This window comes from the organism of the source record quoted next, unplaced genomic scaffold, assembly GCF_019419815.1.
Source record: "Pyrus x bretschneideri cultivar Hongxiangsu unplaced genomic scaffold, Pyrus_bretschneideri_v1 Contig21, whole genome shotgun sequence".
Lineage (NCBI taxonomy): Eukaryota > Viridiplantae > Streptophyta > Magnoliopsida > Rosales > Rosaceae > Pyrus > Pyrus x bretschneideri.
In genome coordinates, this window is record NW_025999513.1 from 5,553,472 (window position 1) to 5,611,353 (window position 57,882).

At 37.5% G+C, this 57,882-nt stretch overlaps 8 protein-coding genes, 1 long non-coding RNA gene and 1 pseudogene across 11 annotated transcripts; 5 read left to right on the plus strand and 5 right to left on the minus strand.

The window, feature by feature from the left end:
* The first annotated feature begins 1,549 nt into the window (after window positions 1-1,549).
* LOC103943684 (lipoamide acyltransferase component of branched-chain alpha-keto acid dehydrogenase complex, mitochondrial) lies at window positions 1,550-4,740 on the plus strand. 2 transcript variants are annotated; one of them, XM_048584512.1, is made up of 8 exons: window positions 1,550-1,762; window positions 1,941-2,099; window positions 2,359-2,484; window positions 2,717-3,090; window positions 3,275-3,522; window positions 3,671-3,759; window positions 3,972-4,199; window positions 4,398-4,740. In XM_048584512.1, exons 1-8 carry the CDS (start codon window positions 1,562-1,564, stop codon window positions 4,509-4,511), a joined length of 1,539 nt encoding a protein of 512 aa, XP_048440469.1. In that variant the 5' UTR covers window positions 1,550-1,561; the 3' UTR covers window positions 4,512-4,740. The 2 variants fall into 2 exon arrangements, with proteins under 2 accessions (XP_048440469.1, XP_048440470.1); XM_048584513.1 differs by having other exon boundaries at window positions 1,550-1,753.
* A 139-nt stretch (window positions 4,741-4,879) lies between these two features.
* LOC125477424 (protein GAMETE EXPRESSED 2) lies at window positions 4,880-10,590 on the plus strand. Of its 2 annotated transcripts, XM_048584510.1 has the most exons (16): window positions 4,880-5,592; window positions 5,706-6,044; window positions 6,306-6,632; window positions 6,732-6,938; window positions 7,026-7,111; window positions 7,243-7,384; window positions 7,580-7,888; window positions 8,086-8,210; window positions 8,382-8,599; window positions 8,675-8,902; window positions 8,992-9,221; window positions 9,322-9,560; window positions 9,640-9,796; window positions 9,928-10,091; window positions 10,197-10,282; window positions 10,356-10,590. In XM_048584510.1, the coding sequence occupies exons 1-16, from the start codon at window positions 5,196-5,198 to the stop codon at window positions 10,498-10,500; spliced, it is 3,399 nt and encodes a 1,132-aa protein (XP_048440467.1). In that variant the 5' UTR covers window positions 4,880-5,195; the 3' UTR covers window positions 10,501-10,590. The 2 variants fall into 2 exon arrangements, with proteins under 2 accessions (XP_048440467.1, XP_048440468.1); XM_048584511.1 differs by lacking the exon at window positions 4,880-5,592 and having other exon boundaries at window positions 5,902-6,034.
* Window positions 10,591-11,106: 516 nt separating this feature from the next.
* LOC125477326 (probable acylpyruvase FAHD1, mitochondrial) lies at window positions 11,107-13,528 on the plus strand. The gene is made up of 7 exons (XM_048584294.1): window positions 11,107-11,337; window positions 11,404-11,569; window positions 11,682-11,734; window positions 12,289-12,351; window positions 12,844-12,894; window positions 12,992-13,109; window positions 13,228-13,528. Exons 1-7 carry the CDS (start codon window positions 11,230-11,232, stop codon window positions 13,341-13,343), a joined length of 675 nt encoding a protein of 224 aa, XP_048440251.1. The 5' UTR covers window positions 11,107-11,229; the 3' UTR covers window positions 13,344-13,528.
* Window positions 13,529-14,362: 834 nt separating this feature from the next.
* Window positions 14,363-18,135, minus strand: LOC125477353 (annotated as a pseudogene).
* A 1,810-nt stretch (window positions 18,136-19,945) lies between these two features.
* Window positions 19,946-22,327, minus strand: LOC103942333 (epoxide hydrolase A-like). The gene is made up of 3 exons (XM_048584287.1): window positions 21,799-22,327; window positions 20,507-20,748; window positions 19,946-20,413 (listed from the first exon to the last, which is right to left on the minus strand). The coding sequence occupies exons 1-3, from the start codon at window positions 22,273-22,275 to the stop codon at window positions 20,164-20,166; spliced, it is 969 nt and encodes a 322-aa protein (XP_048440244.1). The 5' UTR covers window positions 22,276-22,327; the 3' UTR covers window positions 19,946-20,163.
* A 2,731-nt stretch (window positions 22,328-25,058) lies between these two features.
* LOC125477378 (bifunctional epoxide hydrolase 2-like) lies at window positions 25,059-26,295 on the minus strand. The gene has a single exon (XM_048584408.1). The coding sequence runs from the start codon at window positions 26,293-26,295 to the stop codon at window positions 25,783-25,785; it is 513 nt and encodes a 170-aa protein (XP_048440365.1). The 3' UTR covers window positions 25,059-25,782.
* Window positions 26,296-28,340: 2,045 nt separating this feature from the next.
* On the minus strand, window positions 28,341-30,808 carry LOC103942334 (epoxide hydrolase A-like). The gene is made up of 3 exons (XM_048584257.1): window positions 30,243-30,808; window positions 28,956-29,197; window positions 28,341-28,862 (listed from the first exon to the last, which is right to left on the minus strand). Exons 1-3 carry the CDS (start codon window positions 30,717-30,719, stop codon window positions 28,613-28,615), a joined length of 969 nt encoding a protein of 322 aa, XP_048440214.1. The 5' UTR covers window positions 30,720-30,808; the 3' UTR covers window positions 28,341-28,612.
* A 1,709-nt stretch (window positions 30,809-32,517) lies between these two features.
* LOC125477304 lies at window positions 32,518-33,348 on the plus strand. The gene is made up of 2 exons (XR_007258439.1): window positions 32,518-32,891; window positions 33,157-33,348. It is a non-coding gene; the product is annotated as an uncharacterized LOC125477304 (long non-coding RNA).
* Window positions 33,349-40,778: 7,430 nt separating this feature from the next.
* Window positions 40,779-42,315, minus strand: LOC103942335. The gene is made up of 2 exons (XM_009352526.3): window positions 41,614-42,315; window positions 40,779-41,513 (listed from the first exon to the last, which is right to left on the minus strand). The coding sequence occupies exons 1-2, from the start codon at window positions 41,698-41,700 to the stop codon at window positions 41,046-41,048; spliced, it is 555 nt and encodes a 184-aa protein (XP_009350801.2). The 5' UTR covers window positions 41,701-42,315; the 3' UTR covers window positions 40,779-41,045.
* A 5,219-nt stretch (window positions 42,316-47,534) lies between these two features.
* LOC103942336 (RING-H2 finger protein ATL2) lies at window positions 47,535-50,128 on the plus strand. Its single transcript, XM_009352527.3, has 3 exons — window positions 47,535-47,584; window positions 48,118-48,130; window positions 48,880-50,128. The coding sequence occupies exons 1-3, from the start codon at window positions 47,535-47,537 to the stop codon at window positions 49,933-49,935; spliced, it is 1,119 nt and encodes a 372-aa protein (XP_009350802.2). The 3' UTR covers window positions 49,936-50,128.
* Window positions 50,129-57,882: the final 7,754 nt, after the last annotated feature.

A 57,882-nucleotide genomic window follows, 5' to 3' on the forward strand; every position in this document is an offset into this window, starting at 1 on the left:
TACATGTGGTGGCGCCACTAATCACCACTACGATGCGGCATGCCCACATGCCATTGGTCTAATCAACTTAAACTTTCCATCGGGAAATAAATTATTTCCGGATTCCTTTCACCAAATCCATCAATCTAGATCCTTTGAAATTTTGATCAAACGACTAAAAACAGGAACCCCTTTAAAAGTTATAATAACTTTAGTCATTGTATCAAATTTTAAGGGTTCGGATTGATGGATTTGGTGAAAGGGATTTCCGGATCCCCTTCCTTTCCATCAAAGAGAAGAGATATTAAATCTTTTGCACTCAAAAAAGGTGTGGTCTTTCAGTGGCCACAATTATTAGTAGACACGTGTTTATAAACTTATTTTTGTTAGCATAAACTTAATATATGTCAAACAATAATTAGGATTATAGAGAGACCACATTCATTTTGAATGTAGAATATTTGATCTCGGTCGAAGAAGCCTTGTTCATCTTAGTTCAAAACCCAAGTCCTTTTCAGCTCGTCCAACTATTATCTAAGCTTTGTATCCAAAATGTAACCGGACGTAACACTTGCGGATCCACAACAGGATACTGCAACTACTCTCACACCTCATTGTTTTTGAGTATTGGCATAATAAATACGTGATGCCCCCAACTTTTCAGGGTGAGAAGGGGTAGAGAAAATGCGTAGAGCTAACAAAGAGTTGGTATAACTTACTAAAGCTTGTTTTATTAACATTCACATATTGTTGAATATACTTCACATATTTAATACATTTCATATTTGCTTTTTTCAGTTAAAATTTATCTTAATACACCTCACATAGATTCTTATAATATCCTCACATCTCGCACTCTCTTAGGTACAATAAACATTTTATGTTTTCATTTTTATTTTTTACACCCGACACTCTTCACATCTTTGAATTATAACATGATTTCTATGTTGTTTCTCCTCCCTTTCAAAGAAGGAAGATTTAGATTTGAGAAAAAAATTGGAAAAAAATTAAAGCAAGGAGAGGAGATGGTGGTTGACCCGTAATTTAGGTGTGAAACCGAGCCAAACTGCATCGTACCCACCCCTAGACTGGCTAGGCTAGACTGACACACAGTCTTGGTAATTCGTTACAAGTCCATACACATTGTTGGCTGGTAATGGTACTCATCCAGTGTTAGATTGGGCTTCTTTGTTGTTCTGTCTTGGGCTTTGTGGATTCATTCACTGGGTCCTCCCCTCTTGGGCCTTCGCCAGAAAACAAACAAATAAACAAACAAAAGTGGCAAATCGAAGTGAATCAGAAATGCACGCGAATGCGTCAGCCGTCGAGCGATGTTTATCCTGCACTTCGCAGAGCTTGAAAAGACCAAATGGCATGGCCGATTGCAAAGCTTATCTGCTGATGCAGCAACCATCCCAACCAATCATAATTAATTTATGTTATATTAAATTAATTTAAACTAAAATCAAAGAGCCAAATTCAGAAACAGCAGAACATGAATATATAGAGTCACTCGTAGGTAGAGAGCTCACTCCGATAATTTTTACTTCGGAATTATAGTAATTTTTAAAATCCAGAAAGTATGATGAACGCAAGGCGGCTCTGGCATAAGCGGGCTTTGGTCAACGGTGGCCGGTGGCTCTGTCCGTACACCTCTTCAGCTCAGTCGCCGGCGGCGGTGCATTCTTCCCACCACTCTCCGTTTCGAGTCTCCTCTTCCGATCTCGTTGCGTTCTCTACTGCCGCTTCCACCCGGTTGTGCTTGGCCGATCAGGTATCCATTGTAAGTCTCTTTCGCTTGCTAATTAATCTTGGTTCTGATTAAATGATTGGTTAGTAATCAAAATTGTGGAAATTGTTTAAATTTACATTCAAAGATGGTTCTTTTCAACTATTTTTTTGGTAAATTTGTTCGTAATCTGTATGGTTATTTATTTATTTTGCAAATTGTGAATTTTTAGCGTAGAATTGCGTGTAATGTGAATGGGAGGTGGTTTTCAAGTGAGGCAGTGGCTGATGTTGCAGCAGGGGTTAATGGTAATGGTATGGTTGATGTACCGTTGGCGCAAACCGGAGAAGGCATTGCCGAATGCGAGCTACTCAAATGGTTTGTGCAGGAGGTCTGTTATTCCTTCTACCTTTCGCATAAACGTATCCTGTACAATATAATTGCACATGCATTTGTATACATTTATGTTGTTGATCCACGTATTTGTGCAAGGTTTGTCAGATTTGAATGGGAAGTTTTCGCAGGCCTGAACAGCCACATTGACGGTCTTCATTTTGCATACAATGGGAGTGTCATTTAGTATGAGTATATGATATTAGGTTGTTTCGAAGAGAATGTGGAATTTGAGGTTTAATTTGTGATTTTGGCAGGGGGATCAAGTTGACGAATTTCAGCCACTTTGTGAAGTTCAAAGTGACAAAGCAACCATCGAGATAACAAGCCGTTATCAAGGGAAAGTTTCTCAGCTTCTCTACATTCCTGGTGACATCGTCAAGGTCAGAATACTATTACACCTTACAACCTATGGTTTGAGGATTTGTGGAGAAGTCCGCATATGTAAGAGAGTTAGTGGACAATAATTGCCCTTTAGAAATTGAACTAGTAACGGGAATTTTTCCTTTAGAAATTTGGTAACAGCATATCATTTCTCTCGTGTGGATTAGCTCATTCTGGTTTTAATCGTATTCAAACTCTTACTTATGATTTAAAGTTTCAATTAAATCTTAGGTTGGAGAAATTCTTTTAAAAATGGCCGTCGAGGAATCTCACGTTCCAAAGCAGATATTTGAGAATTTGGAAATCACTAAGTCACTAGATTCTGAGCTTAACACACATAACATAGGCGGAGTTTTGTCTACACCTCCTGTTCGGAGCCTTGCAAAGCAATATGATATAGATATAAATGAAGTCTCTGGAACCGGTAAAGATGGGAGAGTGTTACGAGAAGATGTCCTTAAATATGCTGCCCAGAAGGGAATCGTTGAAGTTCCTTCTGCCTCCTTGAGTGCTAGTCCTGAGAAAGCTTTGGGAAGAAAAGAGACTTGTGCACATACATCAGCTGAATCGGGATGGAATTATGAGGATACGACAGTTGCCCTGAGGTAATATAGCATGCAAACATGAACTTGGAATACCTCCTTTGTTCATTAATGAATCATTTGTATGATCCATGGCTGGAACTTATGTCACGTAATACTAGAATTTCATAGAGAACATTTGTTTTTAGTGGTCTTATTCAAGACGAAGTGAAGTATGCCGTGAATTAATTAAAATGTGTTATTTCAGGGGATTCCAGCGAAGAATGGTTACGTCAATGAGCATGGCTGCAAAAGTTCCACATTTTCATTATGTTGAGGACATAAAGTGTGATGCACTTGTGGAGCTGAAAAATTCTTTCCAAAGTAATAACACCGATTCCAATGTCAAGCACACTTTTCTTCCATTATTGATAAAGACTCTCTCAGTGGCCATGAGCAAATATCCGTTGATGAATAGTAGCTTCAATGAAGAGTCACTCGAGGTCATCCTCAAAGGTTTGTACACTCCATGGCAATTATCATCCGTTGGCTGCAGCAATGTTTCTACTTTGGCTTAGTCTTTTATTAGTGACATGGAAAACTTGCTAGTATTAATTTTGTCTTGAAGTGGGGTTTTGACTTAACAAAATGGAAATTGTTATAGGTTCGCACAATATCGGAATTGCCATGGCTACTCCATATGGTCTAGTTGTGCCAATCATAAAGAACGTTCAATCTCTTTCCATTTTGGAGGTTAGTTCTATGTCACCTCTCAACTGTGGCTTACACTGTGTGTCTGAATATGTATACACTTCTTGGTTTGTTTGCATGAGATTCAAGATTTGGAGAACAATTTCTCGGTTGCATGTTGAACTTTACGATTCTAAGATATTTACAATTATTTCTACCTACTCAGGTGAAAGAATGACATATGCTTTTATTACTTATATGTTCCATGTGTGCAGATAACAAAGGAACTTTCACGGTTACAACAATTGGCATTGGAAAACAAGCTCAAGCCTGAAGAGATATCTGGTGGAACAATAACCTTAAGCAACATTGGAGCAATCGGTGGGAAATATGGTTCGCCTCTTCTGAACTTGCCTGAGGTTGCCATTATTGCAATTGGGCGAATTCAAAAGGTTCCGCGATTTGCGGATGACGGAGGTGTATATCCTGTCTCAGTTATGACGGTGAGTGTTCCTTTTGTTTTTCCAATAAAACCAATTGAAAAGGTTAAATCTACATATTACTTCCATACAAATTACCAAATCACTGCATGCCAGTGCCCTTACCCTTACAAATCCCCATGGACATGCGCATTGGGCCTTTTTTCTAGGATGCTATGATGAAATAGTTGGCCGTCTAAATATAACAATTTTGTTTCTCAGGTCAATATAGGCGCAGATCACAGAGTGCTGGATGGAGCAACTGTTGCCAGGTTCTGCAACGAGTGGAAACAATATATAGAGAATCCAGAGCTGCTCATGTTGCGTATGAGATAGATAACTGGTCGTCGATGGCCTCGCTGCTTGAAAACATGCTCTTCCCAATTGACTGAATTCACTGTTGCCTTTGCATAGTTCGATTTCAAGGCTGTTTACAAGCAAGACAGCCGGCTGAAGAGAAGTTGGCCCCCTTTTTTTTTTTTTTTTATATATATATATAAATAATTCACATGTAGACTTGATATTTTCTTTTCGTAATAAGTTGATTAAGTTCTCTTGCTTCGTTTGCGAAACGAGTATGTTTCTACGTAAAGTTACAAGTAAGCAGAACAGTTCTCAGTTATTTAGTTTAAGCGGTTTGATCAAATTCAACCGTTTTACGTGTCTGCACTGAGCGTCTATACATAAAATTGAACCCAAAGATAACGGTCATCGATCAATTAGGTGTGGTAGCACGAGTTCTTTTGTATGAAAAAGAAAGTATAATAAACAAAAAATTAGTGGGGGACATAAAGAAAAGAAAGTGAAAAATGGAGGGGGAGAAAAAGAGAGAACCCAAATATTGTGTTCAGAATTTAAGTGGATAAAAAGAAGGAGGAACATCCGCGCCACTATATAAACCGTTTTCAACCGTCACCAACCGCTCTAGAAGTATCAAACGGACAAAATTACTTGATCAGCTTCCCTTCGGAAATACAAACTTTTTCTCTGCAGAATTCCAAAACCTCTCGGCTTTCTCTCATGGCAGTCGAAATGCACTTACTCATATCCCTCTTGGCTCTCTCTTTTCGCCTTTCCTTGTTCGAATTTGTTTCAGACGAAGCAGCGATGCCGGAGTTCACTTTCAGTTGGATGGATGACAATGACACCTTCCGAGCCGGCGACATTGCAACCATAAGAATCAGAGCGCTGAACAACTTTGACAAGCTCGACAAGAACAAGTTTAAACCTACTCTTACAGTGAATGGGAAGCCCGGGAATTGCTCTTTCGTGTCGGGTGTTCTTTCGGATTTTGAAGGAGACCCTAGCAGTTGGAAACTCTTCTTTACTGCCATAACCGCCGGGGCATTTAACGTTATGATCAACGAGGATCGCTACAAAGTGTTTGATTCTTCTCTGCATTTTCAAGTTCATCCAGGTTTTTTATTTATTTATTTTTTATTTTTAATTTCACTAAAAGAATTGGACTGCTGATTTTCTTGCCAAGTGTTCTCTGATACATGATGGATTTTACCTATTTTTCGATTGAAGGGCAAATATACCCGTCTTCGTGTGTTGCTTCGTGGATGGGTTTCAACAATGAATTCGAAGCAGGGACTAAAGCTAGGGTAATGATACTTCCAAAGGACGCGTTTGGAAACAATGTCTCCAAAAACAATGAAGATCCAAGATTACATAATTTTACAGTGTCTGCAGTCTATGCAAATGGTTCCATAGCGAACATGCCAGACATCACGCATTTGGGTTGGAATGATTTCGGTTATATCATCTTGGAGTTCATTGTGGTGAAAGCCGGAGATCTCTTGTTGTACGTGGGAGATGGTAATCAGACCTTGAATGGCTCTCCCCTACCGCTTAAGGTGAACCCAGGTGGTGTTTCGTAGCAATAGTTATACATTTATAGTGTATGCTTACACCATGTACAAAACTTGAGCTAGAATTTCTCTAATTTGTGATTTAAGCAGTTACATTTAGGTTTATAGCGGAAACGATGAAGCTCCCATCTGCCTGCAGAATAAATTGGTCGATTATGTTACTATTTTACACTTCACCGATGCATTCTTCTTAGTTGTTACGTCTTTCCATTTGTTGATTCTGAGCTTCGGAGTTATTTTCCCTGGCCTATAGCAGGACCACTAGAAGTTTCCAATTGTGCGGTGAAATGGAATTTTGAACCAAATGCATGGCAGTTATATTCGAAGATGGAAATCTTTATACATCAGCAAGATCGATATGGGAACCTTGTTCCTGGTCTGTATGCATTTGATGCTGAAGTTGTAGAGGTAGAGACAAATTTGTCTATACCTGTTGCAGATTTGCACTTTGAAGAAGTGGTGGCTGGAATTCAGTTGTTTTCCTTTAGCAATCTAGAACCGGGGAACTTCTTGCTCACTATATCCGATATGAAGCATTATAAGAGTATCTCTAATATGCCATATGCTTATACTGTCTTTGTCGGTAAGGCCCTGTAGGTGGTTAATCCAGTTATGAATAACCTATTGCTGTTGCTGCTTCCACTTCCATTCACACGCCTCTCTCTTGCTTACATTTGGATAGGTTATTGCAACGGGACAAACAGCGTTGTCAATGGATCTGGTTTAAACAGCTCTACTGCTGGAGTACTAGCAGAGTTTTCAGTTTATCTGAATGATGCTTTTCAATATCCCTCTCCCGTTGAAATAGAACGGCTCGAAGTACAAATTGTAAGGGAAAATGACTCCTATAATGTGCAGTCAAGCATATTTCCTATGCAAACCATCAATGGTATAAATGGTAGCTAGCAATTTTTGAGCTGTTTCCTATGATAAACTTTTTGGTTATAAACTTACAAAGTTTATATCTCTAAGTTAGGGAGTGGACCTGCTCGAGCGTTAAGATATGGTGCAACCAGCCAGATAGAAATCGCTCCATCACCATCTATGGACCCAATAAATTCTGTAAGAAGTATCCGTGTATATATACACAAAAACATGCATCAACATATACATAGTATTACGTACACATATTTTGTATTACTTCTTTAAGCTTTTGTATTCTAATTTTTGAGGTACAATGTTTCTGAATTTAGTCTGTTGGGAGCTTCAGCGCCCTGGTAACTGCTTTCAATGTGGTGTATACACCCACCAAGAGTGGGATCTATAACATCTACGTATTTTGTGGAAATATTCTACTCAATGGCGGTCATCCGTTTACAATGGAAGTAAAAGGAGGTATATTCACCTGATATTTTCTCTAGTTTTCATGACCATCATGTTAAGGAAGCACAACTTGATCTGGAAATCTAGAAGAAACTATATGATCTTGAGAAGTTCGCTACAAGTTTTATTCGTCATTGCATGAACTATCATACTGTTTCAGCCTCTCTTATTTGATTTCTGATGAATGAATTCCTAACTTTTCTGCAGGAAAGGTTAACACATCACTCTCAGAAGTCGTCAAATTTTCTCCCAAGGTGCCGAAGATGATTAACAATGAAGTATTAGTGCAGCTCGTGGATTCATTTTATAATCCTGTCTTGTCACAACAATCTAGGCTGAAACTAGAGATTGCTTCAGTTAACAGTTCTGGCTTTTCAAATTCCATGTTTGTGGATAACAATGATGGCTCATACACCGTTCAATATCTGGCTGAGAATGTTGGTAGTTATGAGATATGTGCTTCATTTAACGGCAAACGCATCTCTCCCTGCCCCTTCGGGATCAATGTCTACAGCAGTAAGTTTGAAAAACAAGAAGTTGTGTAAGAGTAGCTCTATTTTCTTTTGTTGTATCAATTAAATGGGATTTGATTTTTCTACTCGTGTTATGGATCGATACTGTGCAAGCATGCTGTCATCGATTGATGTTTATACTTTATAGCCAAGCACTGTTGGTGGTATTAATTTTACTTTCATGGACTGATTTATTTGCAGGCGAATATTTTCCCAGAGCCTACATTGATACAATATCTGTCTGGGAGGATGAGTCAATCGCTTTTGATGTTTTAGCAAACGACTACTTTGCTGGAAATAATGCAAGTGTTGTTGAATACTCAAAGGTACAATACAAAGTGAAGGTTTTCAAACCATTGTTTCACTACTCTCTCTTCTTTACAAAAGTGGAACTGCTACTGATCAGTGATCACAAGCAGGCGTATGCACGTGAACACCACCTACCCTTTTAAAGGATTTCAATTTGCCTGGAAATTTGACTGGTTTATATTTGTCAGCCAGATCGTGGTTCCCTTCTTGAGTATGGAAGACTACTCCGCTACACGCCTCGTAAAGACTATTACGGCAATGATTCTTTTGTGTACACAATGTCTGATATAAACGGAAATCTTGCTACTGCTGCTGTAAACATATATGTTCTCACTATCCCGCCCCAATTTGTTTCTTTTCCAAGCGAACTACAAGCAACTGAAGACGAGATTAGTCCCAGATTCGGGTAACGTACTATTAATCTATAACACTTCAATTTTCATATATGCTTCTGTATAATTATAAATTCGACTATTTGCAGTGGTTTCCGCGGGTTTGAGATAAGGTATTCGGATGCGATGGAGAACATCTCTGTGAATCTCACTGCGCAATCTGGGACAGTCATTCTGTCTCCTATGGTAGTGCAATTCTGGGAGCCAGTTTGGACAGGACTTTCTGTATACACATCAGATGGAGATGCAAAGGGTTTGATTATAGTAGGCTGTGTGGAAGTAATTAATTTTGCCCTTCAGTCAATTCAATACTTCGGGTACTATTCATCTATCTGCTTTTGCTTCTTATAATTGGCCTCCTTCATTGAGTAACATCATTTTTTATCCTCCATTTCCCTCGAGTCAGGAACGAGAACTTTTGTGGCTATGATACAATTCGAGTGTCTACGAGAAACAGGAATGGAATAAATAAATTGGATGTTCCAGTTTTTGTGGAACCTATTAACGATCCTCCATTTATTCATGCTCCTGAATACATTATTTTGAAAAGTAATGAAGACAAGTCACCGATATACAACAGAGAAAAAGACAAGTTTGAGTTCTGCATCGGTGATCCAGATCTTCTTGCGTTCCCTGGTATGGCTCTGGTCGAATTCAAAGTAGGGTAGATGACGACTTCAATCTCTGAGTTTTAGAGGATATCAATATGTTTGTTCTTTGCCCCATAATCTTTCAGGTAACGAGTCCCTTTTCAGAGTCACCTTTTCCGTGGAAGTTAATGACGGATATTTGGCAACCAGCCTACCAGCTGAGCTCATCTCCACAACCGAACTGAAGCTCAAGAATAGTTATCAGTGGCTACCTCTTCAGACATATGTCAGCATCTCAAAACATTTCATGGTGAGAGCTAAGGGAGTTAGATTTCAAGGAACATTTAATGACTGCAACGCTGTGATGCGACAGCTCTTTTATCATGTGAGTTGGGTTCTTCGCTTTGATTTCATTGCATCTAATTTACAGCATCGTCTGTTGATTCATCACATTTCTTGTACAGGGAGGAGAACAGGATGCAATCTTGACAGTGAAATTGAATGACATGGGAAACTACGGATGCTATTTTAATTGTGATGATAAGATATCGGTGCCTTTACAGGCTGAGGCTTCCGTTAATCTAATAAGGCGAAGGCCAATGAGTTCGCTTGTGGCTCACGGTAAGTGGTAATGCATGTATGTCAGTAACTTATAGCCAAAGTGCTTCTGTCTTGGGTCATACAGCTCCAAACAAAAATCAATTTAGGTCTTGAAATAGCCGAAGTGCTTCTGTTTATTGTGAGGAATGCAGGCTTGGGGTCAGCTATTGTCATCGAATCCACTATAGTGTTTTTCCTCGGAGCAGTGCTACTATTTTTCACATGCAAATGTGCAGCTCACCTTGTACATGAAAGAAGAAACAAAGCCACTAGGGCACCAGAGCAGGCAAGCGCACCTAGTTTGCGCAAAGGAACGGTAAGTATGATATGTATCATATGATATAACATGGCGCATTTTTTACTCCGGAACACTTTTAGATCACCTCTTTGGTAATGCAATGCTGTGCCGATTCATGTGTAGTTGAGGACAAATCTACCAGCAAATGCAGACACCGGTGTTTGTTCAAGCCCTTTGCTTGGCAGCCAACATTCCAACTTTCGCCAACGGTAATGATTTCTCAGACTCAGGTAGCAATAGGCAGTAACAAAGCATTCTGACATGTAGTTCCTTTGAGTTCAGGTCGCATCGTCAATCTGGAGACGAGGAATCTGGCAAGGCAGAATGTCAGCGACTCCATTCCGGTAGCGGACGCAGTCAGGAAACTCCTACTGCCCCTAGTTTTATGCCCCTTGCTATTGACAAGGAACAAAGTGAAACAGTTTGAGCTTACATTGAAACATTGTTGTTTATTACTCAAGTTACCCAGTGTAATACTTTGATAAATGTTGTAGAAAAAATTGGATGGATTTTCCTTTCCCTTTTTGTTCATCTGCTCTCAGTTGCCTACTTGCTTGTACAAGATTTTAACTGTTGATGCATATAGGGTTGTATTTTATTAACGGTAAGAAGTTATGCATATTTGTCTTAACATAATTCATATGGACCTATCGCAACAAAGTGTTTCGTAATTCATATTGTGACATGTGTTTGTTGGATTGTGAATCAAATTCTCTCCACTTTCAATCCAATTCTCTCCACTTTGTTCCATAATGAAATCAAAAGGTCAATACACGTACGATTAAATAGTGCATTTTTGCTCATCATTCTAAAGTGTTCTCGAATATCATTTACCGCATTTATCATTATTAAATATGCGTGATTTGATCTCTTTCCTGTACATATCTCGACATTTAAAATGTAATGACAACTGATGTAGTAACAAAGCAAAATTGTTCCCTAATTAAAAAAAAAAAGAGAAAATTGTAATTTGGATTACGACATTAAAATATGATATTTTAGCTGCAAAATTCCAAATACTAATAAAAATCAATAAAGTTCATGAAATGATTCGACAAAATAATTAACAAATTACAAAGTTCAGGATACGACAACTCCGTGCGGGAAACATTTCAGTTGGAAATCGTAGCCGGAATCAAGGACTGAAACTTTGGAGATGGCAGCGACGGCGTTAGAGAAGCTTTTGCAAGCGGGCACTAAGATCGTCGGAGTCGGCAGAAACTACGCCGCCCACGCCAAAGAACTCGGCAACGCCGTCCCCAAGGTCCACCCTCTTTCTCTCTCCTCTTCCCCTCTCTCTCTCAATTCTGATTTATTGTGATTTGTGAAGGAGCCCGTGCTTTTCCTCAAACCGACGTCGTCTTACTTGAAGAACGGCGGCACGATCGAAGTCCCTCACCCTCTGTTGTCGTTGGACCATGAGGTAGAGCTGGCGGTGATAATCTCCCAGAAAGCTCGCGATGTTCCGCAATCCACAGCCATGGATTACGTCGCCGGTAAATTTGTAATTTTTGTTACTGTTATTTGTTAATTAATCAGTTAATAATGCTGCTGTTAATGATTTAATTTTGAGTTTAAATCTGATTGGCGAAAATCGGATGGTTTAAGGTTATGCACTTGCTCTGGATATGACTGCCAGAGAAATTCAAGCTTCTGCTAAGGTAATTATCGAAAATCGGATTGTTTAATGTGATCAAACACGGTAGTGAAATGTTCATTTTATGACAAGAAGTTTCTAATTAGAATGTTAATGCTGCAATTCATGATAATCAATATGTTTTAATTTAAACAGCTACTGCAAATGTATGTTGGTTTCTGATGAATGAGTTATCGTGCATATAAGACTTTTCGTTTCTCGTTTTATCTAGATGTTCGATGTGAGATGTGTGTTAATTTAGCTCATACGTAAGGATCAATACAAGTGATGTTTCTCAGAGGAAAATAAACATTAGATGAACAACTTTATAAACCGAGAGGTACCTGTGATGTAAACTGCGAAAAAGTCCAGTAGTCACTATTGTGGCCTGATCTCATGAAGAATAAGAACGGAACGGTTCAAGTTCTAAACTTGTGCTCTATTTTAGGATACCTAAAGTTAAAGCGTGGTCCTTTTACTTCCTGTCCAATTTGAATATAAAGATTTGTATATGCGGATAACTGGAGATGCCGGTACAATGTTGTTATCGTTGTAAATGTATGTTATTTCCTTTTACAGTCTGCAGGTCTTCCATGGACCATAGCTAAGGGGCAGGACACCTTCACACCAATCAGTTCCGCAGTAAGAATTGCATTGCTTATCTTTGATGCTTTTCTCTTTGTTACGGGTGATTTTCTATTGTATGTTCATTGTGAGGTAGCTAATGTGAAAATAATTTCAGACCAATGGGGCGATGAGGGTGTGTTATATGGGCTATATTGATTATTTATGCTGACATTTATCACTATAGAACGGAACTTAATTTTAAAAAAGAAAGCTTGTTTAGAGATGGGGGTGAGGATGAGTATCGCAAATTTAACCGTGCTTGGCTCTGTTGCCACGCCAACTAAAGCTTCCCAGATTAACTTGTCCAGTTTATTATAAGGTAGTTGAGGGAGAACATGGGGTTATTTTTCCCAGTTAAGACCTATTTGATATGGGATGCTCTGTAGAGGCATGGATATTAGTTGTAAACTTATAATTTCACCAGAGTTATAATGCAAATAATTCAATCACTATGACTATCTATATTTTTAAGCATATTTAACCATTTGATCTCCAAACTTCATGCAGCTGCCCAAGGAAATGGTGCCAAACCCGGATGATATAGAGTTGTGGCTGAAGGTTCTTAGTGCTTCCTTTGCTTTCACGAGCTCTAGTATTGGCATGATTATTGTATTGGCCACTTCTAATGCGTTCAAATTAATTCGCTTCACCGCAGGTAGATGGAGAATTGAGGCAGAAAGGCTCAACCAAGGACATGATATTTAAACTCCCGTTTCTCATCAGCCACATAAGTTCCATTATGACACTTCTCGAAGGAGATGTAATACTAACAGGTATGAAATTTTTATCTGTACCTAAGGTTTCCATCCAACCCCACTTCCTCCGCGTCTAGGAGACATGCGAGTATTTTTTCGACATGAAGCTAATTATGGTTTGGTACTGCTTGCGCAGGCACTCCCCAAGGTGTTGGCCCAGTAAAAATAGGTCAAAAGATAACTGCTGGCATAACCAACCTCGTGGATGTTCAGTTCAATGTCGAAAAACGGAAGAGCCAAGCAAGTTCTTGAGCTAGTTGAATTTGCGTTCTGGTGCTATTGTATTTGACTCTCGGATTAAACATCTTACGAGGTGGTATTTGAACATGTCCATTTGTTTTGTTCTTCACGTTTGGAGTTAGATTAAAATGGAGTGAAATAAAGAATGTAGGCGTAGAATGAACATTTTTCGGATGGAAATAAATTTCAGTTTATTATTTCTTACGCTGCCTAGAAAGTAGTCCATTGATACCATAAAACACTCTAGAAATATTATATTTGCAAAAAATAATTAAAATTAAGGTCATTTAGTCAATAAACTGTAGCAAATAGATAGATAGTTTGTAGTACTTTTGTAGATTTCAACAATCTGTTTTCGTACAATTCGGTGACTAAACACTCTCATATGTTATAGATTTTTCGTTGAGATGATTTTTACGTAGTAATCTTTTATTAATAATTCTAATCATGAGCAGGAAGTTTCGTGGATCGGCCACGAAACTAATAAACACAAGTAATTAGTTAAGTGTCATATATCTCAATGGTAATTGAGTTTGAATTATTATTCTACTATTGTTTTAAAGGATTTATATGTAGAAAACTCTTAAGTTAATGGGTTTGTTAGTAATTTTAATATTCATTTTGTTCGATGCTTCGTCCGAAAAAAAAAAAAGAAAAAATCATGTTTGATGCATGTTTTTAGGACTAAATACATTTTACACCGTTGAGGTGTAGAATCAATTTTGAAATGATTCATGAGATTTTAATTTTTCTTGTTACACCTCAACATTTGACATTAAAACAATTTACACCTTTTGTCGGACTCGTGAGAAAGTAGGAGAGTTGTCAAACGGGTAAAGTGACAAAGTGGTGCAACATCTACCTATATAGGTTTAGTGTTTACTTTTGTCATACCTTCATGAACCCAGCAATAGTGTGTATTTTGATACTGTACCTTACGGACATTTGAACGCATTCACAATTCTTTTAAAGCAACCTACACAATTTTAACTCCTCACGCACTTCTCTATATTTCAAGTAATCGGATTGACTAAATCAAACATAAACTAGCTTATAAAATTAAACTTAACTTTCATAGTTTAAAATACACGCATCATCAATGACGATTTACAACAACAACAAAAAAGAAAAAAAACTAGTTGACGGAAGTTTCACACCGATAAACAAGGAAACAACGATGTTTGTTACGTCACTTAAAAGTCTGAGGCAAGAAATGCATAACTGAAACACCAGTAGGCAGTAGCCAGCAAGCATCGACATACGGACATATATACGGCTAATGGAATTTCTTGACGAAGTCGTGAATGTGTTTGCTGATTTCATCAGGCTTCTCTTGTTGCAGAAAATGGGCGACTCCTTCCAGTACAACTACTTCTTCCAGAAGCGGCACATATTTCTTGAACCCGCCTTTGTGTATGAAGTCCTGAGCACCTAGAGAGTTGTAAGTCAGGTCCTGGTCTCCCACGATAAACTTCACTGGAACTTTCACTTGAGCCTCAGTCCATGGGGCAGTTAATTCCCAGTTTCTGCATTGTTAAAGCGAAAGAAATTAATTAAAACAACGATTACCATTATAGTCGACAGCAACACATAAGTTCGAAACAAATTACGTACACGTCCAAATTCCGATAGTAGTTTACGGGGCCGGTGAAGCCCGTCTTGTCAAATTTGGTGGCGTAGTATTTCACGTCATCCTCAGACAACCAACTTGGCAAGACAATAGGAGCATCTGTCGGACGTCCAAATCCTTTCCCTTTAGGCAGGAAAGCTGGACCAGGATTCCTATATGTTAGAAACTCCTTGATAGCTCTTGTAGTGCCCATCTGAGCAAACTCGGCTTCTATCACTCCTGGCTCCTGCAAATATGAGTAATATTTTTTAGTAGAGCGATAGAGTTAATGAGTTAGTTAATTATTTGTTAAAGAGAGGGGCGATAAGAATCGAAAGCGCAGAAAAGTGCACATGCATGATTACTTTTCACAAATACGATAAAATATCATCTACAACAACAATATTTTCGTATTAACCCAATTTGGTAGGCACTTCAACCTAAAAAAAAAAAAGAAAAAAACAATCAACTACATTACAATAAAATGTTCATACGTAACTACAATCAAAATGTTAGCTTTTAAAGGTAGAAAATGTAGTAAAATATGTGGAGCCAAAAATAATCAAGAGGCGACACGTGGATTTTTAGGTGAAGAGGACAAAATTACCCTCAAGACATACCAGGTTTCCTACACTCGAGCAGTGGAGAATCATCCATCAATCGAGTCAAGAGTGCCCAAAATAGTTAACAAGTTCAAATTTATCTCATCCATCATTCCATAACCTTCAAAACCCTCCCTATTAATTAAATTAATTAGGCTAATTAATGGATTAATTCCTAATTAATCCATTAATCACCATTACACCCCAAAAAACATCCAAGGGTCGGCCACTTTCTCTTCCAAAGAGGGCCGGCCATGCTCTATAAATAGGACTCCATTTTCTTTGAAAGGGGAGTTTCACACTTTTGCAAAACTTCCAAAAACTCTCCAAACATTTTTCTCTCAAAATTCTAACTTTAGCATAAGAGGTTCTTCGGCCAAAACCCCTCCATTCATCCGTGAGGCTCTTGGCCTTGACCTAAGATGTTATTTATTTTGTAGGTGCAATTTTGTCCACGAACAAGGAAGAAAAAATTTACATCTACAAAATACACTGTCACATCCGATTTAAAGTAACACTTTGGGATTCATATTGATTCCACATAGACAGATATGATCATTTTCAATCTGCTAGGATTTAAAGCAACACCGGCAATTTGTAATAAAGTGATGTTATCCATATATTTATTTTTAATTTTTATAATTTTTTAGTTTTTAGGTGTCCAAATAAATTAGTTGAAGAAAATTAAATAATAAAAATTAACAAAAAAATGAGTAGAAAATAAAAGATAATGTGTTGATAGCATCCCATGGAGCCAGTCAATCCCTTCCCGTCAATTGGGGCAAAGATAATTATTACTTAGTACATAGTATGTGCCAAGTACATCTCCATCCAACATAAATTGCCTAGACAAATAATATTAAAATTATTCCTAGAAAAATTAATAAAAATACAATATTATTTTATATTGTTATATCTATTTCTTCGTCATTGTCTATAAACTTCTCCATCTCCTCCCTCCTTTTTCTCCGTGAATCTCTAAAAACCTCTCCGTCTCGATCATGGGTCTGCTGTACCTAAACTAGTGTCTCCAGTATGTCTCCTTTCTAACTTCGTGACCTTGGTGCTTCAACTTAACAATAATTTTTCAACTTAACACCAATTTAACAACCTTAACTTGAAAAATAAAACTAAAAACTTAAGAAAAACAACAGCATCCCCCAAACTATCCGACAACCATCTACCCCAACAAGTCCCACCCGTCGTCCCAAAGCTCCTCATCGGCGGCGAAGGTTATCTCTTCGCCCTTTCTGTCTCTTCCTCTCTCTCCAAATCAGAGAAGTGTAAAGGCCAATAATTAAAGTCATCTAACTCATATCTCCACAGACATAACCAGCAACGTTGTTACCAAAACCCTTATCTGATCGATCTAGCCCACCAACAAATTTCTGGGTATTTTGGAATTTGAGGACAGCCACAATTTTTTTTTTCTTCTGGGATTTGAGGATAGCCACAATTATTTTTTTCTAGGGTTTTTTGGGTTCTTTCTGGAATTTGGGGATAGCCACAATTCCTTAAAAACCAAAGAATTTGGATTGCGTGGTTGATTTGTGTTCTTCCGACTGGGATTTAGTAGCAGAAATTGCGAGGAGGTTGTATGTGGTTTGGTGGGTGGCTATCGGGTAGGTGGAGCTTTTGTTTTTCTTTAATTTCTTTTTATTTTTATATTTGTCTTTAGAAAAAGATAAATTGATTTCCAATAGTATGGAATTTTGTGGGGCTAAAAAATTACAAAAATAAAATAAAATAAAAAATAAAAAGTACCAAACCTGAAATCTGCACATGTAATAGTCATCGCCATAAGCAGCTTGAACCATTTCGATGAACTTCCTCTGAGGGTTTCGCGGCCGAAACTGCACGCTCAAGCTGACCAAGGCTTTGACCCGGTCGGGCCAGAACAGACAGAGGTACCAAGCGATGATGGCGCCCCAGTCGTGGGCTACCACGAAACCTGCTCCTGATCGGGTGCGATGGCGTCCAGGAGCGCCACGAGGTCTCCAACCATGTGGAAGCAGGTGTAGCTGGAGGGGGAGACGGGGGCGTCTGTGTCGCCATACCCTCGGAGGTCGGGGGCGACGGCGCGGTAACCGAGGGCGGAGAGGGTGAGGATTTGGTGGCGCCAGCAGTACCAGAGATCGGGAAAGCCGTGGATGAAAAGGATGAGTGGGCCATTCCCTTTCTCGGCGACGTGCATGTTGATGCCGTTCACATGGACCGTTCGGTGCTCTATTCCCTCCGACTCCATGATCGTCGATCGTTCTCTCTCTCACGAGTGATTACTGTTTGGATGTTTCTGTGTCTTTTTATAAGGAAGCCTGCAGAAATATTGATTACCGTTTGGATGTTTGTGTGTCTTTTTATAAGGAAGCCTGCAGAAATATTTGTTTTTTTCTACCTGGTGTTATTGTATTCGACTCTCGGATTAAACGTCTTACGAGGCGGTATCTGAACTTGTTCATGTTAGGAGTGAGATTAAAATGGAGTGAAATAAGGAATTTAGGCGTAATTTCATATGGGGCAAGGAAACTATGGTCGTTGAAGCTTGTGTTGCCCACACCCGGCGACAAGCAGATTCGGTTGCTCGTCACTTAGCTCATTTTGCTCTTTATTGTGGAAACAATTGTACTTGATGAGATCAACTTCCAACCTTAATTAGTGACCTTATGGAGGAGTTATCTTCACCCTGTACTGATTAGCCTTTTATAGCTTCAATGAAATATATGCTGCCGTTTTCTTAAAAAAAAAGCATTTTGCCTCATTTTTTTTTTGGGTAGAAAGGCAAAAGTTTTATTGCCAACAAAACTTTACAAAACAGAGGCCCAAAACAAATATACAAAGGCAACGCGGGCCAACCAAAAAGAAACACCAAGCGCCCAACCAAAGATTAGGCTAAAAAACAAAAGCAAACCGACTGAAAAGGTAATCCTAGCTTCCTGCAACAATTGCCGCCGCACCTCGCAAACAGCTCGAACCATCGAACCCAACCAGCGCCATAAATCCGATCAGACAAAGCCTCATAGATGGAAAGAAGGAGAACTCCATCATCCAGCAAATAGCTCTTCTCCAGTTGCAGCCACCAAGAAGAAGAAACCAAAGAAGCCAGTGGGATGTCCACTAGCGACAGTGCCAATGAAGGCAGACCAAGAGAGGGAAGTGGTGCGAACACCCGAGCCGGTTTGAACACCAGAACTCTACACACCCTCTCGATATACCGTAACAAAACGCGGTTAAAAGTGGTTGCAAGCCGGATATGGAATAATATTGATGAATGACGAAGCCATGTTAGAAAGAACGAAGGAGTGAAGATGGAGGGATAGCAGGAAATAGAGAAAAGAAAAGAGTGGTTCTGAGGACATTGGCGAGTATGATTCACGGTTTGTGGGTTGGAAAGATTATTCTCGAGGGAAAGACTAGCAAGGGGAAAACTGTAGCAGGAGGAAAGGAAGAGAACACCAAAAAGGAGAAAGTAAAGGCTGCCACCGACCCTAGCCATAGCTAGGGCCGGCGACTGAACGGAAAAACCTTAATTTGAAAACCCTCACACAAGCGGTGAGAAAAATACAGTGTGATGTTCCATTTTATCTCATTTTGCTTCCTAGAAATTATAATAGTCCATTGATACCATAAAACGCTCTAGAAAGATTATCTTTGTAAAAAAAATAATTAAAATTAAGGTCATTTAATTAATAAACTGTAGCTAACAGATGGATAATTTGTAATACTTTTGTTGATTTCAATAATCTATTTTATAAAAATTGATGACTAAACGATCTCATATTTTATTAATTTTTTGTTGAGATAATTTTTACATAATGATTTTTATATTAACGATTCTAACCATACGTAGAAAGTTTCGTGGATCGACCACAAACCACTTGTTTTTACTAATAAACACAAGTAATTAATTAAGTGTCATATATCTCAATGATAATTGAGTTTGAAGTATTATTCTAGTGTGTTGTTTTTAAGAATTTATATGTAGAAAACTCTTAAATTAATGTGTTTATTAGTAATTTTGATATTCATTTATGTTCAATGCATGTTTTTCCAGACTAAATGCATTTTCCACTGCTAAGGTTTAAAATCAGTTTTGAAAATGATTCACAAGATTTCGATTTTTCTTATTAGACCTCAGTGTTTGACATTAAATCAATTTATATATTTTGTCAGACTTGTGAGAAAGTAGGAAAGTGGTCATTCGGTAATGTGACAAAGTGGTGCAAAATCGACCCCTATGATATAGGTTTTTACTTTAGTCATAGCTTCATAAACCCTGCGATAATGTGTATTTTGATAAGTTACTTCACAGACATTTGAACGCATCCACAATTATTTTAAAGCAACTGACATGGTTTTAACTCCTCACAAACCTCCTTATTTTTCAAGTCATCGGACTAACTTAATTACACAGAAACAGCTTATAAAATTAAACTTAGTATAGTTTAAATTACACACATCATCGGTGATTATTCATGACAAAACCAAACTAGTTGACGGAAGTTGCACGTTGGTAAACAAGGAAACAACAATGTCCATTACAACGTCACTCGAAGTCGGAGGCGAGAAGCGCGTAACTGAAACACCAGTAGGCAGTAGCCAGCGTCGACACAAGGACATACGGCTAATGGAATTTCTTGATGAAGTCGTGAATGTGTTTGCTGATTTCATCAGGCTTTTCTTGTTGCAGAAAATGGGCAACTCCTTCCAGTACAACTACTTCTTCCAGAAGCGGCACAAATTTCTTGAACCCGCCTTTGTGTATGAAGTCCGGAGCACCTTGAGAGTTGTAAACTAGGTCCTGATCTCCCACAACGAACTTCACAGGAACTTTCACTTGAGCCCCAGTCCATGGTGCAGTCAGTTCCCAATTTCTGCATTGTTAAAGCGGATGAAATTAATTAAAACAACGATTAGCATTAGAGTCATCGACACTCGACAACATAAGTTCGAAAAAAATTACGTACACGTCCAAATTCCGATAGTAGTTTACGGGGCCGGTGAAGCCCGTCTTGTCAAATTTGGCGGTGTAGTAGTTCACATCATCCTCAGACAACCAACTTGGCAAGACAATAGGAGTATCTGTGGGATGTCCAAATCCTTTGCCTTTAGGCAGGAAAAGTGGACCAGGATTCCTATATGTTAGAAACTCCTTGATAACTCTTGTAGTGCCCATCTGAGCAAACTCAGCTTCTATCACTCCTGGCTCCTACAAATATGAGTAATTTGTCCAGTCATAAGCAAAAATTGCAATTGATATCTGCGGGTATGCGGTTTCAGAATTACATACTAATGTTTTCTTGTTAAACAAACATTAATATTTCTTAGTAGAACGATAGGGTTAGCGGGTTAGACTTACATAGTTAGTTGTTAGGGGGAAAAAAATCGGTAGAGATCAAATCCGTACCATAATGCACACGCATGACCGCTTTCACAATATGATAAAACCCATCTACAACTACAATATTTTCGAATAAACCCAATTTGATTATTAGTTCAAATTCGTAGTCTAGCCAGCAACAGAAATATTCATAGCAACTTCAACCTAAAAGAAAAAAAAATCACAATCAATTACATTACAATAAAACGCTCATACATCTATTTTTATTTTTCACTCATTTTCATTTTTAACCGTTTGATCAAATAAATTGACAACCAATATACAAATTAACAAAAACGAGAGATTCAAAAAAAAAATGTAAATAGCCCTACACTTTAAAATATTTGCTTTTGAAAGGTAGAAAACGTAATAAAAAATAATATTGTCACATCCTATTTAATGTAAAATAACACTTTGGGATTCAGATTGATTACACACAGAGAGAGACAGATGGTCGTTTTCAATATGCCAAGACAGTGTAGGCAGTAAGCTCTTTAAAATAATTGCTTCCAAAATGAAGATGTCCACACAAAATAAGAGATTCGAAGAAGACTCAAACATGAGGACAGCCAATCCTGTCCATAAAAGGTAAGCTTTTTAAAGTAATTGCTTCCAAAGTGAAGACGTCCACACACACTTTCTATTTTTCATATTTTTGTAATTCTGATTGTCATATCAAATCTGTCAATTCTTCGAAATTTATTATTCTAAATTGAAAATTTGAAAGTCGAAAATGCAAATTCGGAAGGACAATATGTACCTCACTAACTAATTTGTGTAAAGATGATTAAATGTTAAATCAAATTGACAATTAGTGACTGATGTGGAATTTTGTGGGGCTCAAAAATTCCCCAAAAAGGAAAAAAAAAGGTACCGAACCTGAAATCTGCACATGTAGTAGTCATCGCCATAAGCAGCATGAAACGATTCGATGACCTTCCTCCGAGGGTTTCGCGGCATGAACTGCACGCTCAAGCTGACCAAGGCTTTGACCCGGTCGGGCCGGAACAGGCAGAGGTACCAAGCGATGAGGGCGCCCCAGTCGTGGGCCACCACGAACACCTTCTCCTGATCGGGTGCGATGGCGTCCAGGAGCGCCACGAGGTCTCCGACCATGTGGAGGCAGGTGTAGCTGGAAGGGGAGGCGGGGGCGTCGGTATCGCCGTACCCTCGGAGGTCGGGGGCGACGGCGCGGTAGCCGAGGGCGGAGAGGGAGAGGATTTGGTGGCGCCAGGAGTACCAGAGCTCAGGAAAGCCGTGGAGGAAGAGGATGAGTGGGCCATTCCCTTTCTCGGCGACGTGCATGTTGATGCCGTTAACTTGGACTGTTCGGTGCTCTATTCCCTGAGACTCCATGATCGGCTATCGCTCTCTCTCAAACTCTCTCTGTTACTTTTTTGTAATACTTATCTGTGAGTGATTGGTGTCAGAGTGGCTTTGGGTATTTTTATAGATGGAAGCCGGCAGTAATGGATTTTGCGTCGTTTGGAAATAAACCATCTGATACGTGTAATAATGTAATTGACTAAATCTTTTTTTTATTTTTTATTTCCAATTACGACGGCTGCGCTGCCGATCTGCTGTCCGTGTGTCTTCCGTCTTTTCTACTTTATTTTTATAAAAAAAATTAAAGAAAATAATTTCAGAACTTTATATTTTAATTAAAAATCATCTACTAATTTTATTTAATGATTAAAAAAATTAAAAAAATTAAATAATAAAAAACCTAAAATCTAAACATAGGACAACACTTGACCAGACTCTTTCTATTTTTGTAGCCAAACATCGAGCTATCACTTTAAAGCTATAACCAAACAATAACTTTATTTCGCCACCTTGTCAACTGCCATGGCGGATCGTCGTCGATCATGGCTGCTCCACCAACCTCATTGGCCCATCCCCATCTCCTTTTCCAACTAGTCCGATTTTTCAAACTCATTATCCTTTTCAATTGGAAGAGGAAGTGTGCGTTGGTCTCGATGAGGGAGGTGGGATTGGGGTGGGACGACGGGTTGGGGTGGGATGACGATTGGAGATAATGGGGGTGATTGACGGAGGAGAGAGGTTAGAAGAGTGACTGGAGTGGTCGGCGTCGATGAATCAACCATGGCAAACAGAAGAATGAAGAAGAAAGGTAGTGTTTGGCTATGGATTTAAAGTTATAGCTGGTGTTTGGTTTGCTAAATAGCAAATGTTGAGAAAAAAAAAATTAAAAGATACATGTGTTAAAATATCAGTGGGCCACAACAAAGGGTCAGCAAATTGGGTATTAAATGGTCAGTACCCAAGTATTATCCATATATATGTGTGCCCAGCGTGCGTTAAGTTTTATAAACAGTGTAATACCGTTAAATTTCATAAACAGTGTAATAAGTTTCCTAATCAATGTAGTATCGTTACGTTTCATAAACAATGTAGTAAGTTTCATATACAGTGTAGTAATTTTCATAAACAGTGTAGTACTGTTAAGTTTCATAAACAATGTAGTACTGTTAAGGTTCATAAACAGTGTAATAAATTTTATAAATAGTGTAGTACCGTTAAGTTTCATAAATAGTATGTGTGAAAACGCGTGGGTCCCGCGCGTAAGTTTTTTTTTAATATTAATTATGTCTTTTTAATTAAAATTTAAGTTATTTTGTCATTTTTATTAAAGTTTAAAGGTTTTTCATTAAAATTTAAAACTTTTTCTTAAATAAAGTTATAGCATTATTTTTTGTTAAAATAAACTTAGTTCAAGCATTTTTCATGAAAGTTCTCATTTTTATATGTGTCATACTATTTAATTTTAACTTAACTCTGTTAATTTTTTTTCACATAGTACGATGATTTAGTAGTATTCCGTTTTACTTATAAATTAAAGATCTTAGGTCCGATTCTCGTCAAAAACGAATTTGAACCACATTATTGCTAGCCAGCAGCCACCAAAGTCCCACCCAACAACCCTTGATTCTATTGCAGAAGCAAGATGAAGGCTAGGGCTCAGCTATTCTTCCCAGTCCTTAGAATACCAAAATTCAAATTGAAAGCAACCCAACTTCAACTTACAACAAATTGAAATTGAAAACAACAAAAAAACCAAAATACAAATCACCAACGGACAAAAAACCCTAGTGCGTTTGTAGGAGGACAGATTTTTACCTCCAATTGAGCAATGGTAAAAATGGAGTGAGCTGTGTTCTTGTAGGTCCCAAGACACTACTACAAAATTGGCTTAATGTGGCGGAGAGTGGTGGCAGTTTTATACTATTATTGTCGAATAAAATATTTCCGAGAACATCTTTAAAAAGTGTTGGATAACAAATTATTACTGTCGCTTATATCCGACATTAGTGCACTACTTTCTGACAAGAATAATGAAGCGGGCTCTTAACTCCACAAGATTTATTTTTTAAATATTTTTAACCAATTCCAACGGATATATCCGACATGAGTAAGCAATGTGTCAGATTATATTATATGATTTTCAAATTTTTAATACTAACGATGGCGGTTATATCCGACACAATTATTACTTTATGTTTTTTTAAATCCTAGCAAATTTTGGGCGGGATATATCCCACCATTCTTTATGTTGAAAAGTGTGTTGTCGGTTCTATCCAATGACAATAGGAAATTGTGTCCGACAAATTTTTACATTGCTGTCAATTTTAACCGATAGTACTACCAACATAATAAAACCTTTCTCCTTCTTCATTGCGCCGCTGCCTTCTCCCTTCCCCAATTTCTTCTCCTTCCCACTGCATTCTCCTCTCCTTCTTCTTTCCTTCTCATTCTCTTCTCCCATTCTTCCTCTCTCATTTGCCCTTTCTTCTTTTCTCCCATTCTCCTTCATTTCCCTTTCATTTCCCCCTTCTTCTTTTCGGCATCTTTTTCTTCTTTTCATTTCATCTTCTTACCATGCTTTTTTATCCACTTCATCCAGTTCCTCCATCATTCTCTTCATGACAATCGCTGATCTCATCTCTCCGTCTTCTCTCTCTAGTACGACAACACATGATTTACGCCAAACACTAGAAATGTCTCACTTTCCTGCTCCCGTTTTCATATTGTCTATAAACTTCTCCATCTCTTCCCTCCTTTTTCTCCGTCAATCTCTAAAAATCTCACCGTCTCGATCATGGGTCTGCTGTACCTAAACTAGTGTCTCCAGTATGTCTCCTTTCTAACTTCATGACCTTGGCGCTTCAACTTAACAATAATTTTTCAACTTAACACCAATTTAACAACCTTAACTTGAAAAATAAAACTAAAAACTTAAGAAAAACAACAGCATTCCCCAAACTATCCGACAACCATCTACCCCAACAAGTCCCACCCGTCATCGCAAAGCTCCCCATCGGCGGCGAAGGTTATCTCTTCGCCCTTTCTGTCTCTTCCTCTCTCTCCAAATCAGAGAAGTGTGAAGGCCAATAATTAAGGTCATCTAACTCATATCTCCATAGACATAACCAGCAACGTTGTTACCAAAAACCTTATCTGATCGATCTAGCCCACCAAAAAATTTCTGGGTATTTTGGAATTTGAGGACAGCCACAATTTTTTTTTTCTTCTGGGATTTGAGGATAGCCACAATTTTTTTTTTCCTAGGGTTTTATGGGTTCTTTCTGGAATTTGGGGATAGCCACAATTCCTTAAAAACCAAAGAATTTGGATTGCGTGGTTGATTTATGTTCTTCCGACTGGGATTTAATAGCAGAAATGGCAAGGAAATGGCTGCCGACGAGGTTGTATGTGGTTTGGTGGGTGGCTATCGGGTGGGTGGAGCTTTTGTTTTTCTTTAATTTCTTTTTATTTTTATATTTGTCTTTAGAAAAAGATAAATTGATTTCCAATAGTATGGAATTTTGTGCGGCTAAAAAATTACAAAAATAATAATAATAAATAAAAAGTACCAACCTGAAATTTGCACATGTAATAGTCATCGCCACAAGCAGCTTGAACCATTTCGATGAACTTCCTCTGAGGGTTTCGCGGCCGAAATTGCATGCTCAAGCTGACCAAGGCTTTGACCCGGTCGGGCCGGAACAGGCAGAGGTACCAAGCGATGAAGACGCCCCAGTCGTGGGCTACCACGAACACCTGCTCCTGATCGGGTGCGATGGCATCCAAGAGCGCCACGAGGTCTCCAACCATGTGGAAGCAGGGGTAGCTGGTGGGGGAGACAGGGGCGTCGGTGTCGCCATACCCTCGGAGGTCGGGGGCGACGGTGCGGTAGCCGAGGGCGGAGATGGTGAGGATTTGGTGGCGCCAGCAGTACCAGAGATCGGGAAAGCCGTGGATGAAGAGGATGAGTGGGCCATTCCCTTTCTCGGCGACGTGCATGTTGATGCCGTTCACATGGACCGTTCGGTGCTCTATTCCCTCCGACTCCATGATCGTCGATCGCTCTCTCTCTAACGAATGATTACTGTTGGGATGTTTCTGTGTCTTTTTATAAGGAAGCCTGCAGAAATATTTGTTTTTTTCTACCTGGTGTTATTGTATTCGACTCTCGGATTAAACGTCTTACGAGGTGGTATCTGAACTTGTTCATGTTGGGAGTGAGATTAAAATGGAGTGAAATAAGGAATTTAGGCGTAATTTCATATGGGGCAAGCAAACTATGGTCGCTGAAGCTTGTGTTGCCCACACCCGGCGACAAGCAGACTCGGTTGCTTGTCGCTTAGCTCATTTTGCTCTCGATTGTGGAAACAATTGTACTTGATGAGATTAACTTCCAACCTTAATTAGTGACCTTCTTATGGAGGAGTTATCTTCACCCTTTACTGATTAGCCTTTTATAGCTTCAATGAAATATACGCTGCCGTTTTCTTAAAAAAAACATTTTGCCTCATTTTTTTTCTGGGTAGAAAGGCAAAAGTTTTATTGCCAACAAAACTTTACAAAACAGAGGTCCAAAACAAATATACAAAGGCAACGCGGGCCAACCCAAAAGAAACACCAAGCGCCCAACCAAAGATTAGGCTAAAAAACAAAAGCAAACCGACTGAAAAGGTAATCCTAGCTTCCTGCAACAATTGCCGCCGTACCTCGCAAACAGCTCGAACCATCGAACCCAACCAGCGCCTAAATCCGATCAGACAAAGCCTCATAGATGGAAAGAAGGAGAACTCCATCATCCAGCAAATAGCTCTTCTCCTGTTGCAGCCACCAAGAAGAAGAAACCAAAGAAGCCAGTGGGATGTCCACTAGCGACAGTGCCAATGAAGGCAGACCAAGAGAGGGAAGTGGTGTGAACACCCGAGCCGGTGTGAACACCAGAACTCTACACACCCTCTCGATATACCGCAACAAAACGCGGTTAAAATGGTTGCAAGCCGGATATGGAATAATATTGATGAATGACGAAGCCAAGTTAGAAAGTACGAAGGAGTGAAGATGGAGGGATAGCAAGAAATAGAGAAAAGAAAAGAGTGGTTCTGAGGACATTGGCGAGTAGGATTCACGGTTTGTGGGTTGGAAAGATTATTCTGGAGGGAAAGGCTAGCAAGGGGAAAACTTTAGCAGGAGGAAAGGAAGAGAACACCAAAAAGGAGAAAGTAAAGGCTGCCACAGACCTTAGCCATAGCTAGGGCCGGCGACTGAACGGAAAACCTTAATTTGAAAACCCTCACACAAGCGGTGAGAAAAATACCATGTGATGTTTCATTTTGTCTCATTTTGCTTCCTAGAAATTATAATAGTCCATTGATACCATAAAACACTCTAGAAATATTATCTTTGCAAAAAAATAATAAAATGAAGGTTATTTAGTTAATAAACTGTAGCTAATAGATAGATAGTTTGTAATATTTTTATTAATTTCAATGATCTGTTTTTATAAAATTTGATGACTAAGCGATCTCATATTTTATTAATTTTTGTTGAGATAATTTTTACATAATGATTTTTGTATTAATGATTCTAACCATACATAGAAAGTTTCGTGGATTGGCCACGAACCACTTGTTTATACTAATAAACACAAGTAATTAATTAAGTGTGATATATCTCAAAGATAATTGAGTTTGAAGTGTTATTCTACTGTGTTGTTTTTAAGAATTTATATGTAGAAAACTCTTAAATTAATGTGTTTATTAGTAATTTTGAAATTCATTTGTGTTCAATGCATGTTTTTCCAGACTAAATGCATTTTCCACTGCGGAGGTTTAAAATCAGTTTTGAAATGATTCACAAGATTTCGATTTTTCTTATTAGACCTCAGTGTTTGACATTAAATCAATTTATATATTTTGTCAGACTTGTGAGAAAGTAGGAAAGTGGTCATTCGGTAATGTGACAAAGTGGTGCAAAATCGACCCCTATGATATAGGTTTTTACTTTAGTCATTGCTTCGTGAACCCTGCGATAATGTGTATTTTGATAAGTTACTTCACAGACATTTGAACGCATCCACAATTATTTTAAAGCAACTGACATGGTTTTAACTCCTCACAAACCTCTTTATTTTTCAAGTCATCGGACTAACTTAATTAAACAGAAACAGCTTATAAAATTAAACTTAGTATAGTTTAAATTACACACATCATCAGTGATTATTCATGACAAAACCAAACTAGTTGACGGAAGTTGCACGTTCGTAAACAAGGAAACAACAATGTCCATTACAACGTCACTCAAAGTCGGAGGCGAGAAGCGCATAACTGAAACACCAGTAGGCAGTAGCCAGCGTCGACACAAGGACATACGGCTAATGGAATTTCTTGATGAAGTCGTGAATGTGTTTGCTGATTTCATCAGGCTTTTCTTGTTGCAGAAAATGGGCAACTCCTTCCAATACAACTACTTCTTCCAGAAGCGGCACAAATTTCTTGAACCCGCCTTTGTGTATGAAGTCCGGAGTACCTTGAGAGTTGTAAACTAGGTCCTGATCTCCCACAACGAACTTCACAGGAACTTTCACTTGAGCCCCAGTCCATGGTGCAGTCAGTTCCCAATTTCTGCATTGTTAAAGCGGATGAAATTAATTAAAACAACGATTAGCATTAGAGTCATCGACACTCGACAACATAAGTTCGAAAAAAATTACGTACACGTCAATATTCCGATAGTAGTTTATGGGGCCGGTGAAGCCCGTCTTGTCAAATTTGGCGGTGTAGTAGTTCACTTCATCCTCAGACAACCAACTTGGCAAGACAATAGGAGTATCTGTGGGATGTCCAAATGCTTTGCCTTTAGGCAGGAAAAGTGGACCAGGATTCCTATATGTAAGAAACTCCTTCATAACTCTTTTAGTGCCCATCTGAGCAAACTCAGCTTCTATCACTCCTGGCTCCTACAAATATGAGTAATTTGCCCAGTCATAAGCAAAAATTGCAATTGATATCTGCGGGTATGCGGTTTCAGAATTACATACTAATGTTTTCTTGTTAAACAAACATTAATATTTTTTAGTAGAACGATAGGTTAGCGGGTTAGACTTAGATAGTTAGTTGTTAGGGGGAAAAGAATCGGTGGAGATCAAATCCACACCATAATGCACACGCATACCCGCTTTCACAATATGATAAAACTCATCTACAACAACAATATTTTCGAATAAACCCAATTTGATTATTAGTTCAAATTCGTAGTCTAGCCAACGACAGAAATATTCATAGCAACTTCAACCTAAAAGAAAAAAAATCACAATCAATTACATTACAATAAAACACTCATGCACCTATTTTTATTTTTCACTCATTTTCATTTTTAACTGTTTGATCAAATAAATTGACGATGAATATACAAATTAACAAAAACGAGAGATTAAAAAAAAAAATGTAAATAGCCCTACTCTTTAAAATATTTGCTTTTGAAAGGTAGAAAATGTAATAAAAAAATAATATTGTCACATCCTATTTAATGTAAAATATCACTTTGGGATTCAGATTGATTACACAGAGAGAGAGACAAATGATCGTTTTCAATCTGCCAGGCAGATGGTGTAGACAGTAAGGTCTTTAAAATAATTGCTTCCAAAGTGAAGATCTCCACACAAAATAAGAGATTGGAAGATGAATGAGGACAGACAATCCTCTTCATAAAAAGTAAGCTTTTTAAAGTAATTGCTTCCAAAGTGAAGACGTCCACACACACTTTTTATTTTTCATATTTTTGTATTTCTGATTGTCATATCAAATCTGTCAATTCTTCGAAATTTATTGTTCTAAATTGAAAATTTGAAAGTCGAAAATGCAAATTCGGAAGGACAAGATGTACCTCACTAACTAATTTGTGTAAAGATGATTAAATGTTAATCAAATTGACAATTAGTGATTGATGTGGAATTTTGTGGGGCTCAAAAATTCCCCAAAAAGAAAAAAAAAACGGTACCGAACCTGAAATCTGCACATGTAGTAGTCATCGCCATAAGCAGCATGAAACGATTCGATGACCTTCCTCCGAGGGTTTCGCGGTATGAACTGCACGCTCAAGCTGACCAAGGCTTTGACCCGGTCGGGCCGGAACAGGCAGAGGTACCAAGCGATGAGGGCGCCCCAGTCGTGGGCCACCACGAACACCTTCTCCTGATCGGGTGCGATGGCGTCCAGGAGCGCCACGAGGTCTCCGACCATGTGGAGGCAGGTGTAGCTGGAAGGGGAGGCGGGGGCGTCGGTATCGCCGTACCCTCGGAGGTCGGGGGCGACGGCGCGGTAGCCGAGGGCGGAGAGGGAGAGGATTTGGTGGCGCCAGGAGTACCAGAGCTCAGGAAAGCCGTGGAGGAAGAGGATGAGTGGGCCATTCCCTTTCTCGGCGACGTGCATGTTGATGCCGTTAACTTGGACTGTTCGGTGCTCTATTCCCTGAGACTCCATGATCGGCTATCGCTCTCTCTCAAACTCTCTCTGTTACTTTTTTGTAATACTTATCTGTGAGTGATTGGTGTCAGAGTGATTTTGGGTATTTTAATAGATGGAAGCCGGCAGTAATGGATACGTGTAATAATGTAATTGACTAAATCTTTTTTTTATTTTTTATTTCCAATTACGACGACTGCGCTGCCGATCTGCTCTCCGTGTGTCTTCCGTCTTTTATACTTTATTTTTATAAAAAAAATTAAAGAAAATAATTTCAGAACTTTATATTTTAATTAAAAATCACCTACTAATTTTATTTAATGGTTAAAAAAAATTTAAAAATTAAATAATGAAAAACCTAAAATTTAAACATAGGACAACACTTGACCAGACTCTTTCTATTTTTGTAGCCAAACATCGAGCTATCACTTTAAACCTATAACCAAACAATAACTTTATTTCGCCACCTTCTCAACTGCCATGGCTGATCGTCGTCGATCATGGCTGCTCCACCAACCTCATTGGCCCATCCCCATCTCCTTTTCCAACTAGTCTAATTTTTCAAACTCATTATCCTTTTCAATTGGAAGAGGAAGTGTGCGTTGGTCTCGATGAGGGAGGTGGGATTGGGGTGGGACGACGGGTTGGGGTGGGATGGCGATTGGAGATAGTGGGGGTGATTGATGGAGGAGAGAGGTTAGAAGAGTAACTGGAGTGGTCGACGTCGATGAATCAACCATGGCAAACAGAAGAATGAAGAAGAAAGGTAGTGTTTGGCTATGGATTTAAAGTAATAGCTGGTGTTTAGTTTGCAAAATAGCAAATATTGAGAAAAAAAAAATGAAAAGATACGTGTGTTAAAATATCAGTGGGCCACATCAAAGGATCAGCAAATTGAGTATTAAATGGTCAGTACTCAAGTATTATCCAAAATATGTGTGCCCAGCGTGCGTTAAGTTTCATAAACAGTGTAATACCGTTAAATTTCATAAACAGTGTAGTAAGTTTCCTCATCAATGTAGTATCGTAACGTTTCATAAACAATGTAGTAAGTTTCATAAATAATGTAGTAAGTTTCATAAACAGTGTAGTAATTTTCATAAACAGTGTAGTACTGTTAAGTTTCATAAACAATGTAGTACTGTTAAGGTTCATAAACAGTGTAATAAATTTTATAAATATTGTAGTACCGTTAAGTTTCATAAATAGTATGTGTGAGAATGCGCGGATCCGGCGCGTCAGTTTTTTTTTTTAATATTAATTATGTCTTTTTAATTAAAATTTACGTTATTTTGTCATTTTTATTAAAGTTTAAAGGTTTTTCATTAAAATTTAAAACTTTTTATTAAATAAAGTTATAGCATTATTTTTTGTTAAAATAAACTTAGTTCAAGCCCTTTTCATGAAAGTTACCATTTTTATATGTGTCATACTATTTAATTTTAACTTAACAATCTTAATTTTTTCCACATAGTACTATGATTTAGTAGTATTCCGCTTTACTTATAAATGAGAGATTTTAGATCCGATTCTCATAAAAAACGAATTTGAACCACATTATTGCTAGCCAGCAGCCACCAAAGTCCCACCCAACAACCCTTGATTCTACTGCAGAAGCAAGATGAAGGCTAGGGCTCAGCTTTCTTCCCTGTCCTTAGAATACCAAAATTCAAATTGAAAGCAACCCAACTTCAACTTACAACAAATTGAAATTGAAAACAACAAAAAAACCAAAATACAAATCACTAACGGACAAAAAACCCTAGTGCGTTTGCAGGAGGACAGATTTTTACCTCCAATTGAGCAATGGCAAAAATGGAGTGAGCTGTGTTCTTGTAGGTCCCAAGACAATACTACAAAATTGGCTTAATGTGTCGGAGAGTGGTCTTGTAGGTCCCATTCTTCCTCTCTCATTTTCCCTTTCTTCTTTTCTCCCATTCTCCTTCATTTCCCTTTCATTTCCCCCTTCTTCTTTTCGGCATCTCTTTCTTCTTTTCATTTCATCTTCTTACCATGCTTTTTTATCCACTTCATCCAGTTCCTCCATCATTCTCTCCATGACAATCGCTGATCTCATCTCCCCGTCTTCTCTCTCTAGTACGACAACACATGATTTACGTCAAACACCAAAATTGTCTCACTTTCCTGCTCCCGTTTTCTACTGTGAGTAAGGGATTTTGCTTATCTGAGGTAATTAGTGAGGGATTTTGTTTCAACATTTTCAAGTTAACTAAAAATTTGTAGTTCCCTAATTTTATTATGGTTTTGTAGTTTTTGTTCAATTCAATCTTTTTTTATGACTAATTTGCTGATTATCGAATTTCTTATACATTGTTCTACTTAAACCATATTTATTTTATCTAATTTGTTAATCTTTAGTGATGTTTTTGGCATCAATTGCTGTTGAATTTTTATTCATTCATGTTTTCTCATGTGATGGAATGTTATTCTACAGTGAATAGCACTGAAAGAAGTAGAGGAAATGAGAAAGGTAGCACTGATAGAACAAGGGGAAGAAAAGAAGAAAGGGAAAAGAAGATGGGAAAAAGGAAAAGTCATCATTATGTTTTCTTTATGTTGTTGTATAAATACTTTGTATAATGAGATATATTGATGAAGAACATTACCAATGGAAACATTTATGTCAGATATGGATTTTTTTATTTTTTAAATGAGCATGGGTGTCTGATAAAGGAGCATTTTTGTTTAATTTTTATTTTTATTCAAAACATAAATTTGGTTTATATACTTTTTTTTTTTATTATGTCGGTTATATGTGACATAGTCCATCATTTCAGGAAACGGGAAGACGCATAGAGGCATTTCAATATTTTATGAGCACCATCGTGCGATTCACCAGCACTAGGATTCGAACCACAAATATATTGTATAGAATACAGACCTGAAATTCGTTCCAACCACTGGGCCAAATTGTTACATTATCCAGGCACAAACTTAAAAACAATGTGCCGCATAAATCTAAATGTGAGAAGCCATATCCAAGATGTCATGGATGATTTTCATTTACTAATTAGTTATGTAGAGATGGGACCCAAAAAGATGAATAATTAATTAAGTAGAGAGTTTTGACTTTTATGTTAATCGTTGATTAGTCATTAGTGCGTTCTATATTTTGCAGTAAGAGAGAATATGCTAGGAAATTTTTTTTTTTCCATTATCTAACTAAATATTAATAGAATTCTTTTTGTTAATTAAAAGAGAAATTATTTAATTTTTTATAACAACAAAAAAATTAAGCGCAGTAACGTAATTTTACAAAAAAAAGTTTGCTTGTTTTTTATGTAAACCTTCCCGGTGATTTTAACATCTCTAATTTTTTTAAAGAATAAAAAAAAACTCTCTTCCTTTCTCCTCACTATCTCTCTTACTCTCTTCCTCTTACCTTTACTTTTAATTTTCTTAACCATTCAGCTTACGAGTCGTAGCTCAAAAAAACTGGGGGGCAATGTTTGGACCCAAATTTACACTATCAGCCCGTGCAATCAAGGTCGTTGAGTGAGTATAGCTCCACACCATCGAATGGAAAAGTGAAGATAATTTTGTTACTAGTAAAGGATATTTTATGATCTTTTAATAACAAATTATCTTGGTATTCTCTTATACGGGATAATAAGATGCAAATTATATCTCCAAGCAAGCAGTATAGTTCAAATGGACTTGGGATTCTTGTTATCAGATTGGAGCAACATGATGGGTTTGATTAGAATTGTCAAGATGCATGGTCTTCATGTATGCGTGGGATGCCAAGATGAAATCAACAGGGAATGTCCCCCACGTGTGTTTGGAGTCGTTGAACCATGCATATAGGTTATTTTGGATAATAGTGGTACCTGATGATCACCAAAAATAATGGAGTGGCATATTCTAGATTGGGATAATTATTAGCACAGAAATATATGGTAACAATTAGCATATTTTTTAGGGATGAGCACGGCATGGGCTAAAGTGTTTGAACTTTGGTGATGCATGCACTTGGACGCAAATATGGGCACTAACATTGCATGGTTCCTCAGGATGCCATAGAAAGAGTTTCATATGCATGCAAATTGGTCTGATTCCATCAAATCCAACAGCTAATGGCCAATGAGGATGGGTCATTGTTAAGCGATCAATTAACAAATGGGATGGTTATCAAGAGTTTTATTTGTATCAACTACTTATCTTCAGGAGATTCAAGTTATGGCCAGCTATGGAAGTTCCGCGAGAAACGCAAGCAAATAAGTGCTATAAATACATGAGGCTGTGCAACGTGAGAGCCTCCTTCAATTCAACACACAAATTGCTCTGCGTAAGTCCTCGCTCTACACGAAACCTCTTAACAAGCTTGAGATTTTTTTATCTTCTATTTTTGCCAACACATCTTCAGTTTGGATAAACAGTACTAGTTTGGATAAACAGTACTTGAGCCGTAGAATTAACCGACCAAGGAGCACCTTCAGTTTCAATAAACAGCACTGCTTCAAGGCCGACTGGTTACATATCCAAGTCTCAGTCAACAAGGATTTTCGAGTCTTTGTTGGTAGAGGTCATCTCATCAGCCTTCTCGGCGAAGTGATGTGTCACCAGGTTAATACATTCGGCAAATTGAAAGAATAATTTGATATTTGAACTTCGCAGAACTAGCAACCTTGTCTTTAGGCTTTAGAACCCGAAGGCCGAGACGTGTTCCTTCCTTGGCCGCAGTCGCAAGATCAAGAAGTCAGCAGCGCGCCCAACACCACATCAACATATTTTACTCTCTGGCCGAGCTCGACCAACGAGTTGGCACACCCCGCACATAACCGAATGACATAGTTAGCTTATTAATTACTCGGCTTGCACACCTCATAGGCTTAGAAATTTTTAGGATCAACATACACCAACGTGATATGAATATGTGATTTCCTTAGCATTATTCGCGTTAAATTGCCAATCAAACTGCAAGAGAGAACAAATAGTAAACGTGTTTCACAAAAAGGCTCTTCCGAGAATGAGAAGACGGGAGTGGACCCATAACTCGGAATATTTTATTTTCCTAGCTAATTGTTGCACAGAACATCAAAGCCCGCTAAAGTTAAGAGCTAGTGTCAAAGATTTCAATCAAGTTGAAGAATATGCAGTGTACAAGAAGCTAAGGTCAAAAAGTCAATAATGACTCAAATTGATCCTAATAAGAATTGTAATTATCTCTAAAGCCGACACCGTATACGTAGAATTGTTACATGTTTTTCTAAAAATGACCAACTAGTGGCAACGTGGCAGTCCACCATTTCGGGAGACATGAAGACGTATAGAGGCATTTCAGTATTTTATAACCACAATCGTGCGATTTACCAACACAAGGAATTGAACCAAAAATATACTGTATAGAATGCCGACTTAAAATTCGTTCCAACCATTGGGCCAAATTATTACATTATCCAAGCACAAACTTAAAAACATCGTGCCGCCTAAATCTAAATGTGAGAAGCCAAATACATGATGTCATGGATGATTTTCATTTACTAATTAGTTATGTAGAGATGGGACCTAAAAAGATGAATAATTAATTAAGTAGAGAGTTTTGACTTTTATGTTAATTGTTGATTAGTCATTAGTGCGTTCTATATTTTGCAGTAAGAGAGAATATGCACAGGAATATTTTTTTTTTTTTTCATTATCTAACTAAATATTAATAGAATATTTTTTGTTAACTAAAAGAGGGTGAAAAAATTATTTAATTTTTTAAAACATCAAAAAACTTAAGGGTATTAACGTAATTTTACAAAAATTTTCTTGTTTTTCGTTTAAATTTTACAGGTGATTTTAACATCTCTAATTTTTTAAAGAATAAAAAAAAACTCTCTTCCTCTCTCCTCACTCTCTCACTCTCTTCCTCTCACCTTTACTTTTAAAATTAAAAATAAAAAATTTCACACACTTTGTGTGTGGGCATATTATTAGTATTGAACTATTGATAGGTCGTAGGTGTTATGGCGGGCGAAATGGTTTCTATGCATGTATGAATGGGTATTTGGAAATGTTAGAAGTGGCAGCCAAGAAATTGTTGTGCAGAACCGACATATATATGAGGCGAATGTATCAAACAAAGACTATAAATCCTAAATATTCAAGAAAAACCAGTCCCATTTTCCTTTAATTGTGATTTTGCAAAATTAGTTTGAAATGCTTGTAATATTATTGTGCCAAGTAATTATTACTACACGTATTAATTATGGTTATAAAAATAAAATAAGTATATGCGGGTTGGTTCAATCAACCGCATCCGAAGAATTTTGAAAATCACTTGCCAAACCGATTAAGATCGATGTGGTTTGGTTTAACCACTGAACAAAAAAAACAAAACAAAAAACAAAACAAAACAAAACAAAACCAAACCAAACCAACCCATCAATGCAATTTGGACGGTTCAATTGGTTTTTTTTTTTTTTTTCAAATGCCCAACCCTAATTTATATGGTTCGGAATTATAGCCTATATCTAATTCAGAGACGACGACGATATTTCACAAATATCAATATGAGATTACAAAAGAGTGTTTCACTTAAGCGATCACAACCCTTAATTCACTAGTGCCCAAGTGTTTCATGTCCCCCTTTCATGAAAGTTTAATAACCTTGTAAACATATTAGAACTGGGAGGTTTTTCTAGCACAAACGATATTATTAATTGAATTTAAACTTGAAATATAGTGAATTGAACGGAAACATCTTATTCATTAAGATAATCTACCGCTTCTAAAATTGGAAGCTTTTAGTTTAATATGAGATGACAGTTTCATACCCTTCATACAGATTCTCAGGCCTACTCAACACAATGTTTGGGCTGTTTAAATAAGTAAAAAAACATAGCCCAACCTTTGTTTCTAAACCTACCATTCAGGCCCACTTAAATGAAAAGGTGAAAAGTTAGAAAACCCAGAAACTTTGAGGCTGCTCTCTCTCCAGTAAAAAGATGAGCTGGGCTCCGAGGTTCTTCTCTCCTACTTCCAACCCAGTAAGCAACTCCAGTTGTTGCAATAAATTTCTTGACGATAAAGCCGTGGACGGTGAAAGTTAAAGTTTTATGATAAAATTAATACATATATAGCAAAGTTCTAAAAGATGTTAGCAGTTGGTCAGGCGGTTGGTTGGGGGCTAAAGCTTAGACGGCTAAACGGAGGCCTAGGCAGACTAAACGGATTTAAGTAAATTTATTATGTATCATATAAATAAGTGCATACTTATACTTAAAAATACATAATTGTATTAGAATACATAAATTGAAAAATAAAATGATATAGATTATAAAGTATTCGAACATAATGAAAACTTGAGGAACAAACATATAATTTGTAATATTCAACAAGTCTTTTACAATTTATTGAAAAAATAAAATGTAAAATATAAGTTATCTATTTTATGTTTAAGTGAGAATTGCAGCAGGTCTAGGTACCCTTTCTTAATTTTCTAACACCTAGACATTAATTAGGATGGTGACCAACCACAGAGCCCCGAGACAGGGATTTTTAGAACAGTGATAAATAGTAGTCCAATTCCTTTTAAATCCTTGTAAGGTTGGTTCCTTCAACGACATGGGACTTTATCCTTCACACTTTCTCAGGCTTCTTCAAATTTGGTGAATTTTCAAGCTAAAAATGTAGACAATACAAGAGTTAAGTGGAGCGCTTGTGGCAGTTGAGCTTCACACATGGGCCAACATGGCTATAATACTATGAACGAAGTTAAGGTTTTACTATAAAATCAATTGACAATATAAAGTAACTCAACTCTTATAAATCCTTGCAAAGTTTGATCCTTCACTGACGTGAGATTTTATCCTTCGCATTCACGTTATAGACAAAAACTTACATATATTAGTCTTCAATAGTGTGGACTATTAGATAGCTATGCTTTATATTCATTAAATTGGTAAGTGAGAAAAAAGTTATATTTTCTTAATTCAACCATGACAAGTCATTTCATTTCCCGTACTACTCTACTAAGTAATTCAGAATGTTCAGAAAAATTGCTTCACATTATTGGTAAAGAAAGACACGGTAACTCATCCATGTGCATAGAAATCCTCCCCAATCCCAAATCCAATGACAGAGACACGTTAATACGGATAGCGAAATGACGTGGTGAGCAGGTTAAGTTGCATACAAGATTGCAGAGAGGGGAGCGGACCAAACAACAAATGGCACATGAGATGTGGTTGTTTGTTTGTTGCCTGCCGCTACTTAATTTGGAGCCTTGCGCCTTGTTTCTTTCTCTTTCCTTTATGCTTTTCATGAAACCGATCCATCATTCCCTTCCATCCACTTTGACCATCTCCTCGTTCTTCTGCTTGGCAGTTGGCATATAGTGTTTTGGTCACATCAAGCCATGACTTGCACATCTTATTGCCCTAGCCAAAAGATGTGCATCGCCATTTTTGCCTATTGCTCTTCACTCACCAAGAAAAGTGCTTCAATGTTACAAATATGGCTTGGTGTGTTTAGTTTAAGGTGATGGAATTTTATAGACTACAATGAGTGCTCTTATAGCTAGAAGTTCTTCAATGCGAGATAAATTTTGTCAATCGACCAGTTGCGTTGAGCCAATGAATCAACATTTGCAACTATCTTATATTGGAGAAAGTCTATTTGTTTTAGTCTCCAATTTAAACAATAGATTGGGAATTTCTCGAGAGAAATAATACTCATCTTATTTCTAAAATTCAATTATCCATAAAAAGACTTTAAGATCAAATTATAGTCCTCACTCGTCACACATGTCTCGTCTCTAAACTTCGGACTCCAACCCAACCCTTGAGTATGAGACCTAGAACCTCGATCAAAACTCTTGACCTAGACTCTAAATCTTGAACATGAAAAATATCTCAATCTTAAATTCGAAGTCATGACTTAAATACTTAGGCTCTAGATAGTGGGAAGAGAACAAATCATTAATATTGACATTTGATTCTTATTTTCAACACAATAATGTTATTTAAACACACAATACCACTTAAACACTCATTGATATACTCTCCAATGGAAGTGAACTTTAGTATTATGTATGGGACTCATATGCATAAAATAGGGTATTAAGTTTGTGCGTCTAAATAGCAGCATGATCGTTTTCACAAAACTAAGAAAATCAATTTTGGTTTAAATAGAATAAACTTGTTGATAAAGTTGGATCCATACTCCATAATAATGGACATTTAAGAGTTCAAGTTCAAACTAGCTAGCTAGATATATTTGGGACAAAACAAAAGACGTACACGGGAAAGTAGCCGAAGAGATTTGGCTCGTACGATGGCCTCTTGTGGGTGCTGAAATTAATCACTCCAATAAACAAATGACAAATGAGATCGTATAAGATCTATCAAACATCTTAATTAATGATGGCACATGAGGTTATACCCAACAACAACTGTGGGGAAAATTCAAAAATAATTTAATTTAAATATTTTTTTACAAAGTTAATGAGAAGAGTTGCCCGCCTCACACGATAGGTAACATGATTGGAGGTATGATGGGAAAATTGGAGGAGTTGGGTGACAAACAAGAAGATTGAATCGGTTGAGAGGGACCCCAATGGAGTTGAACCAAAGAAATTATAATTAACATACTCATTCTTTATTCTTTTAATTGTTGTTAGATAAAAATTATGGGAAAGGCTCAGCATTATTCCTCAATGACAATTCGATTTGCCCTATCGACTTTCAATTTAGTTCTAAACCTTGAAGTCTAATAAAATCTGTCGAATTTTTTAGCAATGCATTCTATGTGTATAGAAAGTGGCCTCATTTAACGAAAAATTAACAAATTGAATGACAAATTGATACGTTTTAGAAATTCCAATCAATTCTTAAGTTTAGTGATAATAAGTGAAGAAATAATGTCTTATTTAATGTTCATCCACTTGTATTATTACACATTATATATCGACTCGTGCTACCGGTACATAAAGAATGAGTCCAAAGCTTTCGCCTTTTCAGTTGAACTAACTAAACTAACAAACAGCTTTTTCCAATACAACTAACAAACAGCCTTTTCCATTACGAAGTGATTAACAGTTAATAGGCATGATAACGAAAGATGGGAAAGTGGAAAGTGATCGCTCGGTCAAAGCAGGTTTCATTAGTTTCACAACTTAATCAAAGTGAGCAACAACAAACACCAAAAGGAGGATCTGGCTTTCCTCCAAAGGATCAAACGCTTTTGCAGTTTGCAAAAGCAAAGAAAGGGACAAACAAATCCAACCCCATTTGGCATCCCGCTTAATTAATCAAAAGAAGACCAATTACTAAAATATATATGGCTCTCCAAAAGATCAACAATATAATTAAAATTTAAACACCCCAAAGTTACTAATTAAGTAACCAAATATATAGGCATGGCAGATGTAGAGCTCCTCTGTTGCTGCTGCTCCATATTAAGCTCCCTCAGGCTCAGGTAGGGGATGCCCATCTCATCCTTACTCGCCGGAGACATTGTTCCGGCAAGCGGTCCCGACGACGGCCTGCTAGTACTCCGGTAAGGCGTGCTCGACCCGCTTCTGCTCTCAGTGATGTAAACCGGCCCAGAAATCGAAGCCCGGAAGGCCTTGGCCCTGGCCTGATGAACATCTTCATCACCGGCGGGGCCGCGGTGGTAGTGGTGGGTTGTCAGCTTGGTCCATTTGAAGAAAAGCAGAGCGCTTTTCCACCAGCGCTTCTTCTTGGTTTTCTTGTGGTGGGGCTTTTTGGGGTCGTCTTTTGAGATGGGTTTTTGGAGCTTGAAGTGTACGGAGTCTATGGATCTCGTCGTCTCCCGCTTGTGCCTCCTTGCGTCCTCCAGAACCTTCATTTTTTTTTACATGAAAAGAAATGGGTCAGATTAAAATTTGTTGCAGAGTGAGAGAGGAGAGAGAGAGAGATGGGAGAGATGGAAGAAATGGGACCTGAAAGTAGTCGATTTGGGGGTCGAAGCCATAGTCGCTGAAGTGTTGGGTTTGTGGCATCGGAAAGATTGGTGACTTGTTGGACATTTTGCTCTCTGTTTTTTTTGCTGTTTTTTTTAAGTGCTTTTGGGGGTATCTGCTTTGTGAGAAGGCAGAGGGAGGAGGGAGAGGAGGGGGAAGTGGAGTGGGAAAAGTGGGAGGTTTGGGGGCTCAAGGGTGAGTAATGGCCGTTGGGTGTTGGTAAACCCTAGTAAATGCTGTGTGCACCTTTTAGACTTCCAAGTTCCATTCCATCGACACTATCCTGCCCCCTTTTTATTAATTAACTACATTTAATCTCCTTCACACGCATACGCATGTAAAGATTGTATCTTTTTTCTTTGTCAGAAAGTAAACTTCATTGAAGTAAAGGAAAATTACAAATTGTGATAGATGGATTAAGTCCAAACGAAACACAAAATCGGAAATAAGCAAAGAGAGATAAAAGGAGTGAAAAGGCCCAAGCCGAATGGTAGCTACAACCTAAGATACAGCGAGAGATCCAAACAAACTATTTAGGCAACAAAACAAACAACAAAAATCCTAAATTCAAGCAACAGAACCCAAACCGCGCAGCTACCTCATCCCCAAGGTAACCCATCGCCCTAAAATTAAAAAACACCCAAACTAAAACCTAGACTGAGAGTGCTCAGCAAGGTGAATCCACCAAGAACCACATCCGCAACCACACCTGGAAAGAAGGTCATCAAATATAACAAGGGGGGAGGACCAAGGGTGTGTGTAAAACACCTTGTTCTGACGTAAATTATGTCACACGTGGCCCAATATTTTCGGCATATGCCAATTTGACAATGGGTTGTTAGTGTAGGGTCTTGGGTCAAGACCAAGTCCAATACTATGAGATCTAAATCATGATTATGGGGTAAAAAAGAGGAGGGGAGCAAAGGAGAGGAAGGAAAAGCACGACTAGATAAGAGGGAGGAAGGAAAACTAAAAAACAAAAGGTACTGAAAACTGACGAAGAATGCCAGAGACGTGGTGATGAATGCTGAAGAAAGGGCATAAAGTCCAAATCTAAGACAAGCTCATAGAAAATTGACACCAAACTCAAAGAAAATTGAAATAAAACTCGAAAGACGAACTTAGAAGGGATCTGCATTCGCCTTTCCACTTCTACAATCGAGAATAGGTCTGTTTCAAAAACCTCCACCTTTTCTGATGATATTTAAAAAAATGGGAAGAAAAATGGAGTGCAGCTTGTAGAGCACATGTAACGCACAGTTGGGTTTCTCGCGACGAAAAGAATGTCATCAGATATGAAATTCCGAATGTATCTGTCGCCAACTAAATGATCAAATTGTAATTAGAATGCATTGTATGTCCCATAATAGTTCCCATTCTTCTACCCTTTCTCGGGAGTCTATGACTATTCATAGCTATTACCTTGACACCAAAGAAGGCAATTACCTCTTTCTTACCCCACGCCTTCTGCCTCGATTCGGATGATGCATTCCATTTTGTTGGAAGCAATTCAAGGACCTGATTGATGCCGCATCTTTTGGTCTTGGTTCCTTGAACGAAAGGTACGAAATAAATCAGATTGATTAATCAATTCATAGGGTCTTAACAAGAGAATTCCTATCAATAATAAAGAAAACAGCAGTAAAACCACATTACGGGAGCAACCTAAACCATGAAAACAGGGTTATGCGAGAGCAATACAAGTGCTGTGCTGCTAGGCGGGCTTTGACTATCAAAGGTAAAAAATATGGTTGGCTAAAAAAAGGGGAGAGAGGAGTAAAGTTTAACCAAAGAAAAGAAGTTGTTTCTATCTACTATTATCTAAAAATAATCAAGTTTATTAATGACTGGACAAAACCAAGAAATAACCCCTCACGTGTGAAATTATACCCCATGGACCCTTCCCATTTTACCCTCCCTCAAGTTTCCCAAGATGTTCTTTGGAACGAACTCAAGGATGAGGTGAAGCTAGGCTATGCTTGGTCACCAGAATGTAATATCAGGACAAGTCATGGTCTAAGTCCCTATCTTCCTGTTAGCAGAGGAAGTAAAGTTCTACGTTTTTTATGGTATCCAAGTTGAGAGAGATAAATTGAACAAGTATGACCGCCCTCTATTGGGATGTACTTTAAAACCAAAATTGGGGTTATCCGCCCCAGAAGAATCGATCGGCATGTTGACCAGCTCATCCGCGAGTATGCTCTTAACATGTGTTTAATCAGTTTCAGTGATTGAATTCGAGTCCACAAGACTCATAACAAAACCTTCGAGCCCTTTTCTCTATCGATTCAAGCCACTTCAACATGCGCCCTTGATTTAAGGACGCCGACGGCGCAGAACGCACTAATCCGCGACCAGCAAGTTTTCCGAAACTAAACATTCATTATTCGAAGGGAAATAGACTACTCAAGAATTTCACATTTCATTTATTTTCTGTAACCAAAAAGAGAGAAAAAGGGAAGAAAGCAGGAGGGAAGGAGGAGAAAAAAAAAGGGGGGTGGGGCAGGTGGGGGTTTGCCACCGGCACCCAAGCTAGGGCTATGTGTTTTTAGCGACATAAAGAAGGCTAGCCTCCATGTAAAGACTGTATTGGAGGTGCATATGATGTTTTATTTCTGAGGCTTATATGAATTCTTGTGCTGAGTGGCTCCTCCATGCTATATAGTAATACAAGCAAGCAATTTACAATAGTAGACATATACTCTCTTAGAGTAGAAAATGTACCAATGGAGGAACTAATGAATTTTTGAATCTGTGAAGCACTTTGAAGAAGAAAAAAAAAAGTTGTCTATGAACTCAAAACATTCTCCAACAAAGTATAAACTACTTCACTATATTATATGGAAAACTGGTCATGCGCATTGATTGTTTACACAATTGTACAAATTGAATCGAGTCGAGTGGGAATTAATAGGAAATGTTTGTGTGGAATAATTCACCATAACCTACTAACGGTTTGATAATGTTACAGACTTTTTTGAAATAGCTAAAAGCATTCATAACATCGTTTTATAAAATAAAGAGAAGAAAAAATGCTTGTAGGTCATGGAACACTACTAGGTCTCTTCATAAGCAATTCCAAGTGTTTATTCATGAGATACTTGAATTATTTTCATAAAAACTTGGACATGTTACTACACATATAGATCAATCTCAAACGAATTAGTGATTGGTGTGAAATGGCATAGATATGTCAATTTTGAAGACGCTTTTAGAAGTACTAAAAGCTTGTAAAGAATCTCTAAAACTAAAATTCTTACAGAAAAACAGTCAGTCAAAATATAGTCACAACTCACAAACATCACAAAAATGAGAAATGTATAGTTTACAAGTAACAAGGTAGAATAATAGAAGTTAGGTACCTTTGCTCTCAAATCCCCAAGCAACCTAATCACCTTGGAGATCCATATATCATGCATATGTTTAGTTTAATACTTTGATTATTCAATAGAAACCAAATCACGTGACCTCCATACAATCTTTGCTATTTTAATGTACACAAAATTAAAAGAAAAATGGAGAGCAAAACCCACGGGGTTCATATTGCAGCATTAAAATTGTCTATGTAACCTCAAAGTGCGAACAAAGAAAAACTCACTCACATCACGTACATGGTCACATGTGGGTGTGGGGATGTAAGAATATCGGTGGACATCGCATCCCACTCAACCTTTGTCAAATAGTTCTCACGACCGATGACTGATCGACCAATTTGGTCATGTGCTTTTCAACTGCATGCATGCATGTTGCTGCACTCGCTTCGTGAGATCGATATATTTCCATGTGAAAGATCTTAGTGCAAGAAGTTTTTCTACTTCAGGTGAAGAAAGTAAGAATCAAACTCTTGTTGTGAGTGTGAGGATTGGTGTTCTACCGCTGAAACTACAAGTCCACATTAAAAAATATTAGAAATAAGTATAACACCACCACCAAGCACCGCCTTTCCTTTCTTTTGTTTTTTATGTTTTTTTTAGATGGAACTAAGAATGTCCTACATAAGTCAAAGCATCGACAACAAAGTTAGCTTCCCGATAAATGTAGCAAAGCTAAATACAATGAAATATGCATACCAACTTTTGAACATCCGTCAGTGACATCATGAAGACCTTTGAATCCACCTCCAACTTTCCTTGGACAAAGCCATTTATTTTTATGTTGAAAAAAACTACGTTATGGATTTTTTTTTCTTTTTCTGGTGAATTAAATTTAACAGAAGAAGACTGTTGCTAAAGCCCAGCAAGTAAGCTTCATGTTTACTATTTGTCTCACTGGTCTGAAATAGGCCCACCCAGTTTACTCCACCATATTGCTTAAAGGCCCAAAACTCTTTGATGCGTTATGGGCCAAACGCCCCCAAGTATTAGTTAGCCCCCAATTACTTAGATTCATAAATATTAATTGTGTTGTTAATTTTTAGGGAAAATTTGAAATAGGTCCAATTTTATAGACTTCCTGTTGAAATAGGTCTAATTTTTAGTGACTTTTGACTTTTGAAATAGTACCAATTTTTAGTTACTTTGGACCCATTTCAAAAAACCCCTAATTTTTATCATAACACGTGAATTAGTAAAATTTTAAATTTTAGTACAAATCTATTCCCAATATTGAGAAAAGATTAGCAAGAATTGACAAGATTTTTTGAAAGCAAAATTTATCTCCACATTAGGAAGAAGCACTTTTTTGTAAAAATTGAGTGAGACCAACTCTATGCAGGTGGGATAAGAACACAAAATTTTGGCTTGTTTATTAAGTAGTGTCGCATAGCTTACGTGATTTGAGTTTTTGCACCCATAAATTTTTCGGTTCAAAAGGCCAAATTTGAAACCTCCTAGCCTCTTTTGTATCAAAGGGATTTCATCAACGACACAAATCTACTTGATGAAATTCTCCATATGAGGTATTCAAATCTCACTTGGTTTGGACAATGCCGATAACACACCGACCGAACCGATCCAATCTCAATCTGAATCTCAATCCCATCATCCTTGTCAATTTAGAAGACACTGTCCCAACCAGTTGGGATGACACACCCCGACTGAAATTAAGGCGTACTGGCTACGTCACGTTAAGTCGATTTTAATTGATCGTGCTACTGTGGTAGAGCGGACCCGGGTTGTGGTGGAGGCCCGGTCAGGGATGTGACATAGGAACTTGGGATACTATCTCCTAATCCATCTCTTTGTGTTTCCCCATTTGTCAACATCTAGTTTCTTAATAGTTTCAATATCATGCTTTGTTGGCGGATGGTGGTCTTGGTCTTATATACATATATATTTATATATAACATATGAGATGTATTACCCTATGTTTCGGACACACTAAAAAATTTGTTTCGTATACTCTGCTGAGTTTAACAAGTCTGTGTAGAATTGAGCATGGTGCCCATCAGTGGATAGAGAGAAGAATGGCAGAGAGCGCTGATTGGTTAAAGGTTACGTTCATTGCTCGACTACTAACTTAACCGCAAGATCGAATTGGCACTTAGGAATGGAGAAGCAGAAATCCTCCTTCCCAAAAAAAAAAAAAACAAAGTGTTTTCGCTTTTTCAATTATACTGCCTTTGGTTGCTGCGGCAACCTCGATTTCCAGAAAAGTAGATATTTAACAGAAACACTTATTGAAAATTTGGTTGGTTTAGAAAGGCATGGGAGTCTTTGGGCGTATTTCATACGCTATTTCAACTTTTTTTTATTTTTCTTTCTGAATTGAAATCCCCTTTCCTAATATCTAATATAAAGTGATTGCATTTTTCGGTCTATATGCAGATGTAGCTAATAAACCCATATCTAATGATGCTTTATGTACACTCGGGAGTTTGCAATTCTCTCTAACACAATGACAGAAATACTTCGAGTTAGTCTTATAAAATAAACTTATTTTATAAAATGTTCGCTAATTAAATGATATATTTGCATCCCGGTACATATGCTTTTGTTAATATCTTTATCGCGTCTATCAAAAGTCCACCTTTACGCATGAGTATTCCCATTCGATTGTGAACGAGGAACATCTATCTACTCGGGGCAAAAAACTAATACAAATCTTATTGAAAAAATAAATGAATGATTTATTTATTTTGTCAAAAGGAGGGAAGGGGGGAGGGGAAGCAGACAAGAAAACGTATCGAATTTAGGAGAAACTTAGGGTAGCAAACAAGGGGCTATACAGTCATTTCAGTAAATTCCGCGTCAACCCTGGCAGGCGTCTGAAAGCTGAGACTAAATACAGTAGAAGCCGCGGGGTTTCTCTTTGTGTTTCTGTAATTAAAGGTAATGTTAACCATCTTTAAAAGAGATGTTTTAAACACAAAATTTAAATTTGAAAGCTTAGAGCATCTTTAAAGAAAATGTTAAATTGTTCAAATCAACAATAACGGTAATAAAAGACAACATTAATATTTTCTAACCAAGAAGACAAATCTAATGTGGCATAACATGGATTGACATTTCTCCCCTTTGCTACCAAATTTGACAGCACATTTAGATTTTTTTTAATTAATTATTAAATGCTTTTTATTAATTTTTTTATTAGTTTAAAGCATTATCCTTTTTTCTGTTTTCATTCCCAATTCAAAGAAAGTATATGAATTATTATTTTATGTTTAAAATTTGACATATCAGCTGAGAGCAAAAGTAAAAGATGTCAAAATACCATATAAGCCTTTAAATTTAAATTTTAGGTTTAAAATTTTATATCTCTTTTGGAGATGGTCTTATGTGGTACATTGATCTTTTTATAAATTTTGCTCTCCAACCGATGTGTCAAATTTAAACTATTATTTACTTTTTATAATTATAATTAGTATTTTAAAACAAAAGATAACTATTAAAATTATAAAAAACATTTATTAATTACTAAAAATAGATGTGAAGCTGTTGTGAAATTTGACAACAACTTCCTCTGCTGATTTTCCGTATCATGCAATAGAAATTGACATTTCAGTTGAAAAACACTAGTAATATCTTTTATTACTGTTATTGTTGATGTGGATTTTTTAACATCTCTTTTAGAGACTAAATTTTTAGAGATTAAATTTACAACTAAATAATATGTCACCAATAAAAATAAATACATTTATTAATGTGTAAATAATAAATCAATCATCAAATTTTCTTGCTTTTAATTTTTAAAATTTTATCGACCAATTTAGTTTTCATAGTATTACTCGTAATTAAATAGTAATCAGTAGGAAAACAGAGAGCAGCAGTTAACGCTAAATGAAAGTATCAAGAACCTTCCCCTCAGTCTCCAACTCCGACTTTTCCCCTCTCCTCTTTATTAATATTCGCCATACCCATAACGCCCACTTCATATTCTTTCTTTCTTTCCATTTCTCTCAGACAAACCATCATACACCTTCCCTGTGCTCCAACCATGGGCCGCCCCGTGGAGCCCGAGCAGATCGAGCAGCCCCACACCGTCCGCCTGCCGCTCGAGCAGTACGGCCCCGCCCCCCAGCAGGGATACTCCCTCAGCGGCAAGATCATGCTCAGCGCCATCGTCATCCTCTTTTTCGTCGTCATCCTCATGGTCTGCCTCCACCTCTACGCCCGCTGGTACCTTCTTCGCGCCCGCCGCCGCCGTCTCCGCCGCAACCACAGAAACCGCCGCACCCACATCGTCTTTCACGAGGACGCCGCTGCCCTGTCCGCCGCCCCCACCCGCGGCCTCGACGCCTCCGTCCTCAACTCCCTCCCCGTATTTGTTTATTCGTCGAAATTGGATCAGACGGCGTTGTTTCAGCAGCAGCCGATTTTGGAGTGCGCCGTCTGCTTGTCGGAATTCGAGGACGACGAAACGGGGCGTTTGCTTCCGAAGTGTAAGCACAGCTTCCACATCGAGTGTATTGATATGTGGTTCCATTCTCACTCCACGTGTCCCCTTTGCCGGGCCCCCGTGGAACTGAGCCCGGAGTCTGAAACCCGGCCCGACGTGCTTCTTAGTGTCTGTGAACCTGACGGAGGCGAACCGGGTCCGCGCTCCGATTTGTGCTCGGAGTGTTGCAATTCCGAGACGACGTCGTCAGGGGCGTGGAGAAAGCCGTCGAACATCGTGGTTCCGAGAAGGAACGAGAGTTTCGGGAGGGGGGAGGACTCCGGACGCGGCGAATCACCGGCAGGTCAGTCTTTTAGGTCGCCGATGAGTCGGATGTTGTCATTTAGGAGAATACTAAGCCGGGAAAGACGAAACGGCGGCGTTTCACCTTCGGGAGTAAACGCGGGGAGTTGCAGTTCGGTGGCCGAGTCGGATATCGAACTCGGTGGCCGACAAGGGACCACCGAGTGCACTAGGAGGGAGTAAAAAGATGGTGACGTGGCGGTAATTTTATCGAAATTTTGCGGGCAGAGACATCCGGCGGCCATTAGTCAGTCAAATAGTCAATGCCAAACGGGGCAAATGTGGAAATTAAATTTACACGTGGCGCGATTGTGGCAGTAGTGGAAATTCTCGGTGTTTATGGACGTGTATAAAAATTTTATTTATTTTTCCTTCATCACGTAAATTTTTGTTTTCCTTCGATTTTATCTTCTTTTTTTTTTTTTTATTATACAAATATATTGGTACAAAAATTGGAATGCAAGAATTCTTTTGGGGTGTTTTGAAATTTCAAATGAATGTGTTAAGTGGGTAACAATTAACCAAAAAAGAGGGAGCAAGTAAATGGAGACAAAGAGAATATTTGCAAAAATGATTTGGTTTTGGCATAAATTTGGCTGATTCCATTTGGATATTTCAGAACTTGATGTTGTATAATTCAAAAATTTGACCGTAAGAGTGAATGATCTTAACCAACTAAGTTGCAATTTTCGTGTGTTAGAACAAAAGAAAAAAAAAAAAAAGTTATAACTTTCGTGTGTGTGTTTTTTCTTATTAGAATTGAAAATTTTCGATGAAAATGAGCTACAATACCCCTAGTATCAATGAAGACAAATGGCATCGTTAGGAGACAAGTTTTGTAACTATGTCTTGCCATCAGGTGCATAATATTTGTGTATGTGACTATGTCTCTTAAGCATGCGTATAATTTTTTCTTTTTTAAACAAACGATATTATTTACACTAAAAACGTGGGGAAAGTAGGTTAAGGCTCATAATAAGTTAGCAATAATGTGGTTTAGATTCACTTTTGATGAAAATCGAACCTTTGATTTCTCACTTACAAGTGAAAAGGAATGTCATTAGACAATAATTGACAAGTGAAAAGGAATGTCATTAGACAATAATTGACAAGCAGATGTATAATTTATATTTATTTTATCATCAGATATATACAATCATATGTACGGATGTATCTTATTTAGTATGTGACCAAATACTAATAACGTAAATATACTCACACGACATATGCATGGTGGAAACTTCAACTTCGTACATACTAATTTATCATCTTAGCTGGCCTATATTGGTGTAAATATTTTTCCAAGTGATGTGGAAATAAGAACAAAAGTTTTGGTGGTTCAGTGAGTCATTACTTTGTTGCTTTCCAGTTGTTATGAAAGAATAATATATATAATTACAGAAGTTCTTTGAATGATTGAAAAATAGGTCCATTAAGTAAAATTTAATAGTTTAGTTGTTGAGGAAGTGAAATATCTTATAAAAAGAAATCACATGGAAAATCAAAGACACTTTGTAAACATTGAAGAAGAAAATAATAAACTGAGATAGGAGATTGTAATTGAATCTAAATTTGAGGGTACAAAATATAATTTATCCATAATAAATGAGAGACCACCGTCACCAGTGGCAGCAACAAGATGCACGATAATCTTGCTTGCAACAATTTATTCTTTCCTTTATGTTTGCCCATATTTCATGTAAGAATTGTAATTTTATTCTATGACGAATCTAAATTCCTTAATTTTCAATGTTATTAGTATTTTCATTTCTTTGGAAACCTTCTTAAATAAATCATAGGATAATATATTAGATTCATCCAAAATATGGTAGGTGAAAATCGGAATTCGAATTTAGACGCATAAAAAGTGCCAGTCAAATTGACTAAGGTTTTTACTACTTAAAATAACTATATAAAAAAACCTGGTTCATAAGTAAAAAATTAAATTAAATCTTCCTTGACACGTTCTTTCGACCATGATTTCATCTGAGTCTCAATCAATATGCAGCACCCAGAAAAGAAACAAAATATTGTCCATCTCGTTCTCAATCTATTGACTTCTTGTCATCGATGAATAATGCTACTTACATACTTATTTTTACTTTTTACATTTATTTTTTAGTTTTTGATCTTAAGATTGAATAAATTGAAAAAAATTAATGATTAAAAACTAATAAAAGTATGTGAAAAGTAAAAACGAGTGTATAAATAGCATTATCCAAAAAGAAAAGACAAGATAAATATGTTTCATTTCCAGGGAATTCATAACACATATTACGATATTTAGGGATTGATGAGTGCTCGGATTAAATTAAATTGGATAACTTGTGCAATTTAAGATATATTGAAGGTAGAGTTATAAAGGTAAATTATTTTTATTTTATTATGTAGATATTTTTTTTAGTACTACGATATATTTTATACTAAGGAAACGAGAGAGTTCGGTTAAACCACATAATTGACAACCTAATTTGGTACTGAATTCACTATCCACGAGATTCGAACCTAAGACTTCTCACTTACAAGTGAAGAGGAATATCATCAGACGATAATACTGAATGGCGAAGAGATTAGACTTAAAGAAAACACGTTATTGTTAATTCTAATATTTTTTCAATATCGGAATGATAAATTTTCTTAATACTATGTCATTAAAAATATAGTGAATAATAATTGTCTCATCTCATGGATACATGACGGAGTTAGAATTTTATAAAAAAAAATAATCGTAAATTTGGTAAAAATACTTTATTAAATTTATTTCGTTGAGCTCGTAGCAAGTACCTACCTAGTTATGCTGAGTTCGATCGATTTCTGCCAAAACATGAGAGTTATGAAGCTATTGGGACATGAATAGCCAATAACTCATGTTGGCTCCACCACTGCATGCATACATGTCCTCGCTGTCGTCTATATTTGACCCGTTAATACCGTAGAGTGGCTTACCAAAGTATGCTATCGTTACAAAAATATGACCTCAACTATTACTTTTTTATTGTCGTCACAAACTAATTGATCGTATAAAAATTTGTTTCAATAATTATTATTATTATTATTTTTTTTGCTGCTGGGGTTGAAATTAAGGTCTAAAAGTTAGTGATTTTTACAATCTTTTTTTATAAATTTATCGAAGAATGTTGAAGTTTTATCAAAAAAATTTATGAAAAATTAAGGAGAGTAGTCTAGTTAAGCGTACGTAAAAATCTATCATTTCATTAATAGGTGATTTATTTTAAACATTTACGCACTACAAAGTCCGATTTGTAAGTGTTAAAAATTAACAAAATATTCATTTTGACGTGTAAACAACTAAAGAAGAGTACTAAAATCCGTTTTGGGAAATTAAAGATTAAACAATCCGGTTCCCTGAGCTCCGTAACAAAGCACAACATGAAAAAGAGAAAGGATTCTCGTCGGATTTTTTTGTGAGAATTTTAAGAATTTTTTAATTACATTCGTTTATTATGTATCATACAGTTATTTTTTATTAAATATTATTCATATTTAATTTTAAATTAAAATTTTATAATAATTTTTAATCATATAATCTACTATAAAATTTTGGAATCTTACTCCTTGAAAAATATTCAGGGTTTCCTGTTTAGGGTTTTTGACCTAATCTCCTGAAAAAACACGTCGGGTTGGCTTTTCCCACACGGCACGCGCTTTGTTAGTCGTGATGTCTGTATCTTGACTCGTGGTTTTCGCCTTGCCTGACTTTGCCACGAAAAATGGAGCAAGTAATGTTGACGGTGACATTGACTCATATCAAATGCTGCTACGACACGTCAATTGACACAGCTTTTGACTTGGACCAATGTAGTTGTTGAAAAACCCAAAGCTACCTTTGCCACACCATAGGCTCGTATTTTACTTTGACGTAAGCTCAATGATGAGAGTGTGTTTGACTAATTGTCATGGTTGTTAGGCTTGAGAGGGATTTGGATCCTCTCTAGAGCTCAAAGAGAGAATCCTTGGGATTAACATATATGGATGATTAGATTTTTATCTAACAATTATAAATAGAAAGTTTTTTTAAAGTTAATAATTATAACCGTTGAATTTTCATCCAACGGCTCACATATATTGGTCAGGAAGATCCTCTCCTTAGGCTTTAGAGAGGATTCAAATCCAATTTGAGAGATCAACGTGTTAGATGTTAGACCTTATTAAGATATGGAGAAATTAGGTTTTAATAAACGTCATTAATTATTCAAAAATAAAATATTTACATGTCAACATAATTAAGTTTTACTTTTAAATATATTCATTTAGTGTTGGAAACGTTACATTTGATATATTATATTTATGGCTAAGCTTTTTATCATATATTTCTATTTATAGTTTGTACCCATTTTTAGTTTGCAATCATTTTTTAAATTGTACCAATTTTTTTAAAATTTTAATTTGTACCCATATATTAATTTCTTTGTGTCCCTTATTTTTTTTAACTTTTATTTGTACTCATAATGTTTTTAGCCTTTTATTTGTACCCATAATTTATTTATAACGTACCCATTTTTTTTTTTCCAATGTACCACTTTGTTATATGTAAAATGTATCACTATTTTTTTTGTAAGTGCCATTTTTTTATGTAAAATGTACCTATTTTTTAATGTAAAATCTATTTATTTTTTAATCTAAAATGTACCATTGTTTTTTACACACCCCGGTCGAGATCAGGGCATGCTGGCCGTCACGTGGAAGTGACGTAGCCATGTGCACAGTGCGGAAGCTAATAAAATAATAATAAAAATAATACGAATAAATAAAATCCAGCTTAACACGAGGTAATAACATACATGTGCAAGCAAAGTGTGTAAACAAAGTTCAGAGCAAGAAAACCTAATGCAGTCCGGGAGAAAACGACACAACAAAAGTACACCCGAAGGTGGTCCTACTGGTGTCAGTCTGTCAGATATGTCGGGGAAGACCTCGGGGAAGCCACCAAAAGTGCTAGCCAACTAGAACCTGGAGGGGCGCAAAACAAAAGCGTGAGTGGGCAAAAACAAAGCTTTTCAAAAACCATTTCAAAAACAAGATTCTAACCCCTCACCGTAAAACATGTATACTTCCCAGAAAATAGCATATACATATATATAAGTCATGCTCGGAAAACATGTCATGCCAAATGCCTCGAAGTAATATGCAAGTGCTCAGGAAAAATCAATCAATACCATGTAAATTGTCAGTCGGAGTCACCTAACGTGACCTGTACGGCTGAATCTAGAGCTCGAATCTCCATCTCACTAACTATACCTGCACACGAGTCGAAACCACCTAAAGTGGTCTGTACGACAAGCCTGGGTGTAATATAAGTACGCTCAAGTGCTACGATCATGTGAAGGCTGGGCAAATAATCGCGGGTTACCTACGAGTCGGAACCACCTAAAGTGGTCTGTACGACAGGACTGTGCACCTAACTTGGATCCAAGATGAGCGTGTGGTGCGGGAGGTAAACATCACGTGAAGGACTGTGCCCAACTCTGGGCGGGAGCACTAACACCAGGGGTGCAGCCGTGCAGGTTATGAGCTCTCTACATATCTAGAATCCCAACTGAACGTAAATGTAAATCATACTCACCTGACACTTACCTGTGCGTCCGCAGCGCCAAACATATATATATAAGCAACTAATAATGCGTAAATGATGGCAAACAATAAACATGGCATATAAACGAATAAACGTTTCAAAATCAATTTCTGGGAAAACATGAGTATATAGGTATATATGGAAAACCAAAAGCCCACTCACTAGTATGTAGAAGGGTCGTAACCCCCTTTCCTCGAGTGACCACGCTCGTCCTCGGGATATGTCTCACCTATATGCGAAACAATTATAAAAACGTTAATTTTAAAGCACATAACCAACCTTTAGAAATAACTTCTCATACATTGCTCAAATGGGGTGTATGAATACACCAACGTGATCTACACAACCTCAGGAACATCCCCATATTTTTAGAAAAAATTTTCACTGTCGCACGCGCCCTCACGCGCCGGCCACTCGCAGGCATGTGCCTGGCACGCTGACGGCGTCAGTTAACACCGTCAGGAATATTCCGTTAACGCCGTTAGGAATATTCCATCGTCTTCTCCGACGAGGCTCCGGCGCCGTCGCCGGCGTCGGAAAATCGAGAAATTTTCAAATCGTTGATCTTCTTCGTTTTTCAACCAAATTTCACAAAATTGGTACCAAAATGAAGCTTACAACGAGAGGAACAAGTTCATACCACTTCCGGCCAACAAGTTCATACAACGAGAGGAACAAGTTCATACCACTCACCTGGAAAATTCCACCAATTCCGGCCAACTTTGAAACTCACTATCCCGACGTCCAAAACCTTCAAAAGAACCACCCCGAGCCTCCTAAGGACCTCACCAAGCTTCCTACAAGCTTGAAATTCCTAAAAACATAAGAATTTACGTGTGCATGAACAGTGACAAAATCGGGGTATCCCGAGTTCGACGTGAAAACGAAGGTATCCTTACCTGAAATGGGTATGGTTGGACTCCTACGGACTTCACGAGCATGGATATGTACTTTGTTTCTTCAATCTGTGAAGATTACAAGGGTTTTGGGGTGTGTCCGCACATTGGATGGAAAATGGGAAGGGAAATGGCACGGGACAGGCGTGAGGGAACAGGAAATGTGTGGGGGAAAGTGTGTGGTGCAAAACCAGCCACACCAAGCTCAAAAACAACCACACAACGAAAATTCACACTAGGGGCAAAATCTTCTTTTCACACTTACGTTTTAAAAAAATTCCGGGACGGACTGTCACAGTTTTTTTTAATATAAAATGTACCCACCTTTTTATGTAAATGTATCAATTTTTTATATATAACATGTAGCCAAATTTTGTTATATAAATGTACTCATTTTATAAAAATAAATAAAATAAAATAAAATCCCATTTTTTTAATAATCTATAATGCACCCATAAGCAATTATTATTATTATTATTATTATTATTATTTTTAATCAAAACCCATAAGTAATTTTGAATAATTAAATTGGTAGTGTAAATGAAAGCAAAACAAAAGGGTTGAGTCTTTATTGATATTATTGCATCTCTTTTATTATTATGTCATTTATGTAGCAGGAGAGGGACTTCAATAAAAAATCTAAAATGCATAAGGTTTGAGTCTATAATAGTTAGGGATAAGAGACCGCAGCTAAACTATTCCTTAAGTTATTTACAATTTGAATTTCTCTGCTTGTCTTGCCATTTTCTTTTTTAATTTGAACTGTCATATTTTCACTCCACATAATGTAACATCTATGTATATAACTTTATCATTTTTGCTTAGTAAGAGAATGAAATTACAACATCTCGTTTATCAAAGTTAAATGAGGTTACTATTTCAGTTGCTGAGCGATGTGCTTGAAAGAATGGCTTAAGTTTGCTTAGTCCAAGGTTTTTAAAGGGTAGTTGTCGAGGGCGACTCGAAGCTTGTTATTGATGTGGTGCAAGGTAATTGGGAGGTCCTATGGAGGATTAAATCTATTATTGAGGATGTCTGACACATCCTAGTCTCGACTCCGTCGTAGCACGATATTGTCCGCTTTGGGCCCCGGCCATGCCCTCACGGTTTTGTTTCTAGGAACTCACACGAGAATTTCTCAGGGGATCACATCATGGTATTGCTCTTGCCTGAAATCACTTAACTTTGGAGTTCTGATCGAACCCAAAGCCAATGAGTTCCCAAAAGGCCTCGTGCTATATGGAGGTGGGCATGTACATATAAGGCACATCACTCCCTCTCTGTTGGTCGATGTGGGATGTTACAATGCCCATTGTGTTGCTTACTCTTTCATTGTGTGGAACCATATTTAACTAGAGGCAAACTTTGTCGCAGACGCCTTGGCTCATCTTGGACTTTCACTTGAGAATCATTATATTTGGGATTATTAGGCCATCTCCAATTAAAGGAGGGCCAGAAGGCTCTCTTTGGCCCTATAGCCCTCCAAGAAATTAATATTTTAATGAACAATGTCATGCCATTTTTCTTACCATCTCCAGCTCAGGGGTCAGAGGGCCACAGGCCAAATATAGCCCTATGACAAAAAAATCATCTCCAACCGAGGGGGCCAATGGGTCATAGGGTCAAACATATTTTATTATT

What these genes read in the sequence shown, in the direction of transcription:
- LOC103943684 (XM_048584512.1), top strand. Translation starts at nt 1,562, where the DNA reads ATGATGAACGCAAGGCGGCTCTGGCATAAGCGGGCTTTGGTCAACGGT. An exon ending in ACTCGAGGTCATCCTCAAAG is followed by an intron (nt 3,523 to 3,670) that starts GTTTGTACACTC and finishes AAATTGTTATAG; the next exon opens with GTTCGCACAATATCGGAATT. An exon ending in AATCTCTTTCCATTTTGGAG is followed by an intron (nt 3,760 to 3,971) that starts GTTAGTTCTATG and finishes CCATGTGTGCAG; the next exon opens with ATAACAAAGGAACTTTCACG.
- LOC125477424 (XM_048584510.1), top strand. Translation starts at nt 5,196, where the DNA reads ATGGCAGTCGAAATGCACTTACTCATATCCCTCTTGGCTCTCTCTTTT. An exon ending in TACAATGGAAGTAAAAGGAG is followed by an intron (nt 7,385 to 7,579) that starts GTATATTCACCT and finishes ACTTTTCTGCAG; the next exon opens with GAAAGGTTAACACATCACTC. An exon ending in GAGTTCGCTTGTGGCTCACG is followed by an intron (nt 9,797 to 9,927) that starts GTAAGTGGTAAT and finishes TGAGGAATGCAG; the next exon opens with GCTTGGGGTCAGCTATTGTC.
- LOC125477326 (XM_048584294.1), top strand. Translation starts at nt 11,230, where the DNA reads ATGGCAGCGACGGCGTTAGAGAAGCTTTTGCAAGCGGGCACTAAGATC. An exon ending in TCGGCAACGCCGTCCCCAAG is followed by an intron (nt 11,338 to 11,403) that starts GTCCACCCTCTT and finishes TGATTTGTGAAG; the next exon opens with GAGCCCGTGCTTTTCCTCAA. An exon ending in ATATAGAGTTGTGGCTGAAG is followed by an intron (nt 12,895 to 12,991) that starts GTTCTTAGTGCT and finishes GCTTCACCGCAG; the next exon opens with GTAGATGGAGAATTGAGGCA.
- LOC103942333 (XM_048584287.1), bottom strand. Translation starts at nt 22,275, where the DNA reads ATGGAGTCTCAGGGAATAGAGCACCGAACAGTCCAAGTTAACGGCATC. An exon ending in ACTACATGTGCAGATTTCAG is followed by an intron (nt 20,749 to 21,798) that starts GTTCGGTACCTT and finishes TCATATTTGTAG; the next exon opens with GAGCCAGGAGTGATAGAAGC. An exon ending in TACTATCGGAATTTGGACGT is followed by an intron (nt 20,414 to 20,506) that starts GTACGTAATTTT and finishes TTAACAATGCAG; the next exon opens with AAATTGGGAACTGACTGCAC.
- LOC125477378 (XM_048584408.1), bottom strand. Translation starts at nt 26,295, where the DNA reads ATGGAGTCGGAGGGAATAGAGCACCGAACGGTCCATGTGAACGGCATC.
- LOC103942334 (XM_048584257.1), bottom strand. Translation starts at nt 30,719, where the DNA reads ATGGAGTCTCAGGGAATAGAGCACCGAACAGTCCAAGTTAACGGCATC. An exon ending in ACTACATGTGCAGATTTCAG is followed by an intron (nt 29,198 to 30,242) that starts GTTCGGTACCGT and finishes TCATATTTGTAG; the next exon opens with GAGCCAGGAGTGATAGAAGC. An exon ending in TACTATCGGAATATTGACGT is followed by an intron (nt 28,863 to 28,955) that starts GTACGTAATTTT and finishes TTAACAATGCAG; the next exon opens with AAATTGGGAACTGACTGCAC.
- LOC103942335 (XM_009352526.3), bottom strand. Translation starts at nt 41,700, where the DNA reads ATGTCCAACAAGTCACCAATCTTTCCGATGCCACAAACCCAACACTTC. An exon ending in CCCAAATCGACTACTTTCAG is followed by an intron (nt 41,514 to 41,613) that starts GTCCCATTTCTT and finishes AAAAAAATGAAG; the next exon opens with GTTCTGGAGGACGCAAGGAG.
- LOC103942336 (XM_009352527.3), top strand. Translation starts at nt 47,535, where the DNA reads ATGATATATTTGCATCCCGGTACATATGCTTTTGTTAATATCTTTATC.